Raw genomic sequence first — 72089 nt, forward strand, 5'->3', positions numbered from 1 at the left:
TTTTCCTTTTTGATCTGATTTTTCTGGTGCAGCAAAGTAATTGTATAACTATGTATACATATATTGGATTTAACATATATTTTTACCATGTTGAACATATATTAGATTACTTGCCAACTAGGGGAGAGGGTGGAGGGAAGAGGGAAAAATTGGGAACACAAGGTTTTGCAAGGGTAAGTGTTGAAAATTATCCATGCATATGTTTTGAAAATTAAATGCTTTAATAAAAACCAACAAACAAAAAATATAACAGGATGATTTCAGAAAGGCCTGGAGAGACTTACATGAATTGATGCTAAATGAAGTGAGTAGAACCAAGAGAACATTGTATACCTAACAAATGTGATGATCACCTCTGATAAATTTGGCTCTTTTCAACAGCGAAGTGATTAAGGCCAATTCTAATGCTCTTGTGATGGAGAGAGCCAGCTGCATCCAGAGAGAGGACTACGGGGACTGAATGTGGATCACAATATAGTATTTTTCTCTTGTTGTTGTTGTTGTTTGCTTGCTTGGTTTTTCCCTCATTATTTTTTTCACCTTTTTTGATCTGATTCTTTTTGTGCAGCATGATAAATGTGTAAATAAGTTTAAAAGAATTGCACATGTCTAACCTATATTGGATTACTTGCTGTCTAGGAGAGGGGGACAATGGTGAAGGAGGGAGAAAAATATGGGACACAAGGTTTTGCTGCAAAAGTAAATGTTGAGATTTCAGAAAGGCCTGGAAAGACTTACACGAACTGATGCTGAATGAAATGAGCAGGGCCAGGAGATCATTATATACTTCAATAACAATACCATATGATGATCAATTCTGATGGACCTGGCCATCTCCAGCAATGAGATGAATCAAATCAGTTCCAATAGAGCAATAATGAACTGAACCAGCTACACCCAGGGAAAGAACTCTGGGAGATGACTATGAACCATTACATAGAATTCCCAATCCCTATATTTTTGTCTGCCTGCATTTTTTATTTCCTTCACAGGCTAATTGTACACTATTTCAAAGTCCGATTCTTTTTGTACAGCAAAATAACTGTTAGGACATGTATGCTTATCTTTATTTAATTTATACTTTAACATATTTAACATGTATTGGTCAACCTACCATCAGAGGGAGGGAACAGGGAAAAGGAGGGGAAAAATTGGAACAAAAGGTCTGGCAGTTGTCAATGCTGTAAAATTACCCATGCATATAACTTGTAAATAAAAAGCTATAATAATAAATTTTTTAAAAAGCAAATGTTGAAAACTATCTTTGCATGTATTTCAAAAATATAAAGCTATTATTTTTAAAAATTAAAAAAAAACTCTGTTCTAAACTTGTGTAATCAAAATAAATATATAAATGTCTTTCTTGAGTATGTTCAAAAAAAAAGTGTCTCAATCTGCACTTTAAATCCTTTATCTTTGTGTCAGGAGGTAGATGGCATGTTTACTAGTCCTCTAGATTTGTAATTGGTCATTGCATTAATTAATCTGTAAGGGTTTTAAAATAGTTTGTCTTTATAATGTTATTGTGGTTATATTAACTATTCTTGCTCATTCTGCATCCATTTATATGTCTTAACCAGGTTTCCCTGAAACTGTTCCTTTCATTATTTCTTACTACACAACAGTATTTGATCACATTCATATACCATAACTTTTTCAGCCATTCTAATAAGAACCCTCAGGTTCTAGGGCTTTACCACCACAATAAATGAGCAGTTATTAATATTTTTTGTATATATGTTGAACCCTTTCCCTCCTTCTTTGAGTTTTAGACTTAATAGAGGTATCACAGAATCAAAGAACAAACACACTTTAATTTGGGAGATCATAGTTCCAAATGCCCTCCCAGGCAATTGCCAATTTCCCATCAATCACTCTGCTTGGTTTTAACTCTATGGAACATCAATGTCTCCCCAAAGCTTGAAACATTGTCATCAAGCTGATCACCTGAAAGCCCATCACCATGCAGATTGACTCAGGTTTTTGTACTCAGTACCTTCTCAATTCCCTCAGTTGCTTCTCTTCTTTAATTGCAAAGCTAAAAAGTAGAGTTGTAAATTCTTCCTCACACCTTCCTTTTGAGAGAGCTTTCAGAACTGTCTACCTAACTCTTCAATTTTCATCAACAGCTCAGCTTTCCACCCCCTCTTCACTCCCATTTTGTGTATTGTCTTCTTTCATTAGATTGTAAGATCCTTGTGGGCAAGGGTTGTCTTTCTCTTATTTGTATCCCCAATATTTAGCATAGTGCCAAACATACAGTAGTCACTTAATAAATGTTTATTAGTGAAGTGAATTGCTTGCCAGTATGGCTGAACTACTTCATAGCTCCATGCTATTAATAATGCATTAATAATGCAGTGCATTATTAATGTACCTATTTCTGTCCAGCATTTATCATTTTTAAATTTAATTTTGGCAATCTTAAGAATGCAAAATGAATGCTGAGTTGTTTTAATTGGCATTTTCATAATTATTAGTGATTTACAATATTTTTCATACTGCTAATGATAATGATAATGATTTCTTCTGAAAATTGCATGTTCAACACTTTTGACAATATATCAAATGGGAAACAAAACTTTTTCCTATAAATTTGTGTCAGTTTCTATATATACCAAATATGTTCTTCTCAGAAGGTAACTGCAAAAAAAAAAAAAAAGCAAACCTTTTTTTCCCATTTATTTTTCTCTTCTAATTTTAGCTACAATGGTTTTATTTGTGCAGAAACTTTTTTTATATAATCAAAATTCTCCTTTTTTGATCCTCCCTATTCTTTGATCATGAATTCTTCTTGTATTCACAAATACAAGTAATTTCTTCCTTGCTTCTCTAATTTTTTTTTTTTTTATGATACCACTAATGTTTAAGTCACGTCCTTTTGTGAACCTTATCTTGCTATGTGGTTTAGGATGTTCTATACTTAAGTTTCTGACACATGTTTCAATTTTCCAGATAGATTTTGGGCAAATAGTGAATTCCTACTCTAATAGCTGGAATTTGGGGATTTATAAAACAGATTACTGGGTTCTTTTGTTTCTATATATTATGTACTTAATTTGTTCCACTAATCAGCTTCTCTATCTCTTAGTACCAAATTATTATGGCAATCATCACTTAGTAATATAGTTTGAGATCAGGCACTACTATCCTTATCACATTTTTTAAATCACTATTTACCTAGATTCTGAACTTTTTAGTCTTTCAGATACATTTTGCTACATTTTTTCTAGCTCTAGTCAATAATCCTCTTGTAATTTTTTAATAAAACTGAATAAATAAATATTATCATTTTTTTAAAAAATTACTTTGGCATTTAGTGATTATTTATTTATTTATTTAAATCTAAATCTATATAAAGAGTTTTTGGTAGCAGTTTTCATATACTTCCTATGCATATAGGCAAGTAGTTTCTCAAGTATTTTATATTTTTACAGCTATTTTAAATGGAATTTCTCTCTCTTCCTGATTGATTTTGATAATAACATACAAGAACAGTAATGGTTTATGCGGATTTATTTTTATTATGCAACTTTGCTCAGTTTCAGTTGTTTTTAATTTATTCTCTAACTAAACCATAATTTACAGAGAAGAGTAATTCTGTTCTCTCTTGGCCTGCATAAATTCATTGATTATTCTTCTTGTTTTGTCATAGCTAACATTTTAGCATCATGTTGAATGGTAATGGTCATAATGAATATCCTTATTTAATTCCTGATTATATTGAAAAAGACCTCTAGTTTACCCCCCAATACAGATAATATTGGTTCTTGGCTTTTAATAGATAACTATTATCATATGAAATTATCCTATGTTTTCTAATGTTGTTTTGATTTGGGGTAGATTTTTTTGTTTTTGTTTTAGACTTTAATGTCTAAATATACATTTGTCAAATAAACATTTGTCAAAAGCTATTTTGGCATAAATTAACATAATCATATTTTTGTTTTTCTTATTAATATAATAAATTATATTTATAAATTTCCTTATTTTGAACCAACTATTTATTGCTGGTAGGTCTAATCTGGTAATAGTAAATAATCTTTGTAACATAATGCTATAATCTTCTTACTAATATTTTATTTAAAATTCTTTATTCATTAGGGATATTGGTCTATAGTTTTCTTTTTCTGTTTTAACTCTCTCTGGTTTAGGTATCACAATTATATTTGTAGCATAGAAAGAATTTGCAAAACATCTTCCCTATTTTTTAAGAACTGCTTTTGTAGAATTGCAATCAATTATTCCTTAAATGTTTAATAGAATATCATTATAAAGCCATCTGGTTTGGGGAGAGGGAGGGGTTATTCCCCTCCTCTCTGAGAGCTCCTTTATGGCTCGTTAAATTTCTTTTTCTGAAATTGGATTATTTAAATTTCTATTTCTTATTCTCTTTACATGAGCATTTTCATTTCATTCAGATTGTCAGTTTTATTGGCATATGATTGGGCGAGATAGTTTCTAATCATTACTTTTGTTTCTTCTTCGTTGACTATTCATTCTTTAAATTTTTATACCAGTAATTTAGTTTTTTCCTTTACTTAAAAAAAAAAAAAAAAAAAAAGCTAATGCTTTATTCATTTCATTGGTTTTTAAACCTGGGTCTAACTGTATTTATTAGTTCAGTGTTATGTTTTCTTTTTGCTTTCAGTTGCTTTTAAATCTGTTCTTTCATTTTCAAGTATTTCTATTTTGGTCCATAATTAAGGCTTTTTAATTCATTGGTTTTCCAGTTTGTTGTTGGGGGCAGGGGCAGGGGGGGAGGGGAGAGAGAGAGAGAAGGAAGGGATGTTTATTTGGTTGGTTGTTGGTTAATTTGGTTTTTGGTTTTTGCATGTCCAATTCCCTTATCTGCTCTCTCTCCTCCCCACTTTTCTCTATTTCCCCTCTGGTCTATTCCTTTTCTCCTCCCTTTTCTTTCTTCTTTTTGTGATCATCAAAACAAAACCAAACCACTCCCAGTCCTTCAATCTTCTTAAACTCCCTTTATGATCCCTGATGATAGAAGGGTTCTGGAAGGGACACGCTTATCATCTGCCTATGTTAGAATGTAAACATTTTATCCCTCTTTAGTCTCTTATGATTGTTCACTCATGCTTACATTTTCATTCTCTTGACTTTTGTGTTTATATTTCAAAGTTTCTATGCAGTGCTGATTTTTTCATCAAGAAAGCTTAGAAGTCTCCTATTTCAAAAAAGGCTTGTTTTCCTTCTGTTGGATTATGCTCAGTATTTTTTTCTTTGACCTGGAGCTCAGTATTTGGGCTATAATTTTTTTAGGAATTTTCATTTTGGAGTTTCTTACAGAAGGCCACTAGTAAATTATTCCCACTTTCAAATTGCCTTCTGTTTCTAAATGATACGGGCATTTTCTTTTATGATTTTTTGAAATTTATGATGCCTGGCCATCCACATCCAGAAAGAGAATATAATGGAAACTGATGTGGATCAAAGAATACAATTTTCGCCTTTTTGTTGCTGCTGTTGTTTTCTTTTTTTTTTCTCATGTTTTTTTTTCTTCTGATTTTTCTTGTACAGCATGACAAATATGGAAAGATGTTTAGAAAAATTGCACATTTAATCTATATTAGTTATTGCTTATTATGTTGTTGCTTGTTATATATATTATGCTGCTTGTGGTCTGAGAGGGGAGGAAGGAGAAAGGAGGGAGGGAAAAGAGAAAAATCTGAAACAAGATTATGCAAAAATGAATGTTGAAAATTATTTTTGCATGTATTTGGAAAAAATAAAATACTATTTAAAAAAATAAAATGTCTGGACACTATTTTGAGTCATGGTTTTCAGGTCCACTAGTGATTCTTAAATTATCACTCTTTCATCTGTGGTCCAAGTCAGTTATTTGTAGTATGAGATACATTACATACTATTTTTTTCAGTCTCTTGATTTTGAAATCCTTTTCTATTTTCTCACAGATACAGGGTTCCTTTCATTCTCACTTTTAAGGAATCTATTTTGTCTGAGCAAATTTTCTTCTTCCTATATCTCATTTCTTGTCCATTTTTATTCTTTTAGTATTATCACATCACTAACAAAATTCTTTTAATTCCATCCAAATACCTCAATCTTTTCTTCTAGTCTATTTTTTCCCACATTCTCTCCCCCAGTTTAAGCCCTCAAAACCTCTGGCCTGGATGATTACCTCTTAAAAGTATTTATTTGCTTGCTCACCTCTCCTACAATGCATTCTCTGTACAACTGTAAAACTGAATTTTTTAAAGCACAGATTTTTAAAGTAATTTTGTTATTCCTCTACTCAATAAACTCCAGTGGCTCCTTCTTATCTTTTAAGATCAAAATCAAATTAGTCTGTTGGACATTTAAAGCTTGTCACAAATGGCTCTAATTTGCCCTTCCAACATTATTATATATTTTATTCCCTTTACTAGTCTCAACAATCCAATCAAAGTGACATCCTTGTTTTTTTCCCCACAATTTTTCATCTCCTATATCCTCCCTTGAAGAGTCTATCCCTCACAACTGAAATATATTCTCTTCTCACTTTTAATTTTTATAATTTATTTTGTTCTTCCTGACCCCAATTTGAGATCTTCTTAGCAAAAATATCGGACATTTCCTTTTCCAACTCATTTTACAATTGAGGAAATTGAGACAAACAATGTTAGCAAAATTGGTAAGAAAAACATTGGAGAGATTACAGAAAAATAGATTAATGCACAAGTGTTGGGGCTGTAACTTCATACAGTCATTCTGGAAAGCAATTGGAATTATTTCCAATCTAATGAAATTAATTAAAAATCCAGAATACTAAAGATGAAACATGCAGCTCATCTCTTGCCAAAGAGTGATGAAGTTAAAATTCAGAGTGTCTTTTTAAAACAGAAGCAATGTGAGAATTTTTTTTTCCTAGTTTATAATGTATAGCTTTGTGTGTTTACGATAAGGATATTACTTTTTTGATATTTTTATTGTTGCCCAATATGAGAAAGGCACAATAAATGTATGTAAATGATCAATAACTAAACTGTATTTATATGCAGTTAGATGGCAGAATGGTTAATTTTTATTTTTAAAAAAGTAGGTAAATTCCTTTGTTTTTCTCTAATTTTTCTAAGTATCTATTCAGGTTCTAAACTTCTTTCATATTAATCTTATTACATTTATCTGACTCTGTATAGGTTACATTGAAGTTCCCCACTATTATAATTTTGCTAGTTATATTCTTCTTTACATATTTAAATGGTGTTATGTGTATATATAAAGTATTGATATTGATTTATTAGTGGTACCTTTTAGCATAACTTCTCTGCTTATCTTTTATTTTTTTTCCACATTTACTAAGTCTTATCTGAGAGCATGATTGCTAACTCTGATTTTTTAAAATTAAATGGAAACGTAAGGTTTTGTCCCAGTTACTTAACAGTTAAATGTTAAGTAAACTTTGTGAATCTCCATTTCAGGTATTTCTTGTAAACCACATATTGTTGAATTGTTTTCTAATTTATTCAATCCTCTTCTGTTTTCATGGGTAAGTTCATCCTATTTATATTCAGAGTTATGAAAGTTAATTGTGTATTATCCTCCAATTTATCCTCATATTTCTTCTCCTTCCTCTTGCCTTCATCTTTAGAAATAAGGAGATAAGAAATGATTGAATTTGCCCTACATTTTTTGTGAGTTTTTATAGTCTGCTTTCTCTATTACAACTCTTTTCTTCTCTCTTCCCCAACCCTAATTTCCAGCGCTTCCTTCCTCTTTCTTCACATGGCTCCCTCTATCATTCAAGGTTACTTTGTTTCTGATTGTTCCCCTAGCTACACATGAGACTGGAAGTCCCAAGAGAGAAGGAAGCTTTCCCATTTGTTTCGCTTTTCTTTCTTTTTCTTTTTTTTTTAATCCTTTATATCCTAATCACTATAAATGCTAATTGACTGATCTACTAACCTATTCTTCCTCCTTGGAATCCCCTCTACCCTTCCTTTGTTTCTTGTTCCCCAGATGTATTTCCATATCAAGTTCTCTGTATAATTGTATTCAACTTCCTTTTACACTTATCAAATGTAATTGAGGTTCAAGAGATGTGTAATCCCCTCACCTTTCCACCATGGCACAAAATATATATGTGTGTGTACATGTGTATACTCTTTATCCTAAGCAAACAATAATTTCCTATTTTTACAACAATAATTTCCCTCCTCTCCCTTCACAGTAGTTCCAACCCCAGTTTAGAATTTTAAGACCAATAAAACAAAATCACCCAAAGACTCTTTGTCATTTTAGCTTTTTTGTATAGCCCTTAAAAATTAAAAAAGTTCTGAAGTATGTTTCCTAGTTCTATCTTAACTTACAAATAATTGATCTTCACATAGTCCTTATTACATACATATGAGTGGCTTTCTGGTTCTTTTGGTGCTTTCATTTTCTTATGCAAATACCTATTCAAATACTGTTTTCCTCAGGAATGCATGGAAATCTATTCCATTAAAGATCCCTTTTCCCCCTTGTAGGTTTACAGTTGGTTTTGCTAGATACTGTTCATACAATTAATTCATTTAATCTATATATCATGTCTCATTCCTCATATTAAAATTATTACTTTTCTGTAATGAATAGCATGCTTCAACATGTCCTCTGAAATCATGCATGGTGTTAGTACAGTAGTTTTTTCAGCTCTCAAAGTTATTTGTCTTTGCAGTAGTCATGTAAATTGCTCTCTAGGTTTTGCTCATTTTATTCTTCCTAAGTTTATAAAATTCTTCAAAATCGTCTTTATCATATTGAAATTAGTTGCAAATTATTCTTCTGGTTCTGAATTTTTCAACAGTTCATCCAAGTTTTTTTCCTTATCTTTTTGAAATCACTTATTTTCTTAATAAGTAACTGTAAACTAAGGCTCTCAACTAATCTGGGGCTAAAATGAGGCCTTAATGAGATTGGCTTGGCTTGGAGAACTGCCTCCAGAGAGGACTACACTGCAGGGTTCCTATTTCTTGAAGATCCTTCCTCCCACCCTTTTACCTACTAGATGCCAACTCATCCTTTAAAGTACAAATTAAATACTATAATTTCATCCACCCCAGACATCTTCTGCCTACCTGACTTCAAGTACTGTTTTATCTGCTTCTACCAAAAATGGAGAAGGCTGGTGTAATTATTAGACTGGCTTTCAGCACCTTCAATTCTACTCATCAATGCCAGATTGATTAATCTTTCTAAAAAGTTCTGTATGTCTTCATAATAGCTTTACGGGTTTAGAGGCACTTTATGTCCACTGTATTATTACCCAACACAATTTTATCCATCCTCACTTTGAAAACTTCCACTGAGAGGTAACTCACTAGGGTATCCTATTTCATTTTTGAACAGCTTTGTTGGTTGTGGGAAGTCAAATGGCACAATAAAACACCAGGCCAGGAATCACTAAGGTCATTTAATCCTGTTTGCCTCAGTTGCCTCATATGTAAAATAAGGAACCAGCAAACCATTCCATTATCTTTGCCAAAAAAAACCTCAAATGGGGTCACACAAAATGGTGGATAACAATTGTCAATGTTTGCTTTCTATTAACAATAAATGTGCCCTTACTACTATCATGCTTTGTTTCCTATCCTGACCTCAGGAAAAAAAGTAGTGATGAGGGTAGAATGGTGCAATGGGAAGAGCACTGGTTTTAGAGTCAAGGACCTAGGCTGAAATCCCAGCTGTGCAAAGTGAAGTCTCAGTATTATTTTCTAAGCAGTATCCCAGCACCTAGCCCAATACTTGGCACATAGATACTTAATAACCTGGGAAAAGACACCCTAACCTCCCTGATCTATTTGCTCATCTGTAAAGTGGGGACCAAGTAACATTTCAAATTCTAGCTCTAAATTTATAATACTGTATTAAGCAGAACAAGTCTAATCCATCTTTTTTCCCCAGACCAAAACATCTTAGTAGTTCAACTACTCATTGACAATGTCATTGGCTTGTTCTCAAGGCCCTTAAGCAATTGGGCTACCCTCCAGCTTAGCAATGCCCTTCCTAAAATAAGTCCACAAATGAACAGAGCATTCAAAATCTAGTCACAGAGCTAATTCAAGAATCCCTGATTTTTTTCTAAACATAATCATAACAATTAACCTTAATGTAGCACTTTAAAGCTTGAACATTTGTTATTTGTTCCTTACAACAACTTTTAAGGGAGACAATAGAAGTAATCACTTTGTAAATGAGGAAACACAGTAAGGTGACTTGAATATGGTCATAAAACTATAAGAAACAAATCTGTCTCTGCTTTCTCAAAGTGCTGTCAATGTATGTTTCATTACATCCCTGTCCCTCAATGTAGGGTAGATCACATTCTGCCTGCCATGTCACATTAACTCATATAGAGCTTGTAGTCAGTTAAAAATCTCCAGATCCTTTTTAAATTTATACATGGGTTTTTTTAAGTGTAGAGTTTTATATTTATGCCTATGTAAATTTCATCTTATTTAAATTCAGCCAGTCATTCTAGTCTGTCAGGATCTTTCTGGATCCTAACCCTCATTCAAGTTATCTATCTCTCCCAATTATATGTCATCTGCCAGTTTGGTAAAATAGATCTTCAAATTATTCGGTTTGCATGTATATCTGTTTGTTCTCTTTCATCACAGGCTGATTCAAACATAAAGCCATATTAAGCTTGGTCCTGATCTACTATTTTTTAAATGGAAGTTCAGAAAGAAAAAAAGAGAGAGAACTCAATATAATGCTGAATAAAGACCAGAAGCCAAAATTGCAAAACACCAAATCTATATTTACATCCACATACAATAACATACCTTGACTAAACTGAAATATATCATAAATTAAACGAGTAATGTCTACTGCTTGACAAACTTAAGTTTTAACAATTAAAATAAATCAAACTGGAATGAAATAAATATAAACAAAATTCCAACAAATTGTACCTCTATATAAATGCACTGTTATCTTAAAGGAAAAAAATACAAAACCAGTAGTATCCCAATAGTTAATACTGATGGGCAAAAGAGTACTTTGAAGTACAGGGCTGTGGAATTACTGACATTTGTTATGCATTTAAGAAATGTGACTAAAAAGAAAAACTCTGAAAACCCCTGAAAATTGCAGCATAACTTGAATTGATTGTTTTCAAATAGATTTGGTAAATTTTTTTTACAAGTTTAAATTTCAGCCCTCTGCCACACAACCCTTTAAGATTTAAATATCCTTATGGCATGCATTCTGTAAGACTCAGAAAATCAGGCAAATATTAGGCCAACCACCTTCCAAATGTGTTCATTTTGAAAAATAGGCTATAAAAAAGTGCAAAACTATGAAAACAAAATCTAGATTATGTACATATGGCTCAGCTTATGAACAGGAAAAAAGGTAAATAGTGTACAATTTCCTGATACACAGCACTTCATTACAATGCCAGTTGACAGATCTCAATTAGGTCCCCTTTAACACAGGAGTTAAGACATACATTAAGGATGTCTTATGTTGCATAATGAAAACAAGAATATTTCTAGGTTTTGCTACTATAGAACATTTACACTTTAGATGTGGAAGAGAAGGGCAGGGTAAAAAAAACCTAACAGTGCAAAAAATTTGAAACAGTTTCTTACTAAAAAACAACATGGAAGCCAAAGTCCTGTATATGCTGAAGTAATAAATCTTCAGTCATAGGCTACAAAGAGAGATAACTATGAGCAAAAGTTAAAATAGCCAATAAATCAGTTCTGCTGGCTGGTGGCTGCCCTCCTTTTAAAACCCAAGTTGAATGAGCATAGAGAAAAACCTTGTCTTTCAAAACAAACAAAACACACACAAAAAAGGATGGGGGTAGGGTTGTGATGGAGGAAGGGAAAACAACAGATAATCCCTTCTCCTCCCCCTCTGCACAGTGGGCAATTTCTAATTCAGAATCAATGTGTCTACAATTAACTTCAATGTGTCTTTAGTTAACTAAGATTCCAGAAACACCAAGAGATTTCTAAATACAAATATAAGATACATCAAAAGTCTTTTATTTTAAAATTGCTTCCCCATATTATAAGATATTTATAATTTTGTACTCAAACTTTACCAATCTGAGTAAATATAAGACATGTCAATTTTTTAAAAAATGATTTGTTTGATAGAAAAGAAATTTAAATAAATTCCATGTATTACTTTGTTCACTATTAGCAAAGATTTGTCTGCTCAGAGCAAAGGGTTCTTGGTAGAGACATACTTAAAAATCCCATATAACCACCACACCCCATCAATTAAAAAAAAAAAAAAATCACCCAATAAAGTAGTCTGGTGGTTTCAGGACAATTTACAAATCATGAAACAGCTAGTAACATCTCTCAGCTAACATGCTGAAATAATTTGCAATAAAAGTAAACTGAAAAATCAGAAGTGATCTTATAATATGCAGCACAAACTGGTAGAGAGGGTCAATACTTCAGTTAGGTGTACTCACATCAATTTGCATAAAGACAACAATGTTAAAATTGCCTAAGATTTGATATCATACAGATCATTGGGAATTTGTTTTAAAATAAAACTTATCCTAACTGAAAAAGCACAAGATCAGAAACTGCTCAAAATGCTGAGCTACCTCGGAAGGAACAGGGAAGGAAAGGGGAGGGGAAGAGAACCACAGTATTTTAACAAGTAGGTTTTCCAACAGATATTTACAAAATTTTACCTGAGGTGCAAGCATTATATACTCCCTCCCTCCCCCAGTTACTTTTCAGCAGCGCTCAAGTATTCAAAAAACTACTTAATATTTGGTCAATTCTAAAAAAAATATTATTCAAGGTCAAAATAGAGATATACATTCTCCACTTTTACAACCCAACTTTTCCAACTACAATTTTTATTGCTATTTGGTACAAATTTTAAACAGAACCAACATTATAAAACTGTAGTGTTCTTTATATATACAGTACAATCACAGCTTATTTCAGTAGCTTTCACCATTCATTCTCTCAAAGGATGAGCTGAAGGTAACTCCACAGAGAATATGTACTTATGTCCTTATAAGACCTGGAGGGCAAAAAAAAGAAAACTGATTCAGATGGAATTACACTATAGTGATAGGGAAAAATCTAAAACTAAACAAGACTAAGTAATCAAAAAAAAAAAAAAAATTAATGGCAACCTAAGCCTAGGTTTTTATAAATGAATAATGCAAGATACATTTAGAAACTTATAATAGAGTAGTAGAGCTATATGTACTGAAGAATTTTGTTTCACCAACTACTTACTTAAATGGTTAAAGATTGAGCATTTAATACTGAAAATATTGACTAAACAAAGGCCAAGGGAAATATGCAATTACCCCCTACAGTGCACTTTGAAGGCACAGGCCTGAAGATATAAAATTTGTAGGATGGACCAGAGTTAAATATTTAACTAAAAGAATGACATTAAAGGAAAAATTGCAACTTGGATATAATCTTTTGAAGAAAGAATGTAGACAGAACAACTAAAACTAATATTTCTACAAGTCTTTCTAGAATTGAAAACAGGGCCAAACAGCTGCTGGATACAGTAAAATACTGTTCTGACATAGAACAAAGCTAATCATTTTCCTCAAAGGTTAAACATATCAAACTGACAATAAAGTATGTTTCATGAGATGATGCTTTAGCTACATCTGTATAACAAGTCATAATATAGCGCTATTCTCTACACAACTCTTTTCAATCATTCAGGTCATTGTTAAGAAATTCTTAAGAAGCCTAAAGTATCATAGCATCTGCCTTGATAAAACACCACTTGAGGTTGCTCTTGGATTACTTTTACAGGCAACATTTATTATTAATAAATATTAATGCAATCTAAGAACAAAATTACCTCTCAGTTCTACATATTAATCTACATTACACAATGATCTTTATAATTTGGTTTAATTTAAAGAAATAAGTAAAGAGCTGGTGAAATTGAAGAAGAGATTTTGGCAATGTTTTTCAGAATGTACAGGGACCAGGATAGTTCTGTTTCTTAGCTTTATTTGTTAAAATCCAGTTATTTAATTTAAAAATAAGTGTTATTTAATTAAAATTAGAATTAACATAAAATAATTACAAATGGGTTTCATCATGTTGAATTTTATGCTGAAATCAAAGTGTATATAAATTAAAATATATGCTTACCTTATTTTCCCAACAAAATCAAGTTTTCTTGTCATTTGCTCGATAATGTGTATTAGTAATAAGATTCTCATAGTTTCTTTTTTGCAGCATGCTGTTAGATAACTGTTGATAAGACATGGGCCGTTTTCCTAATTGAGAAAAAAGCATTTAGAATCAAAGTTAAGTCGGTTTGTTCTTATACCTACATCTAAGTTAACAGATTTTGTGGCTATTTCAAAATAATACTGATGGACTAGTTCCATACAATTGCAATAGTATTACAAATGAAAAGGTAGAAGATTAGGCTCCCTCCAACACTCCATCTCAAAAGCTTGCTGAGTTTGTTCATTTGCAAAATGGCATCAAATCTGATCTACAAAATCTTACAAATTAGCTATGAGTAAGACACTTCATAAATTCCAAAGTACTTAAGAAGTTATTTTAAGTCTGCATCCTTCATACTTGATGTTACTAATTTATTGAACTAAAAGAGTAGTCTTGAAACACAAAATACAAAGCCTTTTAGAACATCTAACATGAATGACCTCCTTCAAAAATTTCATTTTTCCTTAGATTTAAAAAATAATAAAGCTAATAAAGTCCTCTAGGTCCAAGTTAACATCAGCATGAATTACAAAGTCCAAAAATAAAACTTTAAAGTTTTAAAATCTTTTAGTACAAACATGCAATATGTAACTCAATAGTACATGAGATGAAAAAGAACTTATATGAAAGCAAGGTTTACACATTACTAAATTATAGATATTAATCAACTACAAAAAATTAACAAAAGGAGATTTTAGAACATGATTTTAAAAATAAGGAACATTATCTAATTTCAATATTCAGTAATTTCTGTTAGCAGAACAGCTAGAATATATAGAACGATAGAATACTAGATATTATTTCATGATACAACCCCCTCACCTAATATGAAGAATGCAATAATTTTTTGTTGTTCAGTCACATCTGATTCTGTGATCCCTTAAATCATACTGCCCATGGGATTTTTTGGGCAAAGATATTGACATGCTTTGTCATTTTCTTCTCCAGTGCATTAAAGCAAACAGAGATTTAAGCTAGCAACTGTGCAAAACTACTGTTGAATTCAGATCTTCCTAACTCCAAGCACATTGCTCTATCTACTGAATCACCTAACTGCCTCTAATAGTAATTAGAATTCAGTTAATTCTCTCCTAGTATTATGAACAAGGAAAGAAAAAATTTAAATCATTCCATACATCTTGCTGTCAAGTGAAATCTACTAATGCAAAACTATTAGTTCCTTCTTCATCCTGTTATCCCTACTTCTGCAATTTTGAGAGTTTGGGTGTGTAGTGTCCAGAGACGACTAGTTCCCTGATGGGAGACTTGCCAAACCCTTTTGAGGGTGGCTCATCCACCTTCACACAGCTCTCACCTGTGGTACCCATGCACACAAGCCACATCCTAGTAATACCATATTGCCAGACAGGCTAAACAGGCTAAGAATAACATCAATCAAATAACATCTAATAAGCATTTATCATGTGCCTAGTACTGGGGATACAAAGGCCAAAAAAAAAAAACAAAACAAAACAAAACAAAAAAAAAAAAAACCCTAACCTCAAGGAGCTTGCAATCTAATGGGGAAGACAATATGAAAACAAATAAATACAAAACAAACTATATACAAGTTAAGTAAGAAATAACAGAAGGAACACAACAGAATTAAGAGGGGTCAGGAAACTTCCTATAAGAGCTAAAAATTTAATTGGAACTGTTCAGAAGGAAAGTCAGGGAGGTCACTAGTAAAGAGCAGAGAAGAGAGAGCTTTGCAGCAACAGACATTCTGTATTTGATCCTGGTGGTGATGGGGAGGAGCCACTGGAATTTATTTATTTAGTAGGAGGTCAGATCTGTGTATCAGGAAAATCCCATTGAATATTGAATTAAGGATGGATTCGAGTCAGGAGAGGCTTTAGGAAGGCCGACCTACCAGCTGACTACAAGAATCAAGGTATGAGATGATGAGGGCTTGCACCAGTGGTATCAGTGTCAAAGGAGAGAAGAGAGGACCATATTCAGGAGATTTTGCAAAGAAGAATGTAATCAACAGGCCTTTACCATAGCCTATATATTGGGAGAAGAAAGAGAGAGAATGAGGAATCCAGGATGAATCCTAAGCTGAAAGCCTGAAGATGGGAAGATGATGTTGCCCTCTACAAAAATAAGGAAGGGATAGGAATAGGGAAGGGTGGGGGGAGAAAGACAATGAGTTCTGTTTTGGAACTACATAGCCTAACTCTTTTCTTTCATATCTACCTTTAAACAATAAATAAAAAGGAGTGGAAGCTTTATATTAAATAGTAACAAAAATAGTATTTCACCAGAATTTTTAAAAAGCAAGTTACTGTAGCGTGTTAAAGTAATTGCTCTTATTTTGCTGCCTCCACCAAATCAACTGATGTCAGGTAAGACTCAATAGCATTAATTTGAAACTAATACAAAGTGAGAGATTTTAAAGTGGGTCTTTTTATTCAAGGCAGCACAAATCTGTAGAGTTTATATGTAATAACAGAAATCACTGTGATTTAATCAAGTTTACCAACTGGAACATGACCCAATGATATCCTGATCTTACATTTAAGATGCTACAGGAGCATGTTCAATAGTCTATAATGCTGCAACAAGGCAATCAAAATTGGCTATGAAAACAATTTCACACACACATACACAAAATCAAAATCAAAAACACCTCAACCATTAGGGAAATTTCAATATAAATCTACAAGAATACATTAGTGAAAAGTTACTTTATATTTATTTCAACACTAAATAATTTTCAATAGTAACTGCATAAAAAGTACTTTTCAAAATACAAAGTTCTATAAAAATAAAACCTTCCCCCACTTTAGTGTAAGATGTAAAATTAGAAATATATAAAATACCTACTCTATGAGATAGTATGTGATTAAATGTCATGAATCCAGGTTAGTACAGTGAAACAGTGCTGGATGTGTAATCAGAACTTGGGATCAAACCCTGATTCACTAAATGGATAATTTTGGACAAAGTTTACCTTTCTATGCTTCAGTTCTCTCTTTAGTCAAACAAGAGTGGTATTTGACTACATGATCTATGAAGTTCCCTGAAACCTTAGATTTACAATCAGAACAAGACTCACTGTTTCCCACAAAATCCTCCCCTCTTCCTAATTTCCCTATTATTCTCAAGGGTACCACCATTCTCCTAGGTGATCAGCCTCACAACCCTAGATGATTACACCTCTATAACATTTGTCACATATACCCTTCTCACCTGACATTTCTATCAGCCTAGTACAAACCTGAATTACTACAATAAGCTACTAGTGGCTCTTTATACCACATTCTAGTCCTTCCTTTATTCAGAAGTCAGAATCACCTTCCTAAAATGTGATCCCTCCTCCTTTGTCACCACCTCCTCACTCAATAAACTCCACAGGCTCCCTTAACTAAGGTCAGTATAAAATCTTCAGTTTCATAGTTAGTTCCTTTCATAACCTGTCCCCACTGCCTCCCATTTTCTCCACTACAATGTACAGTTAGATTGGAACCAGAGACACTGGGAGGACAATGTTGCCCTCTACAGAAACAGAAAAGGGGAAGGCGAAGAGGAGAAAATTCATCTTTCTACAGACAATACCTTCTATTGCAGAACTTGATGCTTGACTACCACTAGATCCACAAGAACTATAAAGTGGTCCAGGACCATATGGCTCATAGGACTTTAGGACAGTCAGTACATTTGGAGAATCAACTTCATTTGAATTCAGGAGCCCTTGCTTGGTTGGCAACACTGATGCAGGTGGACATGGACAATCCTGAGGTAATATATTTGCAATTCTGTTTGCAACACGGTATCTGTTTATATCATATTCTCTTCTGTAATTGGCTACTGTCGCAGAGTCAAGTTCAAGAGTAACTACATTAGATTTCAATCTTTTTGAAGATGGTTCACCAAATTCCACATTGACATTGCCTACATTTCGACTGCAGAAATATTCTCTTCCTTGATTACTAGACCATGGAGAATCACTTTTAAGAGGATAGTCAAAGGAACCATTGACATTGCCTATTATGCCAGGTTGAGGAGATATGCTCAGAGATTTTAATTTTGTCTCTGGTCTTTTTATTCTGTCAGGGACTGGAGAGGCATTGGTTTTAGAATGTATTTCTGACTGCTGTCTGATCACACTTGCTTGAGCTCCAATATTCTGTTGTGGTCTGTGAGATTTCAGGTTACTTGGGGCTAAAGTGCTAGAGTCTATTCCTGAAGAAAGTGGAACTTTGCTCGGCAAGGGTGGGCATTGCTTAGCTTTCTCTGGCTGCAATGATTTTGACTGAGTTGCTAGAGTAATTTTAGATTTATGTGAATTGGCAGATAAGGGAGGCACATCTTTTCCAAGTAAAGCTGGTGGGCATCCAGTACGCCTACTTTTGACTGAATTCTTATTTCTACCATTTTTATGAATGTCAGGATTGTATTTATGCATTAATCTCTGATGCATCATCAGAACTTCTGGGTAAAATGTTCTATAAGTACAAAATGGGCAGGTGCTTGTTGCTAATAAACCTCTGCTGATAGACACAGCTGCACATTCCTGGGTAGATCCAATGGATAAATTCAAAGGTTTTTCTTCAAAATCCATATTTGGTTTATGTTTACAGATAGGAGTACTTTCTTTTATTTCATCTATGTTATTTACTTCACTTTCATGGATAGTATCTCCTCTGCCAGAAAGAACATCCTTCTCTATTTTACGAACAGGATTATTTGCCTGAGGTTCAATTAGCGATTTCTTTTTCAATTTGTCCAAGTATGGAGTGACTATACTTTTGTTCATTTTATCAGCACTTTCATCAACTGTGTTTTTACTGGAATCCTGAGTTTCCCTGTTTATGGTTGAGTGTACACTTCCCAAAACATTTTGAAAGGCAGAAGGCATTTCTTTATGTTGTTTTGCAGGTGTACAGCCTTTAGTATCTTTGGCACCATCAAAAAGCCTTTTCAAATTTTTGGTTTGAGCACCATCAGTTGTTAATAGCATATCTTCAGTTTCCCGACTCAGTAGTGAGCTTTTGCCATCATTCTTTACTTCAGTGGTAATATCAATTTGCTTGTCCTTGTGATGTCTCTCCAAATGATATCTCAAAGAGGTTTTCTGAGCTGCAGCATATTCACAAAATTCACATTTGTATGGTTTTTCACCTGAAACAATATTTTAAATTATCAATATAATAAAAAATTTTGAAATAAAAAAAAAACTTTAAAACACATTTTGAAAAAAATCATATTTTAAAGTAGTTTTCGGTACAAAAGACAACAGCTAACACTTTTCTTCCATTTAATAAGAATTTAGTCTGACTTAGATATGCCCCAGAAGACCAAGTTTTTCCTATCTCATTTTTGTTTCTAAGTAGTTGGGAATTTGCATAAAACCTTCAAATAGAAATAATATCAGGAAGAGGACAGCCAAAGAAGTGTGTGTAAATCTCCCCTTTCCTGCCAATCTGAATTATCTAGTATTACTAAAAATGAAACATTTTAGTTAAGCAATTGAAACTGAATACTATCTTAATCTAGAACAAAGTAGCAATTTGGAAATAAGATTCAAGACTATTCTCATTTCGTATTAATCTAAAAGTCACAAAAGGAAACATTAAAAAGGTTTGAGGATATTAGGAAACATTAATGAGAAAAAAAATTTTTTAACAAATAGAAAACAATGAAGGTAAGAATTGTGATACAAATTTAATGAAATGTAAAAGAATTTCAAAATACTTTAAGGGGATGCAGATTAGTTCATGTAATTATACTAAAAAGAAAGGACTAATGACCCATCAAATGCAATGTAAAATTAAGCTAATATTTATTCTTAGAGAGCAAAAAAATGAAAAAGAATTTATGGCAAAAGTGGTAAGAGAACTAAATCAAAACATGCTATTTTTACCAAAAGTTCTAATTGACTGGATTGTCTATGAAAGAAAATTCTATTACCTGTATGAGTTCTGAGATGAATATTGAGGTAATAATTTGAACGGAAATACTTTCCGCAATAGCTACACTCTCTGGATGAAGCAAGATGTTTAATTTTTCCTCTTTCCAAGCCATCTTCATTTTTATCTTAAACAAAAATATTTATATTAGTAATAAAACAGTGAGGCACATGAATCAAATACACTGATAAATTACAAAGTAACTGTTCTAGCTATTACTGTAATTGTCACTAATGAAAGAATTGTTTTTAATGAAAATGAATTATTGAAAAACTCAAAATTTTCTAAACATATTGACATTATGGGAAATTATGTGTACTTATTGGTACAATAACAATACATAAGAGAAAAGACATGATTTTTTATGTTTTTATTAAGTTTGTGATAACTAATGGATTTTAAAATACATGAGGTAGTCTTCCTCATGTGTCCTCAAAGTGACTAATTTAGAAAGTCATGCCAATAAGTTACCAATTCTTCCTTTCTGAAGACACAGAAATTCATTTAGGAGCAAGCAATAAATTACCACTAGAGGGGGTAGTAAGTGCAACGTAACCTCTAACAAGAAAGAAAAACTTAAAATGTGTGTTAAGCAGGATATGACAAAATTTAAATGAAATTTTTAAAATATATTATCTAATAAGCATTGATCTGCACAAAATATCCCTTCTTAAACCATGTTAGTCTCCAAACTTAAACAATTTATTGAATTCTTTTCAGTATATTAAACTGTAAGACCAAAATAGTAGTCAAACAAAAAACTTAGCTTATTTTTCTCCTTCAAGGAAGTGCTTCTTAAAAATAGTAACATCTTGAAGAGGAGGCATGCCACACAAAGAAATGTCATCAATTACAAAAATCAAGTTGTCAAGGCTGATCAATTCCAATATAACAGTTTTTTCTCTCCTTATAACAATTTCTAGACTCTAAGCAAACTGATACAATATTCCACAACAAATGATGGACTAATCCCTTAAGGTTATGCACCTTAACAAAATTTATCTTCAAGTTATACTGCCCATTGTGCCTGAAGAAATTTTCTTTGATGTCTTATCTCTGCTACACACCTGACTTAAAAGATTCTTAATATCTAACTCAAAAACATATTTCCAAAATACTTTGTTGTTTAATGTCAAGCAACAGTGAAGGAATTAGGCTAAAATACCATTCAAAACTCCTTTAGGATGCAATGGAAAGAGCCTTAGAGTCAGAAAACTTTGGTATGATTTCCTTGCTACCTTAATTACCCTGAACCAATAATCTCTAAACATGCTGTCTCAGTTTTCTAATTTGTGAAATGAGGAGCTGGTCCCTTCCAGTTTGAAATGAATATCCTTATGAAATAACACATTAAAATTCTAATATACTTTGGGTCTTAGAAAAGACCATATGAATCACTGGTTGGTATTTCAGTTAAGACTCATAAATGAAAGCATCACTTAGTATTCACAAGACTTTCTTAGAAAGAAGTGATATGGACACAAACTTCATTTTGAAGAATAAGTCCCTTAATTTGAAAGAGTCAATTTACTAATCCTCACTGGTGTCACATGAAATTATCTAGTTAAATGTTTGCAATTTCTCATTTCAAGCTGTGTGACAGACTTGATACTATACATTCCATTCTCTTATAAATTATACAAGTTTCCAAATAATATTGAATATGCATTATTTAAAAAAAAAAACACTGGATATTAAAACTAAAAATATCACTGTTTATAATGTTCTGATTTTTTAGAACTCAAATACTTTATTTATACCATTTCACATATTCTATGAAACAGCAAAAATTTCAAGTATCATTAATTCTATTTTACAATTGCAGAAACTGAGATTCAAGAATATTAAATCTTACCAGATTATTAAGCAAGCCAATGGCAGAACCAAAACCAGCTTTAAAGTCTTCCAATTCTAAAGTAGTATTCAATTTACAAGGTAATCATAAATATTAATGAGATAATTTTTTCTTCCATACTCACCTATTAGTTAGCTTGCCACTGACATTTCTAAATTATGATATCTACCTCATTACTAAAAATCATGTAATGCTGCAAGAAAAATGGTTCACAGACCTAACGAATACTTTTATTTTGGAAATTTGTCACCAAGATACACTAATATGCTTGATAAATGTATTTATGTCTTTTAATGGCTTAAGGCTTTTAATATTTTAATTTTGTTTCTGGTGAACATATACTTTTTAGTAGCACAACTTAAGACAGTGAAGGAGAACACAAAAGATTTTTCTACCAATATAAAAGTTTGGAATTGCAATATTTCTGACAAACTCACATCTTCATTACATATTTACTGATTATTTTTAGGTAAAGCAATCTCAGAATATTAGTTACATTGTAGTATATAGAAAGGTCTTCCCAAATAGTTCCCCTATTTCTCCTCACATAGGATGGTGCTAGTGTTTAAATTTTTTTGGTTTGGATTTTTTCCCCCTAATATGTAGGACAGCTGGCTGGAACTGGGAGTATGTGTAATTTGTTAACTAAAGAACCAAATAAAAAGATTATTTCTTTAAAAAAAAAAAAAAACTAAATCATGAATTCTGGAAAATTCAAATAACAGTGCCATCCCCACTTGACACTGATCATATCCATGCTTTTAATCCTCTGTATACCAACAAGAGAAACAAAATGTCAAAGCTGGAAGAAATTAAAGATTAACCTTAAGTGGATCATTTAACAAAAGAAATTAGATATCAGAAAGTAATGACCAGCTAGTAAGAGCGGTCTCTAATGAAATTTTCATTATGCTACAGTACTTAATCCTCAAAATACAACAATATTAAAAAAAATAATTTGGAGTAAGGATCATTAAATACTACTGCTTACCTAAATGAAGTACTTCAGAAAGTCCATCTTCTGATCCATCTTCAGAACCACCTTCCACTCGATCCATTGTTCCATTTTCATCTAGAGCTGTGGTTAAATCTGGAGAATATGTTCTATGTTGCCTTCCCTCAATAGAAGTTGGAGATTCAGCATCCGTTCTCCTTTCTCTTTTATGAACTCTTGAATGAAGGACTAGTTGATGGTATGTTCTAAAAACTTTGCCACACTCTGAGCAATGTGTTGGTTTCTCTTTGTTATGTGTTAATTTGGGATCCACATCCATTGAAGGCACTTCACCACTAGTGTGTTTAATCTTTTCTTTGTCTTGTGAAAGGCCAATTCCCCCACAACTGTTTTTATTTGTTTTGGACTTCCCAGTACTTTCATTATGGCTTTTATTGGCATTCCAAATCTCTCCAAGTTCTTCTTTATCTGAACATGAATCATCATTGTCTGTACTTCCCTCTTGTCCTGGTTCTTTCACTTCTCCACGGCCAACAGCAACTTTGCCTTTGGTAGCCAACTGCCATGCTTGATATGTATTAAATGGATCTAGCTCAGCTATCCATTTTGCAGGTTTCTTAATTTTTTCAGATGTTGGGTTTGGTCTCAAGTTTAGAAATTGAAGAAATTCTTCCCTCTGAGATGACATTCCTCCTTCACAAGAGTCAACAGTTTGTGTTTCACTAGTAGAAACAGACTCTTTGGTGTGTACTTTACTGTGCTCAATTAGGCTTTCTTTATTTGGAAATAGGAAGCCACAAACCATGCAGATTTTGTAAGGCGATGTGATAATTTCAGCTACTTGCTCCTGTACAACCTCATTTATTGTTATTGGACTATCTAAGCCTTGCTGTAGTTTGTTCCTGGAGCCAGGTTTGCCAGTGTGTGTCCTCATATGATTTTTAAGGAACCAAGGTTCTTTGAATCTTCTTCCACATACATTACACCAGTAAGTGAAAGAGTCCTTATGTTTTTTCATGTGGGTCTCTACATCAAAAGCTCCACCAAATGTTTGCCCACAGACTTCGCAGCTGAATTCTTCATTTTCTTTGCCATTCTCCTTCAGAGACTCTGTTCTCACTTGACTTTTGTCAAGAGGACTAAGATATTCTGCTTCAACACGGAGAACTGCTGGTTCACAAAGTGTGGGTCGATGTTGCATTAAGACATGTTTACTGAGATCTTCTGGATGTTTAAAAGTCTGTTCACAAAACATACAGTCCAAAGGCATACATCCTTCTGCTTGTATTAAAAATTTGTCCTGCAGGTTTTTGCAAGAAATTGTGTTGGTCCCTTTTATTGATATTGATGCATCATTAATTTCCATACGGGAATCAACTGTACTGGCTATAACATCTGGCCCATCAATGTAGGCTAAGAGAGGTTGAGTTGGCATGTTTCTGCCACTTTTCAGTTATATTTTAAGAGGAATAATGTCAAAATTCCCTCAAGGAATTTCTGGGGTTATTATAAGGACACTTTTATGACATATAACCTAAACTAGGTATCAGTATTATGGCAAATATTACAAATGTCCACAATCAATTTTATGCTTATTTTTATAAGCTAGAGGAATCACTGATGTAGGTGAAGTCAAGTTACCTCCATAAACAAAGATTCCTAAGACTGTTTCAAACTTGGTTTGTATCAAATCAGCATAAAAATTAGTTCTATTTATGCCTCCATGGAATTTGAATGATCCAGTTGAGCAGGGAGAAGTCAATCCCAGCAAGGTTGATAAAGAATTTCTAATTCCTATTAAGAGGAAAAGAAACACAGACATTAGTTTAAGGTAAATCTTTTTTTTTTTTTTTAAGTAAACCAAAAATTCAAAGCTACTTTAGAAACCTATATTTTATCATATGAGGATAGGTTTGGGTTTTTCTATTCTGTTTACATATAAGCAAGACACTATATAATGACACATACATATATAACTGAAATGATGCTTCATAATCCTTTTTATTCATATATTTAATACTACCTTTCTGACTATAGTCCATTAGTAAAAATTTCATAAGAAGTTACTAAATCTAGATTCTAATAACAAATTAATTTTAAATGATGCAACAAGTTAAAGTGGTTACACATACTGCTTTAGATAAAAGTGAAGGAAAGAAAATCAGCTGTGCTTTGAGGTGCTCAGAATTGAAAAACAAGAAAAGCATACTTCCCTTAACATAAGCCTGGACCATGATGTTTATCCTTGAATAATGTCCTATAATAAGTCCTAAACTATTTAGAAAATCAGATGCTTAGTTTTACTATACCAGGGGTCCTCAAACTTTTTAAATAGGGGGCCTGTTCACCATCCCTCAGACTGTTGGAGGGCCAGACCATAATAAAAACAAAAACTTTGTTTTGTGGGCCTTTAAATAAAGAAACTTCATAGCCCTGGGTGAGGGGGATAATCGTCCTCAGCTGCCGCATCTTGCCCGCAGGCCGTAGTTTGAGGACCCTGTGTAACTATACTTTATAAATAAGTCAAACCCAGACCTTGCCCAGGGAGTCCCCTTTGGATCCAGAACAGTTTGTGGCGCAGTTTCAGTTTGTTTAGCAGAGAGATGGAGGCCACTCCTAAAATCACCCTACTCATTCCTGAGGTACAGCAGAAGGAAGAAATCTAGAACCAAAACCTACTCTAGCCCTATAACTACCACACAGTAAACAATTAATTAATTGCAGAGTGACTGATCAATATGGAGTATCAATACCTGTTTTCCACAAGAATCACCTTTTCTCAAAGGTTTCACTTAAGTGAAGGGGGGGAAAAAACTAAGTAGTTTTGCCTATTTTGATCTAATTGAAGCATATTATTAATGCATGCTGCTAGGTAACCCTATTATAATATTACAAGTTTTAGGCACTAAACAAGTTAAGAGATAAGCAGAACCTAAAATGACATACCATTTTTGGAAAGTGACAACTAACTTTTCTAGTTAAAGCAGTTATCAGAGATTCTTTAGTAAATCTACAGACAAGTTGTGAAATAAATTATTGTATAAAATGTTTAAAATAAAATGCTATATGATAATTCATATATCAAATTTTGTTCAGTTTTCCTTTATTAATTACAAAAGCTATATGATCCATGTTATACACTGGCTAGGGGAAATAATTTTTTTTAAGGTATGAAACTTTTGGCTTAAGCTAATCTTAATTGTATGAATTCAATTCTAATGATTAAATTCTTATATCACAGATATTAAAATTCTTAAAAATTATCTCCAAATTTTTTAGTTATTACAATAGTCATTCCAAATGAAAAATTTTCCTTTCTGACTCCTATTCTTCTCCACACTTCCTTCTATGACTGTTTCTTTGCTTTTTTGAGCAGTGATTCTGTTAGGCTTCATCTGCCCTAGACACAGATGACCACACCTCTCTCTTTTGCTTGGAGTTTGAGTCTGACTTTTTCTATTCCTACAGTTTACTACTTTATTCATTCTTTTTCCTCTTCCATTTTCTTCTCCCTCTTTCCCAAGAATCTCTATTTAGCCTAGCTTTCCCTTCCTTCTCTAGATCCTACAGTAGACTTCCATTTTAATTATCTCTTTTTAAATAAAGTTTACTCCTAATCAGCACTTTTAACTAAGAGTTCAACACCCACACTTCCAATTGCCAGATACCTTTACCTGAATGTTTCAAAGACACACCACTAAACTCATCCCTTTTCCATTTAAGCCACTGTTATTTCCATCAGAACTTTCTACTTCTACCACTGTGATTCAAATTCCTCTTCACCTCTCAAATAAAAGTCTTAGTTCTAGTAAGTAAATCTAATACTATCATTTACTTCCCTCAAAGATCTTTAGCAGCTCTCTATGGCACAAGACAAAATATGAACCTTTTATACCGTGGCATTTAAAAGCTCTTCACAATGTGATTCCCATCTACTCTTCTAAACTTACTTCACAGAATTTACATTCCCACATACTGTATATACTTCCCAGGCTTCATGCAATAAGTCTCTTCATCTCCTGTCCAGTGAATCCTCCAAGTTTCAAATGAGATGTCACCTCTTTGTGGAAATACATCAATCCCAACTCTCTCAGCTCCAAGCGATCCCTCTCCTCCCTAATCTTTCACCCATGTTTGACCTCTTTTTCACATTAATCACAAGATAATTTGTAATGTTGTTAGGATACCTTCACAAGCTACTAAACTGTAAACTCCTAGACAGCAAGAACTATATATTTATTCTATATTGCCTTCATATCTTGAACAGCACACTCTAAAAATATCTAACTCCATACCTCAACTTGTACTTTGTAATAATCCCCCAAATAAATCCCATGTTGCTGTAGCTCCCTAGATTAAACCAGGATAATTATCAATTATTTATTACCTTAAGGTTTACCAATATGCTATCCTGTAATGTTCGGGCTAGTTTTCTGGAAGTCCTTCCCAGGGGCCTTAGTCTTAGCAGGACAGACACCACTAGGATAGTCAGGAATAGAGTCTAGAGTCAACTTCACTCTGTCTCCTTTACAGTCTGTGTCTGTCACAGTCTGACCCAGTCTTGATTCTTAGTGCAGGAGGCAAGAGAGCCACCAGGAGGATGCTCAAAGATGTTATGTCTCATTTCCACTCCTCTCAGCCCTTAAATACCCTGGTATGAGTACATCATTACAGCACTCTATGTATACATTAACTAAAGAACCATTACATCACCATGATAAGTACTAAATATATGTGAACTAGAGAACAATTCCACTGAGTTAACATGTTATAAGTATCCTTGTTTCAAATATATTTCTCCAGAGTTCTGGCCCTCTACATTATTCCACAATAAGCCTGAAAGAGGTAGAGTACAAGTATTAGTACACAATTTAAAGCAAGAGAGACTGAAAGCATTAAATGATTTACCTATAGTAACCGTTTATTAACAGAACTAGAAAATGAACTCCTATCCCACTACTCTTTATATAACTGTTTTATGTAAAGAATTTATGTAAGCTATACTTCAGACTCAATCTTTTTTAAAAAGCACAATTATTATGACATGGGTGTTTCTATTTACAAGAGGCAATTTGGTATGATGAATAGAGGGCTAGAAGGATCAGAAAACTTGGGTTCAAATATAACCTGACACATAATGGATGCTTAAAACCCTGGTGTGAGACAGTCTATCAGGGCTCTAGGTCAGTAGCATCAAGTTCAAATAGAAACAGGAGCCACTAAATCATACCCAAGGATCCCTGGTGGGAGACTTAGAAAACCAGATTAATGTTTATCTATGTTCTATTGTATTTTTATTTATTTTTGTTAACTATCTCCCAATTACATTTTGATCCAGCATTACAAGGGGTGTTGTATCCCATCATGTTTGACTTCTTTACTCTAGACTAAATAAGTGGCTGGAAGGGATAAGAAATAATTTTTCAGCCTGTACTTCACTGTAACAATGAAATCACAGTATCGCTGAGTATAATTTGGGCGTACTCAAGCCATGGAGCAATATTTTCAAAAATCTGTGTTAATATAATTACCCATGCATATATCTTGTAAATAAAAAGTTATAATAAAAAAATTCTAAAATAATCTAGTTTCAATAAGTTAAAATATGGTATCTTTGCTATTTGCAGCTACCATCTGACACTTGCTATTCTCCTAGAATATTATAAAAAGTAAATCATACTCTAAAGCTGCTATAAAATCAGCACTCTATCAGATAAATTCAGAGACAACTGTCCTTCCTTCCCAATCTCACAAAAGGCACACACACATCCCTTAATCTATAATTGTACATATATACTAGTTATTGTATACTTCAAATTTCACACTACTGATGTGTTGCTAAAAAGATCAATGAGATATTGAATATCTTTAACAATATTAAGATCACATTTTCAAGACAAAAAATTAAAAATAATTAAATTCTAAGTAAAGACAATTAAAATACATGATAAGCCAAGTGGACTTTTTGGATAATTAAATAATTGGGAGAAAGGAAAACACAATGTAAAATATTCTATATACTTGTTTAGAATTATAGGCAGATAAAACTATCACCATGGTGACTTGCATTTAGTGAATCTTAATAAATGTTTGCTGAATAATATAAACATAAGAAAAAACTACCTCAATTATATCATATTCTAAATAAAGATCAAGAAAACAAAGGCACATGACCTTCACAGCCTTATACCTAGACACTCAAGATATATGGTTAACCAATATAACTGCATACTATGATACATAACAGAGTTTACCTAAATAATCCCAACATAAACAAAAGGAGACAAAATGTTGTACTTGTCAAAATTTTTAAAAATCTTATATTAATAAGTATTCAAAAAATAAATCTTTTAGATTCTTTATACACTGGTGCATTACTAAATATAGTACCAGTAATTCTGAATCTGAAGATCTTAAAATCAACAAATGCAAGATTGCACAATGTTTGATGAAAAGCACAATTTGGGCAGGTCTTAGTATAACAATCTAATTGCCACATTGCTGACACCTGCTGTATTTCTGAAGTACAGCTAAACAGATGAAATGAAAAGGAAGAAAAAAAGAAAGGTAGGTTAGAACATAGGGCAATGGAAAGAGCCTTGCAACTGATATCAGGGAACCTTGAGTTCAAAATCATCTCTGACAATTTCTTATTATGAAATGTTTGAGCAAGTCATTTTAACTTCTTTGGACCTTACATTATTTCATCTACATAATGGAGATATTATCACTTGTAGTATCTATCTTACCAGGCAATGGTAACATAAATGAGATTATGTAAAATACAGTTGCAAAAATACTAAAAAGGGTGTCCTCAAAATCTTACTGATTATTTGACAAAGGCTTTTGGGTCACCCTCCATACATTTTGGCTTTCATTACTCAAAATGTACTAAAGATATTGATTTATGAGCTATTAAATACAATTAAAATTTTTTTTTTCTATTAAGAAACAAATCTCAGGTGTCCCTTTTCATTAGAAAACAAATGGATCATGAAAAATTCAAATCTTTGATTTGAATTCAGATTGTTATGTAGGATATCATTATCTTGAAGTTCCTGGAATCCAGAATTTCTAGAGCTGGAAGCTGAGTAATCAAAAGCCCAAAGAAAGTAAGTGACTTGTCTAAAGTAACAGACAGTGTGAAAGAAGAGCAATGAACCCAGTCCTCTTAATTTCAAAATCCTCTCTCTCTTACCATTCTGTATCCTAAAACAAATGAAAATCCATTTTTTATACTATTTAGACTGAAACTGACATCTGTTAAAAAGCCTAGTGAATAGCCTATAGGTGCTCATTTTCAAATGTGTTGAAATGTGTTGAGCATTCATAAGATAATGCTCATTTAAAAATTTTTTTCCTAATGTTTTCCATCTACTCTTAATTAAAAGTAGCACTAGACATTTAAATTCCTTATATTTGAAACATGCTCTAATTTATTCCAACTCAAAGAATAAAACTTCATAAAAATTATCATACTTTTAAATTCCAGAGACAGTTACAAAATTACAACAGGAATATCTTCAATTTCTATGATGGGGAGAATGTTTTCCAATTTTGATATAGAGCATAAGGTTTTATCACTATTAATGAACACATTGTTTTTTTCAGAAGAATGTTTTAACATCATATTTCTCTTTAAAAATTCTTTAAAATAAACTTTTCCAATTCTTTTCTTATATATGATGTGCTGTAATACAATGCAGAACATTGTATTAAACATTTTGTTAACTTTAAGATGCATTTTTAAAATTGCTATCCGCAAACACCCCAAATTTAGTCTCCTGTTAGAAATATTAAGAGAATACAGTCTGTATTTTCAAAATCACTGATGAGGCTAAAACTGCATTACTGGAAAAAAACCAACTCAAAACTTTATGTACCAAAAGGTAGGTAAAAATAAGTTATCACTTTGGGACATGAGAGACTTTTATATATCCAATTTTTTACTATAGCATACATTTCAGATGAGACTTGAAGACCTCAGAACTTTAACAAACTGTCACTGTCTGCCCAACTATCTAATTTTCAGCCAGAGTGTAAAAATACAAGTTCTAGCTATGCAGTTTGCAGCTTCTCTAAAAGTAGTCTACTTTTGAAAGACATTAGAATGTACTTACTGTACATATTTTTCTCAGTCTGACAAGTGGAGAAACATCTCCATAATCTATAGTGGCAATCAGTAAATTTGTAACTTTAAATCATTCATCACTATTTCAAGGAAATAACCAAGGTCACAACCCATAGGCCAAATGGGCAAGCACACATTCCTAATGTAGCCAGCTAAAGCAAAATACTTAAATTAAAAGAGAGAGAGAGAAAATGAAGAAGTTCAAAATTAATATAGGAAATTATAATTTATTCTACCAGATCTAATGGAGAACTAGGAAAATTATACAGAAAGCGTATTTTCTTGAAACCACATGCAAATAAGTTTCAATTGTAAAAAATTTTGGAGGGCATATTCTATTACTGTAATCATGCTAATAAAATTTAGCTGTAAGATTAGAGATTGTCGGAATTTATATATTTAGACTGTAAAATGAAGTTCACTGTCAATTTAAATATGACCTTAATTGAATTAATTTTAAACATTAATTTTATTTTCTATTAACAACATTGAAAATTACATAGTTTGGGCAGAATTGCTGTTTGAAATGCTCCTTCAAAACTGAATTCTCTAAAAAGCATAAAAGATAAAGTCACTGAAAAGTCAAAAAAAATTAGATAAACACTTCTGTGAATAAGATATTCCACTATTTAACCTGTTTACTCTAAAGAATTGGGAACATTAGATGGGATTAAAGTATATTAAAGCCTAAGAGCTATTTTAACAGATTACAATATTGTGATTTTTTAAATGGTTCTAACCTACACTTACTTCTCTCCCCACCAGAAATGAAGTTCAAATGATAAGCAAACCACAAAATGTAAAAATTTTAAAACTGACACTCATGAACTTCACATTTTCATAACATGGCTCTATTCCTTTCCAGGAGACAATAGGATTACTGCAACAGTAACAATTATTTCAGCTTTATTTACTATTTGACAATATTCATCAACAACACAGGTTGTTTTGTTTTTTAAATCTCAAAAGTTTCTTCATTTAGTTGGGGGGGAGGGGTTGCAATAATATGAAAGCTAAGTTTCCTGACCCCTTTTTAACTAACTAGTTCATTTTGAAAAATGAGTCTCCTTTTATGAATGATTGAAGGTAATGATAAACATTTTGTGTAAGTTTATAGTATACACCACTGAAAATGTCATTCCTTTAGTATACATAATAAATGGGAACTATTTTTAAAATATCCACATTACAAAATATCATCACTTTCCCCTTTACCAATATCATTATTGTTTATAAGAACTGAAATTTAACTAATGGAATTACAGAAATTTATTATCAATCACCCAAAAAAAACTCCAAAGAGAATTTAAAATGTACTGTAATTATTAGAATTTTTAAAATACTGTTGATTGTAACAAGAAAACATTTATCTTTTAAAAGTTCTTTTAAATATGTAAAATATTCATATGCATATTTATGCATCTTAACCATATAAATGGAATATAGGTCATCCACCTTTAATTGCCACATTTAGTTTTAGACTAGTCTGTTTTCCTTGAGGTGAAACTGGAATATGAGATTGACGTTAAATGTATCAAGTGTACCATCATTCCTAATGATTAGTGAAATGAATACACTGATACAGGTTCTACCTCCAATGAGTATATCTAGGCAAGACATTCCTTTTTTTTTTTTTTTTTTTTTTTGGGGGGGGGTAAGAAGGCAAAATGGAAAACTAATGAATGTGAATGCCAAAACATAAATCTAGCTTTAAAAAAAGACATCTGCCTCTGCATTACCACTTTAAAATAAAAATACATGGATTTGCCTCCAAAGACATAAGGAAAAGTAAGGAAAATAATTAGGCAAATGTCTAATTCTTTGTATGGTTTAAACTATTTTTAAGTAATAGTAGTCTTATTACACAACTTTAGCATAAATGACCAAACTACGCACCAAAATTTCCAAGAACCTTTCTTTTGTCTTATTCTCTTTGGAAGGAAATGATAGAAATGTTTAGAATATTAAACTAACAAAAGTTATCTAATATGAAGAATTATCTGATGAACATCCTAGTAGTGCCAAGCAGAAAAATGTTTGATGGTAACTGGATGCATGGGACTTTCCCTACTTAGTAACAATTCAGTATTATTGCAGAGGAAGTCAACCTGTTCATGATGGATTGGTGATTTTATAAAAGAATTGCTTTTTTAAAAACTTCTTTAAAATTAGTTTCCTATATCCTCCAAAAGTCTGATTTTTAAAAGCTTCTTTGCCCTGCATGACCATACAAATTTGTTCATTAAAAAGAAGTTTTACACTAAAATGGGGAAAATTGTCACTATTACCCAATTGTTACAATTTTGTATTTATATTTCAGCAAACAGTTTAAGCACTGAAATCTCACATATAATCAAAACAGAAATCATAATGACAAATGTTTTACTCCCCCATGACTAACTTCAGAAAATGTTATTCTTATGTGCAGTACATGTTTGCTGCTGCCATAGGCAAAAATGTAAAAATTCCAGCTAAATGACAATTTACATTTACCCTAGTTACAAAAGATTTTGTCTTTTGAGATAAACAAGATGTGTAAATTAACTACCATTAGTAGCTACATGTTCATTGGCTCCATTTATGCTAAAAGTATAAAAATATTTTGTTCTCTGAATAAAAACCATACTACACTTCCCAGATTTTTTTTATTTTGTTTTGTTTTTGCTGAGGGAGGGGAGGGAAAGGAATGAGGAAGGGATAAGGTTGTTTTATAGTAATTTGAAAACTAATGCAAGTCAGTTCTTATTTTCCTATCATTGAAACCATAGGTTTAAATAACTGCTTGCTTATATCCAATTGTCATATTCACTGAGTGAAATGCAAAAGAAAACTTAAGTAGCACTTAAGTTACTAAAGGAAAAGTGCCTTACTAAAAGCTGGGGAAAAGCAAAGATTAAAGAAACCTTCTTCCTATTCTCACGAAGGTGTTTATAATCTAATTCCATCCAATAAAAAAAATTTTAGTAGTCTTCACCTTACTTGTCTCAACATCTTTCTAGTCCACTGGTAAAATATACCGTTAAAGGATTAGCCTTAAATGGAAAATTAGGTATATGCTAGGATTAACCTTAAATGGGAAAGTTAGGAATATGCTAAACAGTTGGTACTATCACATTTAATCAAGCTTTGTCTGACAACTCTTAAAAAAAAAAATCACAATTTAGAGTGTGCCCTGGCATCACTCATTCAAGTGGGTGTGACAACTTTAACTAGGAAGTTTAAATACCAGAAATGTGAATAAGGAGAACAATGTTAGAAGCTTTACTCAGAACATAAAATTATCTACTTTAGGAAACAAGCCAGATAAGTAAATTCTTTTTTGCCAGAATTGTTTTAAAAAATCAAATATCATTAAAATTGTTCAAAAGTACATTTTTCAACCAAATGTTTTTGGGAAGCTTTTTTTATTTTAACAACTTATGGATAACAATTTCATAAAGGGGAAAAAATAGTAATGTCCCCTGATGTTCTAATCAAGCATCTTAGAATTAATAGAGCTCCAAGACTAAGTAAAAACAGCCCTGCTGGGTCAAAACTATATTAAATCTTTTTTTAATGTAAGATTTGTGTTGTCAATTTCTTTTGTTTTAAAAGTGGGAGGAGGAAATCAGGCATCTGAAAATGAAAAGATTTGATAGATATTAGGAGACTTGATAGATTACTATAACCCTGTTATTCAGGAAGCCTAATTTTTAAAAAGGACAAGTCAAACTTAAAATATTTAGGGAGGCAAACATGAAATACCTATGTGCTAAAGGAACTACAAGCCTATTAAGTTAATAACAACAATCTCCTTCCTCCATGTCTTCCCCATCCCCTTAACACTGTAAAAATATAATTGTACCTAAATAGACTTCTTAAAAAAAAAAAAAAAAAAAAAACAAAACATTCTTCTAACCATAATTTCTAGATGCTTCCCTCCCCTTGCCCTTTTTTGAACATAAGTGAAAGGCACTTACATAAAATACAAACCTTCAATTTCTAGCTCAAAAGTTATTAAAAGACAAGCAAAGGTTTAGGGTAGGAAAGGTGTTATAAAGATAAAAGGATTAAATGAAGTTGGAAACTAAGGGAAAAATATGTGTACTTTACCTATAAAGTCAGTCTTTTTTTCCTACTTCCTCCTCCTACATGCAAATAGACATGCAATTCTTTTCAAAAGGCTGTCTTCCTCTCCAAACCAATATTCAAAATCCAAATACACAGAAAGCCATTAAACTTGTTTTTTCAGCCATTTCACATAATGAACTTGGGGTTTTATATATATATATATGTAATTATCAACAATTGAACTTATTTTAAGCAAAGAATTGCTTTTTATTAACTCTAATAGCACATGTATGATAAAGGGCAGTAAATTCATTTTTCAAGACTTTGAACAGAATTTTCCATTATAATCAGATCAAAAAAATTGTCTTAAATACTAAATAAAACAGAATCTAGAATAATACGACTACTCAAAAGGAAAAAAAATTTTTTAAAACTTCAGCAGCCATGAGGTGGACACACCTTAAATGTACTTAGCACACATTAACTATGCAAGTACAAACTAGTGGTGACTTTGTCCAACTTTTTGACTAAAAAAGCTGTTAGGTATTTCTGTGCACTTGTCTTTTCACATTTTTTAAACATTTTAAAACATGAAGTAGCTCACTTGTTTTCAACGTATTAAAAGTATAACATCTTAAATAATATAGAAGATCAATATAGCACACCCTTACATGACAAAGTACAGTATAATGTGAGCATTTAAACTTACTACTTGACACCAGACAAAAGAAAAGGTAAAGGGCCTTCTAGCAAAGACCACTAGTGTTCCAGGACTGGAAGGCAGCTGTTGTTACCCTGCCTTTTCTTTTGTTGTGCTTAATCTCATGTCAAGTCATTCAACCAACTCAAAAGCGATGAAGACATAATTGAATCAACCTGAACTAAATCAGATCTATGGTTCTTAAATAGCTATATACAGTTTAATGATTGCAAAATACCTAGAAACATATTAAATGAGATATTTTAATACGTATAAAAAACCCATTTACTGATCCCAAACTAGTCAATCAATCCATGATTGCCATTTTTAATACAAGCTAAGGAAAAAAGCTTCAATTCTTTACAGGCTAACTTCCAAAAGAGAAAAAGACTTACAATTTTATAATGTAACTGCAGGTCAAAATATTTAGTCTAAATATGACTATCTTCAAATATTCTTTAGCTGCTAAAACTATCGTAAACAGTCTATTGATAAAGTAACAAGAACTGGCACATCACACTTGGCAGGTCTTTCTTACTCATGTAACTAAACTTTTAGGAAAAACTCCCCCGCTTTCCCAACCCCAGCCCCACCCTCACCCCTCCTTCTACCCGCGGAAGAATGCAGTTTACCCTACTTCATTGGCCCTACCCTTTAAATCGTAAAATATTGGTTCAAACTCGAAAATTTGGCTTATCCTAGATTTCCCAAAAGATGAAACTTTCCCAAAAGTGAAGTGAAAACATTTTTGTCCAAGCCCTCTATTACTACTTCTGATAAACATAAAACTAAACCTTTAACAAACAACAGTGTGCCATCATTGGTCAGCAAGTCACTGCCTGCTATTCAACTTGTAGTTAAACGTTTTTCTTCTCTGAAGCTACCAGATCATATCACACTAATATTTGAAGGATTAGCAAAGTATGAATAAAATCTATTTTATTTTTTATTTTAAGTTACGTTATTTCATCTACTCTTCACCTCCTCAAAGACACTTCCCTTTTTGCACACTTTTATGCTAACATTTCACTGTTTCGACCCCTTAAAGTTCCCATTTCTATTTTCAGCTTAACTCTATCAACTCTGCTTGTTCTTCCATTTCTTTCCACTAGAACTAGAGTTATAAAGTTATTCTTTAAGCTCTCAAGGTCATTTAAAAAGAAAACATGCGATTCCTTAAAAACCTGCTTACACACATACAGTAAACGAAACCTTTTCAAAACGCCTTTCATCAGTAAATCAATAACCCGCATAGCTATGTACTGGAGACCACTTCAAAACTATTACTTCAATTCAAATACTTACAAGGAGTCACACACATAAGAGATTATATAGAGGCTCATTAAAGTACACGCAGGAAGATTTCAGTATCTTCAGAAATAAGCACCCCAAATAGCAATAGAAAACATAACCTAATGAGGTTTTCTATAGATTAAAAGATGACGGAGATGTATCTTGAATCAGTTGAGCATTTCATTTTTCCTTGTTTAAAGAGCTCTCTATTGTTGTTGCTAACGCCTTGTTAGGGCTTATTGTTTTGCTTTCCTAACTTCCTACCCATCCACAATTAAAACGAAGCCACACAGACGATCAGAAGGTGGGTGAACTCCCAAAACACACTCCCCACTACCTCATCAAAATAAATAAAAGCACCCTAGTGAAACAAAAAGAAAAGAAAAAGAAAAAGAAAAGAAACTGACAACGGATCGATAAACTTTTCATTAATAGCTTTCACCCCCCCCCCACGAGCCACACAACTAACCCTTCCTAGGATCAGCATCTTCCTTACAAAGAAATGTTAACTATCCCTCACAAGTCGCCCCCCCCCAAAAAAAGCCATTTTGAATATTTAAAATAGTGCGTGTATAAAAATGTATTTACACATAGCTATCCAAACACTATTAATGCATACATTCATTTAGACAGTGTAATCTTCCTGGCTATCAGAAGCTGGAGGGGGCACCAAAAGGATAAAAAATGGGGAGTGGAGATATTATCAAATGGGGGTTTGAGTGGGGGTTGGGTGAGAGACCCGAGAGGTATAATACGAGGGAGCGTGGGGATGACTGGAGGTGGGGGGGATGCCAGGGCCAGGAGGCAATGGCGGGGGGAGGGGGGAGAGAAAAAAAATCAGAGACAGTGAACTTCAGAGGAAATGTTTTCTTCTCTTCCCCGTTTCTTCTCCCCTCCCTTTTCCTCCCCCCTCCCTGCCCATCTCACCCCCCCCTCAGAAAACCTCTCCACCCCTCCCCCTCCTGGCCGGCCCCCCTTTACCTGCCGCTCCTGCCCCTCTGCCATTTCCTCCCTCAGCGGCGGCCAGGATTAAACTGACACCACACGAGTTGAGGGTTTGAATGAGGAGCCAGGGGGTGGGGGGCGGAGAGGAGGTGGAGGGGGAAGGAAGGAAGGAGGGAGGGAGGGGAGGGAAGACAGGGAGTTTCTCTGCCTTTTGTGCGAACACCTCATGGAGAGCCCTGCCCCCGGTGCCACCTTTCTCCCCTGGGCAGCCTCAGACTCATCCCTTGACACCTCCCCCTCTTTAAGAGACCCCCCCATATATACACGCAACTTCTCACAAGGTGTGTGTGGGGGGGTGGAAGCTGACTGCCTTTACCCCGATGTCGAAATCCCCAAATCCAGCGCCCCCTCCCCAAATTGCCAGAGGAGGGAAGGTGAAATTATGGGGTTAAGAATGGGGGTCCCCTGAACACACGCACCCCCCGCCCCCTCCCCTGGGGCAGGCTCACCTCAGGCGGGAGAGAGAAGGTGGGCTGGGCTGAGGTGGGGGACGCCTGGGGAGGAGTATGTGAAGAGTGCACGGGGCAGGGAGAAGGGCGCCCCCTAATTCTCCACTCGTAATTACTGCCAGAGGGCAGCGGGACTCGGGGACCAGGGGTTGGAGAAGAAGGAGAAGGAGGAGGAGGAAGAGGAGGAGGAGGAGAAAAAAGAGGAGGAGGAGGAAAAAGAGGAGGAGGAGAAGGAGGAGGAGGAGGAGGAGGAGGAGGAGACAGAGGTGGTGAAGGAGGAGGAGCTAGTGGAGCTGCTGGAACTGCTGCTGCTGCTGCTGCTGCTGCTGCTGGGGAGGCTGCTGCTGCTGCTGCTGCTGAGGAGGAGGAGACTGAGCTTCTCCATTGCAGTTGAGGATTGTTTGTAAATTGTTACGGTGCAGCTGTTGCTCCCTCCTCGCTCTGGATAGCCAACCCCCTACACCCCGCCTTCTCTCCCCCTCCTCCGACCAGCTTGGGCAAGCCAAGGCTCCGCCCCCTCAGTCTCCCCAAGCGCCCTCCTCCTCTTTTCCCCAAGTCCCCCCCCTCCCCTCCCCTTTTTTCTCCTCCCCCCTGCTTTCTGCCCCGCCCACAGCCACCACGTGATGGGCCGCGCGCGCGACCCCCCCCACCCCAGCGCGTTCCTTCCACACCGGCCCGCCCCAGAGTCCCGAAGGCCGGCCGGGACGGCGTCGCGCACACATTCTCGAGTTCGTACCTTCTAAGGGCGGACAGGGAAGGGGGAGGGGGAAAAGGGAGCCGGAGCGCGCGCGCCAACGAGGACTGGCGCGCGCCCCGGCAGTTCAAGTGACAGGTAGAAACAGGGGCGGGAGAAGGGGGAGGGAACAGAGAAAGCGGGAAGGGGCTACAGAAAGTCAATGCGCAGACTCAAAAAGGACCTGTCCCTTTCTTTCCTTCTCTCCCTCCCCCTCCCCCCCGCCCTGTTAAGGTGTGTCAGTAGTTGGAATTAGGATGGGTAATAGAAGGGAAAAGGAAAATTGAGAGCCAGGACTTGAGTACTTAAAAAAAAAAAAAAACCCTATTGTTAATGATTCCCGACATGGTGTTCTGGGCATTGCCATAGCTGTAAATAATAGATTTTTCATCAGCGGTCAAGCTGCCTGAATGCATTTATCTTATCTTTTATTAGAGACATTTAATTAATTCGTTCTTCGAGCCTCTATTCAATTCACTTCTTCAAACTTCTAAGAAGCAGGGCGCTTGGGGATGCCTACATAAAAAGCCATAATAGTGCTTTTCCTTAAAGGCCCTTCCAAGTGATGGGCTAAAAACCAAAGCGCTTTACAAACCATAAAAGAGTATAAAAATATGAAACCAGATAGAGCACAACTTTTTTTTAAGTAAAAATCTAGGAAAGAATCCAGTTTGAAAAATATGGTGGTGCCTTAGTAGCTTAAGACGTGACTAGCAACCCACCCTTTGAATTTATCAACTTGAACAGTAGAGAAAAGATTTTATGTTGGGTAGGGCTACTTGATTTTTTAAATTTATATTAAATATTCTGCAAATTTCAAAGCAGCTCTTTAAACAACAATATTGTAAAGATGAGGAGTCTGTGCATCTCTCCTAAAGCCCTTCCGAGATAAAAGGGAAGAATGGGAGAGAATCCTGGAAAAAATGAGACAAAGGTAAAAGATTCTCTTTCCCCATTAATAGATCAAAAGTGTATTTTCCAACCTCCTCTAGCCTACAAAAAGGGGTACTGAATCTGATATTCATGACAATCCCTTTTTAGAGGCCTGAACAGGAACTGAGGTGGAAAAATAGACCAATATCTGTCATTCCCTGGGTCTCAGTTTCCTGGATTGTAAAATAAGGGGGAGGTTGTTTTAGATCAGGCCCCACTTAGTTCTAAATCTATGAATTCACTTCTTTTATCTCAAACATAAAACAGGTAAAAATGAGGTTATACAACTACTACATGACACAAACCTTTTTCTTTTTTGGTCACTTCTGCATTCATAATAAGAGAACTTCAAAAAGCCTCAGAAAAAGAGAAAATAATATCATTTTAACTAAAAAAGAAAATACAGATTATTTTTTCCCAAAAGAAGGATTTTCTAGGTGTGACCTTTTGCAATGGCTTTTATGAAAGTAAACGAATGACTTATTTTTAACTCAGTAACAAGAGGCAAGACTAGGTTCTATATCTCAGATTCTTAATTCTGTCCCATTCCAATCTGTCCAAATACTAAAATGGTTTTCTTAAAACTGAGTTCAGATCCTTCACTACCCAACTGAGACGTCATTGAATCTCTATCATATCTAAGATCAAATGTAAAATACTTTGATTAGTATTCAAAGCTCTTCACAACTTGGCTCCAATTTTCTTTTCCAGCTTTATCTGTATTATTTCCCCTTTATGCACTCTAGAATCCAACCACAACCACACTTGGCTTTCTTATTATTCCTTCATATACAACACTTCATCTCTCCTGCCCATCTAGGAAATGTACTCCTTTACTCCTCCTCCCCCCACTTAGAAATTCTAGTTTCCTTTGAGACTCACCTCAATTACCACCTTCTACTAGAGTTCTTTCCTGATATCTTCTCCCGGCCTTCCTAACCAACGCCTCCTCCCCCCCCCCCCCCCAACACCACCACCAGCTGCTAGTATATTTCCCCTTCAAAAATTACTTTCTATATGCTTTTACAGGTACATGTTTATTTCTACATTTACATTGCAAACTTGGAATCAGGGATTGAAAATTTGGAATCAGGGACTGTCAGCACCTGGCCCATGAGTAGTCACTTTATAAATACTTTGATTAAGTAGATTAACCTTTATATACAGAGACCATGAAGATTTCTATTGTCCTTTTTCACTTGTTTAATTTTTTAAAATGGCATTATTAGAGTAATACAATTACTGTGGTATGAGCCTCAAGAATAGGCATTGAGCCTATGTATGATTTCACTGATATAAGGAATTCTCATGAAATGATACCTTCTACCAAAGTAGATCTGTACCTTCTCTGTAATTTATAGTAATAAAGTCCCCTACAGCATTTAGTGGTTAAAAGACTTGCCCAGGATTACAATATCTAACCAGTGTCAGAAACAAGATTTGAATCTAGATTTTTCTAACTTTAAATTTGGATTTCTATACACTCTACCATATTATAAAAATTATTACATAGGTAAATATACTTAGAACTCACACTCAAAGCTGCTATGAATATGAAGTCATATTAAGTTTCAGAAAGAACAAAATATTTGGCTTGAAAAACATTTTTATGGAGATTTAAAATACCTTACCAAAATAATAACTACACGCATTACTACAACATAAGGAAGTGAAAAACAAGGGAAACAAGACTGGATCTAACATAATAACAAGTGTACCTGCACTTTATGCATTAATGGCTAACCTTTGAACTCTGCAACTTTAAATGGTGTAAACAACTTGTATTTGAGAACAGTGGTGTCAAAATTAAGCAAAAAAGCAAAGTCAAAACTTTTCAAAGTTAAGATTTGTAATCAAATTTTGCAGCAAATAATTCTTTCAGTTATAAAGTAACAAATGATTTAAATACATGAAAACCAAACTTCTGTTTTCTGAGCAAAACACTTGTTTTCTTTATTCCTTCCCTAAACTACTCTTTTGTCTTCCTAATAACTAAAAAATTACTTTTCCTACCCCCCAATACATGTATATATGTGATTTTTGACCTTTAAAATAGAAAGTTAATCATATCAATAGAATTATCTTTTTACTCTTTTTTTCTGATCCATATCATTCCACCAAGGATGACAAAGGGCCTTCTTTTGGGAGTAGTGCCTGATAAAACTGGAAAATCATCTGCCAGTATCTGAAGAGTAGCAAATTCCTGACATAAGGAGAACTCAATTAGTCTGGAGTAGTTTTTTAAGACACATTTCTCGTCCAGCATCTGGAAATGTATCATGATTCAATAAACACAAATTTAAATGATTATTGATTTAACATTTAACATTAATGAAAATTAAAATTAAATCCCCCAAACAGAATTTAATATAAAAAGCTAAGAATTCCATTTCATTATTCTTCTACAAAATGGAAATTGAGCTATTAAGACCAGATGATATAAATAATGGGTTTTGCAAATCTTAAAGCACTTTTTAAATGTTAGCTATTATTAGTTATTATATATAAATCCTTACTGAAATAGCCAACCTTTCCATTCTGTTTCTAAAACCAGTTGCATGCCACAGGAACACTATATAAACAGATATATGTACTTTAGAAATAGAACAAATGGCAAAATATCAGTATTCCTTTTTGAGGAAATAAAAAGCTGATATTAGGGCAGAGATTTTTTTAAGAGACTACCATTTAAGCCAAATGTTTCGTGTAGAAGGAAAAAATCATTGAACCTTTTAAGCTTCTATCTATTTATTGATAAAAATGGGAGGTTAAACTAGATCTTTAAGTTGTCCCTTCTAGTTCTATCACCTTGTGAAATTACTAAAGTTACTGTAAAAAGGGTTTCTGTTTTTAAATGTGATTATCAGTTTCCCCTAATTTTTCATAATATTCATAACAGACAAGCAATCCCAAAGACATACTTCAGCATGTGGGTTGATTATGAAATCACATCATTAACTGTGATTTATCCCTTGTGATATACCAAGCAACCTAGGTTAGCTAGAATAATAGTTCTCTCACCAGGCAGTGGATAGAACAGAAGCTGGGATCTAAAAAAAATATTATTGTCTTTGCCCACTTGCTGCGTTTAAAATTTACTACATTCTTGAACAAAATCTCATGTGTGCATATTAACATATTTAATTTGTGATGAAAGCATCACAGAAAACATTTTGGAAACTGTTTAAATCCTTAGAGTCCTTAGACATAGCCAAAACAGGAACAGAATTTGCAAGTCAGTGTTTAGAATAGAAAAAGCTGAAAAGCAGCAGAGAGAAATAGAAAAAAGTAAAATGGAAACTTAGGTAAACCCAGCCAGTGCTTGAAAACTACAAAGAAGATTTGAGAAGGAAACAAGGACAGCCCTTTAACCTAGCAGAATGCACCAAAATAGGACAGGACTAACAAATGGGACACAAGGGAATTGAAAGCCACTAAAGCCTTTTTCTTCAAATTTCTCCTTCATCCAATCATTCATTCAACAAACATTTACTGGAAGTCTTTTCTATAAAACACACACTCTCTCTCTCAGATACAAATACACACAAACTAAAGGAAATATCTTTGGAAATAAGGAAAATCAAAATACTCACAACAACAGTATCAGGAACAATGCAGCAGATGGAAGAAAAGACATCCAGGGGCAGCTTCTTTGAATGCAAAGGAAAAAGGGAGGGACCAGAGTTTGCCTTTCAACTTTAACACACTTAACAAGTAGTAAAGAACTAAGTTCACACCTTAAAGGACACCAGTGTATCCCTAAAAAGTCACAGGGATTCTTAATATTTAGATACTAGCACTGCTTTAGTAGCGCAAATATAACCCATGAAGAGAGAAGAGCCTATCATTTGATTTTTCAGGATCGAATAAGTACTGTTATATAGTAGATAAGGATCCCTTATAACCAGTAAGACTATTTCAAGAATTTTCTCTGACACAAACTGGCAGCATGAAACTGAGCAAGTAATGTAACCACTTTGTGTTATAGACAATTCTCTCAAAGACTAAATTTCAAAGAATGTTCCTGCCCATGAGAGGAAGTTTCTTTGTTTAGGCGTTCCCTATGCCAATGAAATCTCCAAACCAGTCCCTATCCCCTTTCAAATGGCAGCACTTTTGGAATTAAATAAGCAAATTAAATTATTATTGTCAAAAGAAGATAGAAATGCATAGTTTATGCCCAAATAGTTTATCATCATGGGAAGGGGGAAAACTTTCAAGAAAAAGTTATGGTATTACCTAATAAATACATTAAGTAGGCATTAAATATGCTAATTGGATTATTTGCTTTTAAATGTTGACTTAATTTAAAATTATCAAAATAGTATATAAGGGACACTGAAAGAGAAATATTGAACATAAACCATTTCAATCTTATATTTCCATCCAATTTTTCAACTTACTGCCCTCTGGGAATAAATCCCTTTCTTCTTCCTTCTCTCCTTCTCTAACTCAGTGGTTCCTCAAACATCAAACAGAAAAATTAGAATAATTGATAATGTTGAGAAAATTGATGGAAATTTTTATTCTTTTGTATTAAACACTTTTTCTTTGATGGCAGTTGGGTCTCTTTGGGGAGGTAAAGTGCCAAAAATATTTACACAATTGTGTCTCATAAACAGATAATACATTATGTGACCATATGGGGAAATAACTTTATGGTATATAATGACTCACAAGTGATGCTTCTGAGTATATGTTTCTCCAGTATTTGGAAATAAGCTCAAAACAAATCTGACCTTCTCTCCTCTGGGAGTTCAGGATTCCTACTGACTTGTTATCCTGTGGCTAGCTGTTATGCATTATGTAAAATAAGACTTCTTAACCTCTTTTATATGTCTTAAGCCCCTTTTCTGAATAATGTTTTTAAATGCATAAAATAAAATACATAGGATTACAAAGGAAAAGAATTATATTGGAAAACATATTTAAAACACTTAAGAACAAAAAAATTCATAGATCCCAGGTTAAGAACTACTAGTATAAAATATTAGAAAACAGTGGCCTCCAAATCAAGAGACTTCTCATCCTGTGACCCACTGTGAATCAAATCATTTGCAGGTGATTGTTTCACAACTTTTCCCTCTCCTTTCTTCTTCCCCCACCTCCCCTTGACCCACCCCTTTAAGTTTGGTTTGATCATCTTTTGTTCAGGTTTCTCATGAGCTAATCAAGAAGCCTTTTTTGTTCACATAGGAACTACAATCCAAAAAGTAGCTAGGGTGCTATAAGTTTGGGGACTAAAAATATCATTATAGAACAAATAATAACAATAATACTTGACATTTGTATAGTACTTTAAGGCTTACAAAGTACTTTACATACATTATTTCTTTTGATCTTCATAACCACCCAGTGATATAGATGGTTAAGTATTATTGTTACTTTTTACAGTTGAAAAAACTGGGACCCAAAGAGTTTAGGTAAATGGTCCTTTACAATTGTAAAATTAAAATCAGGTCTTTACCAAGTCAAAATCCAATAAATCTTCTACCATGTCAGGCAACACCCCAACTGGAGTAAAAGATACTATCCCTTATCTCAATTACTCCATCTGAATAATTAGAATTATATGCATACACATAACTCATTATCACTAACTTATTTGGATGTCCATTTAAACATCCAAATATTTAGTGCTAGTCCATTTAAACATCCAAATATTTAGTGCTTCTTGTGTAAAACGCAGTATATGGGGGTAGGTTATGAAGGAAGAACCTGTCCTCAAAAAACTTACCTTTGGCAACAAAAAAGGATTAATGAAGAATAATAACCAACAACACTTCCCTTTTGTTTAAGTAAGTAAGGACAGGTCAATGTTGCAATGGATAGAGTGTCAAACCTGAAGTCAGGAAGATTCATTTTCTTCAGTTCCAATCTGACCTAAGACTCTTAACTAGATCTGTGACGCTAAGAAAGTCACTTCACCCTGCTGACTGAGCTCAGTTTAAGAAAGTCAATTCACCCTGCTTGCTGAGCTCAGTTCCTCACCTGTAAAAACAGCTGAAGAAAGGAAATGGCAGACCAATCCAGTATTTCTGACAAGAAAATCGCAAATAGAGCCATGAAGAGTTTCATTCACAACAAACACCACAGTAAATAAGATGTGTTAATACATCAAAACATCTGTGGTGGGAATTCTTTCCATCAACCAACATAGATATGCCTTATCACAGAGACTGAGTGATTTTCCCATAGTCACATAGTAAATGTCATAAAGAAAATTTGAATTCGTGTCTTCTTACTCTAATACTCCATCCACTACAAGGCCAGAGCACCCAGCTTTAAATGAAATGCCTCAGGTGTATTAAATCTTTCTGGTTACTTTTGTATTAAATGACATAAAAGAAGAGAACTTAAGATAAATCATTTGGATTCTTAAAAAAAAAAAAAAATGCTGGGGCAGCTAGGTGATGCAGTGGATAGAGCACCAGCCTTGAAGTTTGGAGGACCTGAGTTCAAATCTGGCCTTAGACACTTAACACTTCTGAGGGTGTGACCTTGGTCAAGTCATTTAACCCCAATTGCCTCAGCAAAAAAAGAAAAAAAAAATGCTATATGTCAAGTAACATGTGAGATAACATCTTTTTAGGACTTGTAAGAACAATATGAGATACAGTGTATAGAGCACTGAGCTTGGAATCAGAAAGACTCAAGGTCAAATCCAGCCTTATATATTCAAGTATCTTTGCCAAGAAAATCACAAATGGGCTTACTGAGTCCGATATAACAACAATAGCAGAAAAAATACAAGAAAGAAAAGTTCAATCCCCATCTTAAAAGTAAAAATAACAAGAAGAAAAAACAAAGCTCTGGGTTTGGGGCAGATTGACAGAACTATAGGGGACTGGGGAAGATAGAAAACAGACTGTGAAATCAGAAGTCCTGTGTTTGAATTCTTACTCTATTACTATGTATAACTTTGAACAAATCACAACTTCTCTGGCCCCCAGTTTTCTCATCTGTAAAATGAGCATTAAACTATATGATCAAGTTAACAAGCATTTATTAAATGCTATGTGCCAGGCAATATGCAAGCACTGATTCCACTTTAAATCTTATGATTCTATACTATACAATGTGAGCATAATTACCATTGTTGCTCTGTTGCTCTTCCCATGCTATTGGAAAAGGCACGTTAATCAAAATCCCCCCATTAGTTTACTCAACATCCCTGACTTCCCAAACCAAAATATTTTCCCTGGCCACAATTCCCCTCTATATGCTGGTTTCCTATATTAGAATACAATCTCCTTAATGGAAGGGACTGTTTCTTTTATATTTGTATTCTAAGTGTCAGCACAATTCTTGACATTAATAAAAGTCAGGGTAAATATTTTTTATTTAGTTATTCCTTCCTTGAACCATATAGCCGAAACCCATTTATTGGACCCTAAAAAATGTCATTTTCTATATTGTTCTTTCAAATTTCAAATGTCCATTGGGTTCTCTTGTCCCTTTTATTATTCAATAAAAAAGTAACCTGAAAAAATTTAATACATGAGTATATCACTGGTTCCACTAAATAGACTGGTACAATTAAAATCAGAAAAATCTAAGATTAAGGATATGATCATGAAAGAAATCTTTTGTTCAGTTTCAATTAAGCAAGCATTTGTTAAGTGCCTACCTACTCTGTGCCAGTCACTGGGGATACCAAGACAAAAATGTAACAATTTCTGCCATAAAGGAGTTTACAGTCTGACGGAGGAAAAAATGCATGTACTTGTATAGTTATATGCATATAAAGTAGAAAGGTTATAATGTGATATAATTTATTGGAAGCCAGCCAAAAAAAGTCATAATTTCTAGCTGCAAGGCTCAAAGCTGGTATAGAAGACTCCTCTACATAAGCCTACTCTTATCACATGAACTATATAAGATATACAATATTTAACGTATTCTTCTGTATGCCTGCCTTTCCTTAGGATAACATTTCATCCTAACCAATCAGTTAAAATGATCATAGAACTGAGAGCTAGAAAACACTATGGAGATCTTCAAATCATATTACAGAATTTTATCAGAAGGGGAAGCTGAGGCTAGAGTTGCTAAGAGCCTTGCCAGAGGTCATATAAATGATAAGTAGCAGAATCAAAATTCAATCTTGAGTCCTTTGATTCCATATCCATTCCTCTTTCTTCTGCACCACTGCTGTCTCAGATTTTTTTTTAAACGTGGTTTGCACATATTGTTGACACATTCTTGCTAATAGCAATCTGATGTCCTCTTAAAAATATTTCTAAGTTAATATGTTTTTGTTCCCACTTGCTATTGGTAAATGTTTTAACACAGCCATGTTAACACATGGGTTAAAAGAGTTGAGAAGTGAGTGTAAAAAATATCTATACCATTCAGAACTGCAAGTGCTATTTATGTTTTGAAAACAAAATATAAATTAGCATATTTTAAAAACAATACCTTTTTTAAATCCTTGGGGTTGGATTTTTAGATACTAGATTTAATATTGGTTCTTTTTTTTTTTTTTTAAGAGTTCCTTCTTTGTGTTCTCTTTACATTAAATATGCATTGTGGGATGTCAGTAAAAATCAAATTAATGAGGTAGACTTCCCCAAAAAGGAATCTTCCACGTAAACTCCTCCAGGGCCAATACAGATGGATTTTCTGAAATAACTAATCTAGTAGGAATGGTAAAAACACACATATGTATGTGTCAGTGTATTTGCTCTATTGAAAAAAGAAAGTAAAAATCCTGAGTGTAGAAGTACCCAACATTTTCTGAGTCACTTTTACTTGAAATCTACAAATAATAGCGTTCTTTCCTCAACAAAGCCAAGAAAATTTTAGATCAGCTAAAGTTTCTCAGCTTTAAGCCTCTGTTAGCATAACTATAGTGCCTACTACATTTACAGGAAATGTCTGCTACTGACATAGACAATTTTTAGCTAGTCCCGTGGTTGAATATTTCTAACAGTATTTTCATGTTATCCAATCTACTGAATGAAGACAAAGTGCTCATAACAACACATTATTTTTTTTTGAAAACTAACAAAAGAAGCTAAGAGAAAGTTGGCCTCCTCTTACCTTCTTTATGATCAGTAAACATGAATGTGGAAATACAGGCACCCATCCCCCACCAAGAATGTGCTTTACTGCTGGCTTGGTAACTATCTCATTACCACATTTTCATCAAGTGCACCCGTTTGCCTATATAATTAAAGTTAGTTTGTTGTTGTTCAGCAATCTTATAGATGTTTTTATAATTATATAAGATTTCTTTTTAAAAATATTTTTAAAAGTATATTACTGTATGATAAGATTAAGATAGCCTTTTAAATTCTGTGAATTCTCAGAACTCTTTTCGATGGGCCTTGAAATGTAAGCTTGTGGATGATCCAACTCTTTGTTCAGGTCTGCCCATAATATGTCTGGTTATTTAGTCAACATGACCAATCTAGGAATTTTAAAGTCAAAAATTATTTTGAAATGTTAAAAAATAAAAGGAGAGGGGTTGGGGAAGGAAGATTTCCCTAGCTTCATGTATAATAACCACAGAAACAAAAGAGCTCTATAGCAGCATGCTGACTCAGAAAGAAGGGTTCTACGTTACTTAATTACCAGTATCATGAAGCACCATTTCCTGTAGTGCTTGAATTTTCCTTTCTCCAACTACAGAGTTGGCCCAGTCATAGTCACATTATCATTTACCAGATGAAATAGCAGATCGAAGCAGAACAGCTAAAGGGGTCACCAACTTGAAAATAGAGTTATCTTGGTTTTTTCCCTTGTTTCATAAAACTGTACCTGGTCTTATTATTAGTGAATTGTTTAAATGAAAATTATTAGGTGGAGTCTAACACTGCTTACAAACAATGAGAAAATACCAGCTAAACTTCTGAAGTCAACAGCATTGTTTTAAAAGTTGCCATGTTTAATTATGGTTAAGGACACACTGGCAATTTTTCCCAATTTTAAATTTACTCAGTCAAATGTCAAATGTTATTAGCGATCGTTTTTCATTTAAGTATTGTATTTAATAGATGCAGAAATTCTGAAAATTACTTTAACTAGTTAATATAGCTTTTCCTTTAGGGCTTAAAAAAAGATTGCTTGGTTTGTTAAGTCTTTATCTCCGGGTCTACTAGAATTAGTTCTTTGTACTTAGAATCTTACTCTGTTAAGCCCTTTCATTTTATAGATGAAGAAACTAAGTATGGGAGAGGTTAAATGACTCGATCTAAGTCATGCAGGTAATCAGCACCAGAGCTGGTATGTGAACCTAGCCTTTTGGATAGTGTTCTTTCCATTGCCCCAGAGCATTTTTGTGTCCTTCATTTTCCCTTTTTTTTTTTTTTTGGTGTACCCACACACGCGCGTTCGTGGCCAAGGACCTGTCCCTCTTCTTTTCCACAGAACTTGCAGATTTGAACTATATAGCCTTATTATTTATCAGAATACTATACCTGTAAATAAACAGAGGCTCATTTTTAGACTCCCTAGAGATAATCAGGCACTGGTACAGTGTTCTGTTGGTCTCCCTATTGAGATTTCTCATTTCTTGATAAGATAATTCTTTTAAAAGCTAATCAGCATGACCTCTTTTATGGAGGTAGACCTCAATACTACTAGGATCTCTGTTTCTCTGGCAAATATAGCCATGTATTCATACAGAAACTCATGAAACTTCCATATGATAGAATAATATAGGACAACAATGTGATTGTTATTTTTATATTGTAAAGTACATCTTCTTAAAATGATAGCAGTTTTGTATTTACCGTAAGAGAATAAAATCACCTAAAATCAAAGAATTGAATTTTAATTCTTTTTTGAGTCATTTATAAATTCATTATCTTTCTATGTTTCAGTTTTATTACTCTTTATCTTTCTCTCAAAAGCACTATGAAGATGACAAGAATAATGATAACTTTGTTTTCATCATTTTCAAAGTGTTTTAGCTTATCTGTACCCCTGTTTTACATACTAAAGAGATTAAAGTCCAAGTAAATTGTCCAAACTCACATAGCCAGTAATTGACCAAGCGTAGGACCATACTAGATCTCATCCTTAACCCAATGTTCTTTCAATTTATTAATTCATATTTTTATGGTGTTGTAAGGCTTGCAAAGTACTTTCTATTTAATAACCTTCTGAGGTAAGCATATCAATCAAGTATGATTGACCCTGTTTTGAAGAGGAAGAAATTTCCATTTAGTGACGTTAAGATACTTTTATCACCTAAGTTCTATCACAGCCATTATACAAACTCAAATCTCTCCTATCCTTGATTTCAGGACTCTTTCCACTAAAGCACATTGTCTCTGTTTGATCATAATGTAGACAAACAAGAAATTAAAATGCAGTAACCTTTTTGTTATTTATTTATTTGTTGCTGAGGTAAATGGGGTTAAGTGACTTGCCCAGGGTCACAAAATTAGGAAGTATTAAGTGTCTCTGGTCAGAATTAAGTGAACTCAGTACCTTCTGACTTGAGGGCTGGTACTCTATCCACTGGGCCATATAGCTGCCCCTGTAATAACATTTTAAAAGCCACTTTTCTACTAGTTATGATTTTTGAGATTTTTTTTTCCCCTTACATCTTTCTAATCAAGAAAGTATAGAAAAATCTGAATCCTACTTAAAATTCTGAACATATCACTATTGAAACAGTTTGATTCTCTCAGGTCAGTAATGATCTTCACACGTTCCTGTGCATACCTCACAAGGAGCTTGTTTTTTTTACGCTTTAATGTACTTATCAAATAATACCATTTTATGTGATGCTATACATTATGCAACTGTACTTTGGATGGATTGTCCTGATATTATTTGTTAGTTATCAACATTGATAGTCCCCTATTAGACTAAATCTTTTGAGGACAAAAACTTATCTTAACTTTGTATCCCTGCAACCATCCTCGCATCATTTGATTGTAGTTATCAATATTGATAGTCCCCTATTAGACTAAATCTTTTGAGGACAAAGACTGATCTTAACTTTGTATCCCTGCAACCATCCTCACATCACCCCACAGTGTGCACACAATGGCTACTTAATAAATGACTTGCCAAAAAATCTGAAGTAAATGTAACAAAATTATAATGATCAAATATGACTTAAATGAAAAGATATTAGAACACACCACCAACAAACCCTTTCATGGAAATGGAAGGTTCACGGTGTTAACACATTATACTTGTTTTCTTATTTTTTCAATTTATTAGTTGTTTGTGCTGACTTTTTTCTCCCTTCAACAAAAAATCCTACTTGTCATATGAATGACTTTCTAGAAGAGGGAAGAGCATAGGATACTATATTGATGTAAGAAATAAAAAATACCAATAAAAACTTATTGTTTTTGTAAAATGACCATTTTATAATTTATTATTTGAGTGTATGTCTCATGAATTTTTTATGAAAAGAATGCTGAAGAATGACTTGTTTCTGAAATTATCTTTAATTCACTTAGTGACTTTTGTACGTTTCGAGTTTTCCTAATGTCCTGATAGGTTTTTTCCTCTTTCCACTTTTTTTAAATTGAACATTCAACAAAATACCACACTTTCTCCGAATTTGGTTAGAAACACTACCATATCAACATGTAACAATGCTTAATACAGAGAAATAATCATGAAATATTTAAAATAGGTTAGTCACACCCACCTCTCTCCCCACATTTAGCTTGGCCTGTAGCCTGATACCACACTCTGATAGTGTCCTAAAGGGCATGCTGGCTTTTTTGATATGCCTTTTTACCTCTTAAGTGTATCAGTGCATCATTAGATACTGTAATTCCTTAGACATGGAGTCCAGCAGTTTATTCAAATGTCCTCTATATTTAAAGATAATATATTTATTCTGACTTTTTTTTTCAAATAAAAAAAAAACACCTACTTTACCATTTCTTGATTTACAATGATTATCTGAAAAATAAAGTATAAACTACTTAAGCTGATATATAAAGTTCCTTACAACCTTTCCAGCTTTATTTCATTCCTTTCCTCCACATGTTTACTCACTTCCAAATATTCCAAGTTTCAGCTAATTAGACTACCAGCAATTCCCCAGTCTTAGTTCTTCCCTATTACACCACTGCCAATGCACTCACCACGAATATCCTTCCCTCTACACCTGTTGAAACCCTTTGCCTTCAAAACCCAGTTTTCAGGTGCTTCCTCCTCCAATAAAGCTTTTCCTGATTACCCAGCTGAAATCAATATTTCCTCCAACTTTTCCTAGAACATATCTTACAATACTCCTTGCCCCATCATATTCTACCATGTAACATATTTATGTGTGTGTGTATGTGGGTGGTGGGTGGTTATACCCTATTAGATTGTAAACTTAAGATCCAGTGGCTGTCTAGATTTTTTTCTTTTCCATCTTTTTATCTATCACTTAAAACAATACTTTTTTACATAGCAAATGATTTCTAAATATTAATTAAATTTATTTTTGAAATTGTAGTTTATGAATATCATCAAATGAAATGAAAAGAAACATGGAAATACTTGTATGAATTGATGAAAAATAAGAAGAGCTAGGAAGGCAGTAAGATAAACAAACAGAAAAAACTACACTAAGAAGCCAAAGGCATTAATTGCAATGACACACCTCAATCCTGCATAACAGATGATGAAATATACTTCCTCTCTCCTATTGGGAGCCTGCAGTGTACTTAAAGTTGTGTATGATATCAGACATTCAGTGTCACTTAATTTTGCTTAAATGTTTTTCCCACTTAAAAGGGAGGATTCAGGAAATAAGTGCAATATAAAAACAAGAACCATTTATACCTTTTAAAAATAAATGGAATAAATTTCTTATTGAATTTGAATTTGGCTTTTCCCCAAGATTCTTATGTTTTTAATTTTTTCTTCAACGAATGTCAGATTTTGCAATCTTTAATTTTTTTCTAAATTATTTTTGTTAAATTGTTTATAAAGATGTACATTTCTTAACAACCTGACATTTTTAGCTTTGATATTAAGAAATAGAGTACAAATGAGGATTAGTAAAAAATGATGTTTACAATAATACTTTGTTGTAGAAATAACAAACAAAAATACATAGATTTTTTTTTTAAGGAGCTTACTGACCAAAAGAGAAAATATATATACTCAAGAATTTTCAAGTAACATAATTTGTGATAACAAAATACTGGAAACAACATATATATCAAATAATTTTTAAATGGTTGAACAAGCCATAACAGATTAATACAAAATTACTATTAACAACAAATTAATGACCCAATACTATTGTAGAAGGATGATACTAAGAATTCAGAGAAATATGGAACAACTTCTATGAAATGATGAAGATTGAAAAAAGTAGAACCAAAAGAAAAAGCTACACAAAGACTACAACAATGTAAATAAAGTCATTATTGAGAGACCACAAAACTCTGAGAAAATATAATGGGCAACATTAGCACCACACTGCCAAAGTTAAGGACACAGCCTTTCTTTTTTATTAAAAGTCAATACTGGGATTTTCCCTTTGCTGAACATGTCTCACTTCCTTGTTAACATTGAAAACTATGAAAATATTATAAAGGTTATAATTTAAGTGACATTGTTTAGACATTTGTTGTGAAGTCCCTATTATATCCAAAAAAAATGTATCAATATGTATGTGTACCTGTTAAAGAATACATGAGTTAAAATCACTGAACAATTTAAAATCAATTAAAATTATTTTTCAAACTTATTTTTGTTTTGTGCATAGAAGTTTAAAAATATGACTTTCAAATTTAGATGGTAAATCAATCACATTATCATAGATCTTGCTGGAAGGGATCTTAAAAGCAGATTGAAGGGTGAACATGGTCTATAACTCATTTTCAGGTTTATCACAGACATCAAGACCAAACCTTAAACAAAAGCAGATCCACTCCATGCATGAAGTTTGGTGAGACAGAATAGATTAGCATTCAATTAATTCAATTCAATGAATATTTATAGAGCTCCTACAGGGTGCACAGCACCATGTTATGCCTAGAGTAGCATCTTCCAGCAGTGTGGGAAGAAGTGTTGGAACTATATCTATAGAGATGCCATGGAAGAGAGAATGTGGTATAGACCACTATAATTAAGTGAAAACCCTTCAAGCACAAAATAATATTGAAGGTTCTTGTATTAAGATTCATATTCTCACTATGTTTCTATTCCAGGGACTCTAAAAAATTACATTATCATTAAAAATCACTACAGGAGATGTTGTAATATTTAGCATATATTATAATTATTAAGCAAAATTCCCAAATTGTCCTCAGTAACCTCATCTTTCCAGGCCCCAGTTTCCCCTGCTCTTAAATGACTAATTGGACTCAGTATTTTTCAAGTTACCTTTCACATTTTTTGGTCTCTAATTCTCATGGAATTATCATTCTGAAAGAAGTTTAAAAATAATACTGAACCTCTGAAAAGATGCAACTAAGAACCCAAAAATATATTTTGGAGAATATCTCTAAAAACTGGAGTGTAAATTAAAAATATAATAACTTTACTACTACTGATTGAATTAGAAACCATCAATGCAATTATTCTAACTGCCTCTTCTCTCAGAAGTTGGCAGCACATAATCAAGGCAGCTGACTACCATACAAATAAGTGATTTTCACACAAACCTCCCATATTTGTAGCTTTAGTAGTTGGTGAACTCCTTTTAAAAGTCATCCAAGTTAGAAGAAAAATGAAGCTACTGTCAAAAATGTAATTATATTATTGTTCTTTTTGGACCAAGATTATTAAATATGCTCTCTTGTTAAAAATCAAGGGTAGCCCTCTAATTATCTCACTCCTTTTTCACTTTTTATAGAGAAACCAGCCTTTTCCAGTGTAGTAATTGAAAAAGAACACTTCATTTCAACTACTCTATCTTGGTTCTGAGTTTATTCCTCACAGTACCTCTCTGCTGCAATCAAAAAGTAGCTGTTAAATGAAATGTAAATATTTCTCAGGCTTATTTCTCACATTTTTTGTTTGTCAGTCTGTTTGCTTTGTTTTTGCTTTTGTTTTAAATATGTAGAATCAAAATGAATAGAACCATGGCCAAAAAAAGTGGAACAGACCCAGTTAGGTCAATGTGTCTGTTATATCCTGACCTAATGGCACTTAGCACAGTGTCTAGGCCCTGATTGAAATTGGGATTTCTACAGTGCCTTCAACCTGAAAGTCATATGTTTCAGAGGAATGAAACTTGACTAATGATAAACTCTATGACTTCCTCATAGTATAACTCACACACATGATTAATTTTGATATTTCTTAAAGTATTTCTTTAGATCCATTCTGATCATGAGTAAGCATGTACTTTGCTCCTCCTTGGAATATTGTCCCTTAATATGGATAAGCAATTATATTGTAGTAAAGTTTTTCCAAAGTGCTTTATAAGAGTATGTATCTTAATAAGCTGTGAAATCTGGAAAATGGTTTTCATTCCACAAAGATAATGAGTGGGTATTTTAATTCATAGAATTAAAGTTCTTCCAATGTTTGGTGTTGGGTACAAGTGTGCCATTTGGCTTTTTTTCCTTTTGTCTTTCATTGCTATGTTAAGTTCTCTCTCTATATTTGGCTCTGGATGATGTGGAAAAACATGGATGTCTTTTTCTAACATCTGTAACAATCCTCTGCTATTAAGGTAAGGCAGACTTCTGTAACAGGAGTAGTAACAGGCTCAGCACTGCCCTAACACAACAGACATGAGTGACAACAAGTTTGATTGTGTAATTTTCTTGGTAAAAATGACCTGGGGCTAGTCACATGTTTTCTCTCTACATTTTACAAACTGTTTTCAATGTGTTTCACATTTTGCTGCAGTAAGCACTTTTACTTGTTAACTTTGCTGAACAGTTGTGCTTTATTATGAGAATTATATTTTTTGAATGTAAGGTGAAATTTTGGATTTTCCTTCCTTAAGAAAGATAAACCAGTCTGAAAATACAAGTATGAGGTAGCTACAGCAACATTCTTAACTTTATTTACTGATTTAATGTCTTCCTTCACCAATTAAGCCATATTTGCATGCCTTTACCATGAGAAACAACATTTATTCCAGTAATGAGTCAGCTGAGACATCTTCTGTGTTTACTACTCAGAGACTGAATATCATAGGACTAATGCATAGAGAATGGGTATTTTTCTACATTAAGAAATGTCAAGATTGTTCTTTAGATTGTCCTTTGTCATACAAAAAAAAAAAGTTACAAAGAAAAACTTCAACATTCTCCAATTGAAATATGTGCTGCCCTGTCTCTCCTTTCTCCTCCTCCCCATCCCAAATTTGGATTAGAAATATCCATTTTTAAATGCTTAGTTAGATGTTTTACACTCTTAGGACATTCAGAGTGTCAGATTCTCTAAATGAGAGGGAGAACACACCTATACTATTCCCATATTGTGTTATATAGGATGTATATTGAGGAGGAGTTGGGGGGAACATATTTTTTCCCTCTGAAGAAAGGCTAGTAACAATATAAATAAAGTTAAAACAAAACCAAACCCTTATACTTCCTCCTCCAGACTTCCTGTTCCTTATGTTGGAGTTTATTTATCACAGTTTATTTTTCAACAAATACATATTGTCTACTGAATGAAATTCCTTTTAAGCTATAAAAATAAAGGTTGCATTTATGGAAACATAAAGCACTCCTGAATGTTCCCTTCACCACTTAAAAATGACTTCTGATAACAGTATTTTGCATTCTTCCAAAAGGAAATACTGAGTCATTCACAAAATGGCTTAAGATTTCGAAATTTGCTTGTGCCCTTTCTCTCTCTCCTGCTTCTTTACCTGTGCCAGAAGCAAATGCAGCAAGCCAAGCAGAAGCTGCCTCAATCCAGAAAGCTGTCAGAAAGTTTGCTTCCAGCTCTGGAACGTGTGGGCAGTCAGCTATGACAAAGGCCAGGGAGAATAGCTGCTTGCCAAAATGTGTAAGGAGTTAGTCTCCCATTTTGTACTCACAGTGGTTGAAGGCACCAAATTACATTCACACCTGCAGGACTGAGCCACAAGTGAGCTTTTGCTTCTTCCTCTATGGAACCTGTGATTAACCAGTTCTGGTGCAGCAACAATTTGGCTAGGGAGCTGGATTTTTTCCAGGTTTCTTGTGGAACAGCAATGGGTGTGGTCCTATAGATAGACCAGTCTTCCAAGTAGGTATTGAATATTTATGGCCAAAACTCCACAGAGCTTGGACTAATGTGTGGTACAAATGAACCATTCTATGTTTGGCCCTAAAATATTGACTCGTCATTCCATTTGTCAGGAAGCCCATGATTTTATGATTTATGCCTCCTTAAATTTAGGAGCATTGAGTTGGTTTCTGACTAATGAAATTCAAATATTAAAGGTATATTTCCACTCATTAGTTTAGAAATCCTGCAGCTTTTTTAACCTGACTGAAACATTTATTCACATGAGAGAGAAATGATATGGTTATTAATATAGCTGTTTTCTCTTCCTCTTTTTTTCATTTGAATTTTCTCAAGCCTCATTTTACTAAGCTATCCCCTCTGGATGACTTATTAAATAGGAATAGAAATTCCTTAGGCTAGGGCTGCCCCTCATACACTCCCTCTTTTCCCCGTCCCCCATTTAAGTCCCAGGTATAAGTTACCTAGATCTAAAATATTCAGAATATAACTTGTAACTTGTGGTACCTGTGATTAATCAGATAAGTAAAAGTACCTCAATGTTTTACGAAATGACTGTAACTGATAAATCTTCATTATATATCTATTTATCTAATAGTATAAATACATTTCATGAAATGTTTGATTTTAAAATGAAGATTTTATAGTTTTTCTCAAATCATATTTTTAATTTCAGCTTAATGATTAGAAGTCCGACCCTGGAGACAGGAAATCTTGTGTTCAAGACCTGCCTAGTTACACAAAGACCATTGGCAAGTCACTTTACCTCTCAGTACCCTCAGGCAATTTTCTAAGATTACAAGTTACTGCTGAGTAGTTGAAGTGAATAGGCTGGGGAGTTTCCACTCTGGGAGTTCCCCATAGTGATTAAATCACACTCCTAAGTTCCACAAAGGGGGATGGGAGAGGGATGAAGGTGGGATGAGAAAGTGACTGGTATCCATGAGAAATTACCGAGACCAAAATCCCCTGTGTCCTGCCTTAGCCAAGTGTTATGGGTCACTATTAAGTGTTTTTTTCTTTTCCTTTAAATATTCTTTTTATAGAACACACAAAAAAGTAATGTTTTATGTGAATTATTCCATTTTCATAATCTTTTTAAAAATTCATCTTCCAGAGATGAGATTTTAATTTTAATAATCCCAACTCCTTATGTCTTTTGTAGTACAGGATTGCAAGGTGAATTTATGTTTCTAACCCTGGTTTCTTCCTTGCCTTTTAGAGTTAGTGATTTCATTAATTTGGGGAAATTCCTCCTTCTATGATTTAGTAGTAAATAAAACCCAAGAAATTGTTGAGACACAGAGTTTGAGTAACTTGTCCAGACTCAAACAACTAACACTTAGCATTACAAGTGGAATTTGAACCCAAGTTTGCTTAGTTCTACTATGTGGTGTTCTAGCTTTACAGTATTTAAGCTCCCTTTCCTAGAACACCATTCTAACTCATTATTCTGAATTTGTCTCTTGGTGTCACTGTCTGAAAAAGAAATGGAATCTTGCATCTTTTGTAATGCTGTATTATGCATTCCTTTGGCATTAGCCAGCAACTTATTAATTTGTTGTCTGATACAGCTATAATAGAAAGAATTTAATTGGACTTAGCAACTGGAGAGCACCTGTTGTTGGAATCTTGCTCCTGTGATTGAACATTTAGGATCCTGAGCTAATTACTTAATCTTTCAAAACCAGTTTTCTCATCTGTAAAATGGGGGTAATAATAATAGTATTTTGTAGTACCTTACTCTCAGAAATATTGTAAGGACTAAATGAGATAGTGTGTAAAATTCTTTGTAAATTTTAAAGCACTTTATCAACATTGATTGCTGTTATTATTGACTGAAACACCATCCTTTAGTGAGAACTCTAAACTGTATTTGTCTTTGAGGCTCAGGAAAAGCTTAGCCTTTAATACAGAGTAGTAACACTATCTAGAAAAAAGCTATAACACTTGTACCAAAAGTTTGTTCTTGCCCTTTTATATCTCCTGTAAATCTATGTGTTAATTTAGGTGTTGCAACATAAAAAAAGTGTAAGGGCATTGTCTTTAGATCAGCTAGTAAGTCTGATTTTTCTTTATTTTTCAAAAACATGATATAATTATAAAATATATTAACATTAAGTATTAAATTCAATTAATATTAAATATAAATGTTTTTAAGCAATTTCTAGTTAATATTGTGAGTACTTGATTAATACATTAGTTAATAAAAACACATTCAATTGAAATGGTCACTTAAGGATTGTGTTATTAATTACAGAGCAACAAAAAAGCGTTTACTCTGAATCCATGTTGAAGATCTTTCTGAAATGTAATATTTCTCTTTTTTTGGTAATGTATCTTTTTATAATGCTATCATTTTGAATATGAATTATTGAATGGGCAGAAGTAGACAATATAGATGATTACAAACTACTGATATATGCAGGAAGTTTCTTTTTTTTTTTTAATGAACAACTTACAGTACAGTGGGATTTCTGTTTATTTTTTAACTATCTTCTCCATTTTCTTTGAATGAGTGAAGAAAACAGATTCTATTATTGTTTTGTAAGAAATGACCAACAGGATGATTTCAGAGAGGCCTGAAGAGACTTGCATGAACTGATGCTGAGTGAAATGAACAGAACTAGGAGATCATTATAGATGGCAACAAGAAGACTATATGTTGATCAATTCTGATGGAAGTGACTTCAACAATGAGATGATTCAAACCAGTTCCAATTGTTCAGTGATGAAGAGAGCCATCTATACCTAAAGAGGCCTATGAGAGCTGAGTGTGGACCACAACATAGCATTTTCACGCTTTCTGTTGATGTTTGCTTGCATTTTGTTTTCCTTCTCAGGTTTTTTTTTTTTTTCTTTCTAGATCCGATTTTTCTTGTGCAGCAAGATTACTGTATAAATATGTATACATATATTAGATTTAACATATATTTTAACATATTTAACATATATTGGACTACCTGCCATCTAGGGGAAAAGGTGTGGGGAAGGAGGAAAAAATCTGGAACAGAAAGCTTTGCAAGGGTCAATGCTGAAAAATTACTCATGCATATTTTGTAAATAAAAAGCTTTAAAAAAAAAGAAAGAAAACAGACTCTAATTAATTTAGAACCTCAAATAGCTGAGTTCTGATTGCTTTGATGAATTCATTAAAGCATTTTCATTGGTATAGATACTGATTTTGCAACTATAAATCTCAGCCTTTCCAAATTTTCCCATCCTATTTATGTTTCACCCCAGAAAACAATTTAGGAACCAGAGTAAAGAGACAAAATACATTTGAGGCAGGCATCATGAAAGGCTCCCTCATATCTATTTCCTATGACAAATTTATCATGGGATAGAAGGGGACTTTAAGAAGACACCTTGGAGTTCAGGACACAGCTCCCAATTTGTGAAAAAATTGACGATACTATGAGGCTGCCACTGGGGAGTTCACCAGGGTTGGGGAGTAGGGCCGGGCTAGTCCTAGGGAGTGGCTGACGAGCAAGCCACCTGATAACTTCCTCTTTTAACTAATTATTCTTGCTGAATAAATGCTAAGCTCAGTCCTTTCTAAGAGCTAGTTCTGGTTGTCTAGATTTTGATACCCTAAGGCAAAGCTCTGATTGCCCTGCCCTAGTTAAGGATCGCAGACTACTACAAACCCACCCTAATTCAGAACTTCCCTATTTCTAGGGCCCCATCATCTTTCTAGTCATCCTGATTATCAATTCACAATCATTCTCAATTGCTGTATTTACTCTCCTCCACACTACATCCAGTGTTGGCAAGTGTCATTTCTAGCCCCAAATCATCCTTGTATCTGTTTCCTTCTCTTTGCTCAGATTATAATCATCTTTGTTCAGATCCTTTTTACCTTCTGCCTGAACTATTATAATAGCCTCCTCATTGATCTCCCTGTCTCAAATGACTCTCCTCTCCAATCTATTCTCCACATAGCAGTCAAAATGATTTTCCTAAAGCACGGGTCTGCCTGACCATATCATTTCCCTACTCCCCTACTCAATAAATTCAAATGACTCCCTATTCCCTTAAGGGTCAAATACACCTTTCTTTGACATTCAAAGCTCTTTAACAAACTGTCTCTAATCTACTTTTGCAGCCAAAAAGATGTTCTTGCAGTTCTTCACATACAGCATTCCACTTTCTAGGTCAGTACCTTGATACAGGCTTTCCCCCATGCTTGGAATGCTTTCCTCGCTCTTCTCCACTTCTTAGAATACCTAATTTCCTTTAAAACTCAGCTCAGCCCTCTCTCTACATGAGACCTTCCTTTCAAGATTACCTCAATGCAATGCTACCCCCCTTTATTTTTGTGTTTATTTTATATATTTACATTCATAAACATGTGTATACATGTTAATGCTGAATAATTTTTCATGATAGAATCTAAGCTCCTCTAGGGCAGAAACGGTTTCTTTTTTGTCTATGTACCTACAAAGTCTGGTACATAAAAAGTGCTTACTAAATACTTGTGGATTGTGTAATTGAGAGGCAACCGGGTGTCCTGCTCAGAACTGTGGACTTAAATCTGCCTCAGATGCCTATTAAACTGTGTGACCATGGACAAGCTATTTAACTTTCCCAAGCCTCAGTTTCCCCATGAGGAAAATAATTGTAAATACCTCACAGTTGTTGTCAGTATCATCTGAGATAATATATAAGAAGTGCTTTGCAAACCTTAATGTCTTATATAATGTTAGCTATTATTGTTATTGATAGAGTGGTCCTTAAAGGGCCTCCAGAGACTAACTGAGCTTTTTTGTTGCTCAATTGTTTTCTTTCTGTCATGTCTGACTCTTCATGGGTACTCCTTATTATTGGCAAAGACACTAGAGTAGTTTGCCATTTTCTTTTCTAACTAATTTTATAGATAAGAAAACTGAGTTAAACATCATTAAAAGTCTTGTCCAGGGTCACCTAACTAGTAAGTGTTTGAGGCTAGATTTGAACTTAGAAGTCTTTCTCATTCCAAGCCCAGCATTGTATACATTTCGTCACGTCTAACCTCTTAATTTAAAAGATAAAGAAACAAAGGCATTAGTGCTCTAATTAGTTCTGATAAATGCTCCCCCCATAATGCTTTATAAACTTTTAAGCATTAGCTAAATGAAAATTATTATTTCAATATTGGAAACAATAATTAATAAGATTAATAATAATAACAATATTGTAATGAATTTCAATAAAATTTTCATATTGAATAGTGTGGTAGAAATTTTAACAACATAGAGAAACTATACCTCTTGCAATACAATTGATGTAAAATGGAAGCTTACGTGGCTTATTAAAACAAGCCTTCTTTACCTAGTTGTTTAAGTGGAATGTAGAAATGTTTATAACAATAGTCATTTAATGATGCTTTCCATTATGTGTACAGTAGGTCCTTCAAGTTCTAATTGTATGTTCTGTTTAACATAAGCCATATATTAACAGAGCTAAATTTTATTGTTAAATAAGAGAGAATTTGGTAGTCTTTTGTTTTCTTATCCAACTTGAAATATTTGTAGTCATAGATCTAATTAGCATTAATAAGAATGACCTATGCAAATTCCTTTTACTTTGATGAAAAATGGGCCTCTGGTGTGTTCTAATACATGATAACAGAATTTTTCCAAGGGAAAACACACTAGGTTAAGTGTCTTCAAATGAAATTTTCCCCCTTTTTACTTGTGTAATTTGAAAACCCTTTAATCTAAAGACTATTCTATTCTATATGTACTCTTTTGATATTTGGGCAGCATATTTAAAGTTTATAAAGATGATTAGCACAATTATGCATAAAATTCTGAAATTTAATTAGAAGATTTTTATGCCTGTATAACATGTCTTAAAAAAAAAAAAAAGAAAATAAGATAATACGTTTTATTATCCATCTCCCATAAATCAATGGCAGAATTGAAATAATGATCAAAGTGAACCTTAGGATAGATATCTTCAGAAGAGGTTCCTTTTCTGCAAAGTTCCTCCTACAAAAAAAAGGAGGACCTAATATAGCTTTAAAAAAAAAATTATAATTCAATTTACTTTTGACAATCAGCAGAGTAATTTATTCATGAATATTCCATCCTGATGATTGACATTGAGGTAATAAATATATTTCTAGTTACCATTTTTCTCAAAGAAAAAAGGTTTGTTTAAATTTATTTTGATTTTTTTTAGAAGAAAGTAGTAGATATATAGAAATCTTTCCAAATGAAGTAATAATTATATAATACCAGATATCTATAAAATACCAATGTTAACTCACAAGGATCTGTAGAGATATAATATGAGATTAAAATGGAAAATGGTATTAGGAAGAAATGGGCAACAATAAAATGATGATTAAGAAATTTAATTTTCTGCACTTTGAAAATATTAAGTCCATATTGAGCTTATAGTCTATTAAAGCTCCCAAATCTTTTTCAAATGAATTTATCTATCTGAACCTTCTCTATCTTAGAATTGTGAACTTGATTTTTTGAATTGAAGTAGAACTTTACATCTATTTGTACTAAATTTCATTTTATTCAGTTGGTCCAATTCTTTTAGGGCCTTTTGAATTCAACATATTAGATATTCCTTATAGCTTTGTATCATTTGACAAGTATGCCTTTCTTTATTATCATCCAAATCATTGTTATTAAAAAAATAGTATTAGACACAGTTATAATCTCAGCTATCAGGAGCTTGGGAGTTCTGAGCTGTAGTAACTTAAGGCAATCAGGTGTCTGCACTAAATCTTGTACCAACATGATGACCCTTATTGAGCAAGGAGCCACTGGAGTGCCTAAGAAAGAGCAAAGTAGCCTAGGTGAGAAACTGAGCAGTTCAATTCTCCCAGTATCTGTTGCACTTTTAGAGTGAGTGAGATAGGGAGATCTACTCTCCAAAAAAAAATTTACACAGATCCTTAGAGCATCACATCACAGAACTCAACAAGTTATGAAAGACTATTCTGAGGAGTCAACTAGTTCTAAATCAAATACACTGTGAAGGTCTTCAAATGCCAAACTAAAAAGTTTGCCTTTACAAGCCATTAAGATTAGCTTAGCTATTATTTAGGAAAAGAAAGATAAAATTGTATTTTGCCTTTTTTCATGGAAACAAAAATCCCCAAATTAATAATTGTTTTGTTACATTTATATGTTAATTCCAATTAAATTCAACAAACACTCACATAGTGAAAAGAACATTAGATTTGATGTCAGAAGATCAAGATAAAAACCTGGCTATATTACTTAATAGTTAAGTTTTTTAAGCAAGTCATTTAATCTCCAATTTCTTAAAATGTGGTTAGAGCCTTGTAATTGAATATGGGACTAGGGTGTCACAAAAATATGATTTATTATTAGTAAATGTTTGATATCATACCTATCTTATAAACCAATATACCTGTGGTCACATAAAAATTTCTTAGGCAAAAAGGGTTTCCAGTGGGAAAAGTTTAAGAAATTCTGATTTAATTATCTGGGCCTCAATTTCCTCATTTGAGAAGAAGGAGAAGGGAGTGGACTACATAATCTCATAGATTAGATTCCCATCTAGCTCCAGATCTATAATCCTATTAAGTACCTACTAAATCTAAACTATGTTTCAGGCCACTTAAGTGAGATTTTTCCTTTAAAAAATCCACAAAACCTCTTGATTTAACTTTAAAAAATATTTATTAATCTAAATACCTGAAATAAACTACTTTTAGAGCCAGCTATGAATGGATTTTTTTGGGGCGTGTTAGAACTTGTTATTTCTATCTTTATGCATCAAAAGTACCAGAATCAGGTGCAGATTATGCTGCCTCTGGCAGGAATTTGTATAGGGGCATATAGCTAAAGGCACAAGGTCAGTGTTAAGAGAAACTTTCCAGTACCCAGCCTTTGCATGCTACGCTGGAATTTACATGCTAAAAATCATTGAAGTGGAATCTCTCCCATTTACTTTTCTATAAGCAAACAGTTAAAAACCATATCTATCCACAAGGAAATAAGAAAACACAGATAATTAGGCTTTGTTTTTCTTTGTTAAAAAAAGGTGGGGGGGAAACATGTTTACTCCTTAAAAAAGAGAAAAAAGCTATAAAAAGACCAAGGAAAACCATCAAACAGAGACATGTCTGCAAAAGGCTGGATATTAGAATATTAGCACTGGATATCCAGCTCTGCTAATAATTCTTGGACAAATGATTTATCAGTCCCCCTTTCTTCAATTGTAAAATGAAGGGTTTAGAATAAATGATCTCTCAGGTTCCTTCTAACAGTCTGTGAATTTATAATGCTTAGGGATTGAGATCATGAGGCTTCCTACATGGTTGTGTGTATGTATATGCATGTTTGGGGGAGGGGTTAGAAGAGCATGAGTTACTCTTTTTTGTGGTTCAGTTATGTAGCAGTTACCTAAATCTATTCTATTGTTTTTGTCTAGGGACTAAAAATGGGAAAAAGCTAAGGGACCTACAGGAAGTACAGTATAAGCATAATTAGCTGGGTGATTTGGGGGTGGAGGGAGATTGTGCTTAATGTATTTGTTAGCAAAAAGCACCATGAAAATGAAAAAAAAAAAAAAAGAAGAAAAATAGCATTTATTTTTAAATAATCACAATTTCTAAGGAAGTTTGCTAAATTAAAAAAAAAACTTTATAAAAAGGCCCAGCAGCTAAGTGACTACTATGATATGCAAAATAATGAAATAAACATAATTTCAATTAATTGCATGGATTAAAAAACAAAATTGATTATAACAATATATTTAAGAAACTACTCATTGAAAAATTAAATGATAAACTGTAAATGTTTACTTTAGTATTGCTCCCTTATGTGTTTTACTATTGTGTGTGTGCTTTAAATACAAGCAATATATTATTGGAGGAGGGGGAGAAGAACCCCTAATTGAGACTTATAAAAAAACAATATCAAATGTTTCAACAACTGAAACAAGGCCTCAGACTTCCTGTATTTCTGTAATTCAGTTTTCCCTTCCTCTTAGCCTACAAACTCATTCTTACACACTTCTCTAAGTAGATCAGTGGATCAAAGGTGACCATTTTCTAAGTAACTGCTGTAATTTCTTCAGTTTAGCAAGCTATTAAAAACAGACCTGTTGTGTTTTTTAAGGACAGCCAATGTGATATTGATTTGGCAATCAGAAAACACTGTAGCACAAGCAATAATATACAAGTGCCAGTATTTCCACATAATCTCGACTTACTCAGTCCATGTGTGAAATCCTGTGAGTCTCAGCAAATGCAAATAGACCCAACCCCCACTCATCCTGATTCTGCCTTCAGGAAGGAATGTCATTGTTATAAATTAAACGGGGAAGAGAAATTGTCTTATTTATTTGACAGTATTTCTGATTTTTAAACTACTTATCACAATCACTACCAAGGACTACATTCCATATTTATATAGATTTTTAGAAATATGTTTCTTATGTGTTTTCATGTTCTTCAGTAAAATTTCTTTATTTTTATATTATAGTCTAAATACTGTTATTATTCTGTCAAATGTTTACTAATAATAAGTAAGAGCATGCATTTAATCCCCTGCACATGCTGTTCCTTGCATTAAAATTTTAGTCCTTTTTTTATTTGTTTCAAGTATGAGGAACTTTTTCCTCTTAAAACTGGTGTTAAAATATAGCCGAGGCCCTCATATGATTGATCACCAGAGGCTGTAGAAGGAAATGATTCACCACAACACTGTAACTGAAACTCCTCTAGCAGCAAATGCTGGGTAAGGGAGCTAATTAACAGCTCTACCTGCATAAAGGGTCAATATGTATGGAAGGACCCCCAACCTGGCCCCTAAATGTTGTCTCTCAAGTTGGCATTCTCCTTCAAGATATTCCATCTGTTAGATTTAGACAGTTCCATGTGTTAGTTCTGTTCCATGTCTGTAAATGATTGTTCATGCAAAGCTCACACACAGATTGCTGTGGGGTTACATACTGGAATGCTTATTAAGACCCCCCCCCCCCACCTCCCAACTAAGGATTTTCATAATGCATCTCTCCCTGTAGATCTGATTCCAGATGGGCCTTTCCACTACTGTTGTTTTATTATTTTGCTGTTATTATTCTTTTGTAAACTGAAAGCATGCACCAAATAATGTGTGGGATAGTTTAAAGCTGAGCACATCTGTTAGTGATAAAAAGATGTCAAACAATAAAAATAAATACTGAGAGGGAAAAACTAAAATGAAAAACAAGTATTTTCTTTCCCTGGTAATGCTTTCAAATGCCATGATACAAAAGACCAAAAGCAAACATATCCTTGTTAGAAGGGCTATCCATTCATAAGACTTTTTTCCTAATACCAAACTGATGTTTTTATTGTCTATTAAAAAAAAAGAAAAGAAAAATCCAACAACTGGACATTTATTCCAAATGATGTAAGATGGCTTAAATGTTTCACATGTTCAAATATACAAAAATGTGTTTATTCTCTTCTCTACAGAAAATACTAATAACATGATAATTCTAAGGGGTAGTAGCTTAGATAATTTATAGCACATTACCAGGGCCAGGTGATATTAGGAAAACAATGGAAATGCAAGTATATGTCCTAGAAGCAGATTTTTAACTTAAATCTGCCATACCATTTTACCCCAATTAAAAAATATATTTGAGTCACACTTAAAAGGAAAATTTCTTAAATGGAAAAATGAGGATTAACTCAGATTTTTAGAATTTCTTTTCTTTTCTTTCTTTCTTTGTTGCTGTTACCTGGTTTTTAAACAGCTCACTTGGAAAAAAAACTTTTAAAAAAATTACATAAATATGCTTACAAAAGAAATAGAAAGGTCTAAATCTATTGCCATTAAACACAAGTTTCATTTTCAAAAATAAAAATAAACATGTGAACATCTCCAACATGTTCCCTAATCACACAAGGGACAAAGTTCATCTAGCACAAAACTTTGGATGATAACTTTTTAAAAAATTTACTTAAGACATGTAATCATATTTTCCATGAAAACATCTTTAAAAATAAAATTGTCATCAAATGTCTAAAAGCACATTTTCAAAATTTATGACTTACAATCTAATATTTAAAGGAAATCTGCAAATCATGAAAATGTAGGCATAATTCCAGTTAAAAATTACCCAAAACAATTTTTTTTCCTAAGAGAATTTTCTAAAGCACACACTATTTAACTATTGGGAATCAGTTAGGAATTCAGCTATTATGCATTTATGTGGGTGAAAAGTACCTGATTGTCCTTCTTTGTCTTTTCAGCCAAGTCTTAAAGAAGGTAATTTATAGCACCATAAGATAAGATTTATGTATACTCCTTTTTTTTCCCTAAATGGGATAAGACCTCTACTCAAATCCTCCACTACCTTATTGCTGAATGAAAGTGACTCAGGAATCTCAAGGCTAGGCCAGTGGAACATAAACTCTGGCAGATCCTAACACAAAAGAAAGGCTTTGAACTTAGTTCCAGAAATGGAATGGACTGTAGGTATAACTGTCATCGGCAAACAAGCCTAGCTAAATTTGGAGAAGCTTGAACATCATCAGATTACTGACCACTGAGTAATGAGCTTTTTCAGCCTACATAGCCAAGTCTGTTTTTGACTATCTTGATTAGTATTTTATCACCAAAATAATTTATTTTGTGCTGATGAAGACAGCTAGGTCTTTCGTATTTAGAACACCAGGACCTAGAGTCAGGAAGACATGAGTTTGAATGCAGCCTCAGACACTTACTTACTAGCCATGTCACCTTGCAGAAGTCACTTAACCAGGTTTGCCTTAGTTCTTTATTAAGATGAGCTAGAGAAAGAAATGGCAAAAGGCCCCAAGATCTTTGCCAAAAAACGTCAAACGGGATTATGGAGAGTTAGACACAACTTTAAAAAATGATTCAACACAACACAAATTTTGGTATTTAGTAGTAACATGGTAGATAGAGTGGCCTGGATGCAGTAATCTCTATCTGGTCACTGGGCCCAGTGGGCTCTGGAGGGGAAAGTGAGGCAGGGGACCTTGCCCAGCCCTCCCTACCTTAAACCCAATTCATTTGCATGTCATGGCATCCCCTGTCTGACCATGTCATGGTCCTCTTCCAGAACTAAGGACAAACAACAAGAATAGTCACCTCTAGCACAGCATGCTAGATATGGACTCAAAAGACCTAGGTTTGATTCCAGCCTCTGACAACTATCTCTGTAGCCTCTATATAATGTCTTTGAATCTCAGTTTTCTCAGCTGCAAATAAAGGTAATAATATTTGTGTTATCTGCCTTGTAGTTGTGAGAGATGAATAGGATAATATATGTAAGATGTTTCATAAATCTTAAAGTGCTGAACAGGATGTCCCAAAAGTCTTATGACAGTTTTAAGTCTTAATAGCTTAATGATTTTAAATTTTAATAGTTTAAAACTTGAGTGAATTTTAGGGACACCTTTGTGTAAGTTATGAAGGTTGTCCAATATAAAGATAGGGGTTTTAAAAGCTGCATCAATGGCAGATTCCCTAAGTCAAATAATATTGAATTGGTCATATATAGTCGTCTTCATAGTAGTAAGTCTACTTAGTAGACTACATAGTAGATGGTCAAATAAAATTATATCAAGAATGGGAGCCATCAATATTTACTAGGTGATCTTTGGATACAGAATATTATGTTGGGCTCTGTGGGGAAATAGAAGGGAAACAGAAATAGAGGGAAAAAAAGAAAATATCTATTTTTTTCCTATTGCACTTGCTGATCTTTTAAGGAACGGGTCTGAACATAAGGCCCACCTTAGAGTCAGGCCCAGATTTACAGATTATATGTATGTATGTGCAATATATTAGAATGATTACTATTCAGAACTATTGTCTTTGTTTTTATTTTTCAAGAAGAATTTAACCCCTGGCAACCTTGATTCTCCACATATAAATTGTTCATTCTGTGGATTTTCTGTAACATACTATTGATCCCAGAATTGACTTTCCCTATCATCCAGTATACTTTCTAAACTGTCCTTCCTCTGTCAACAGCCACTTTATGTTTAGGGAATGCAAACACATCTTAATATTAGGCTAAGCCAAACAGAATTAGGAGGGTAAATCTGCTGCCAGACAAGTCATATAAAGCACTTCAAAGCCAAATATAAAGGGTTTGAGGATTATCCAGTAGTTTTAGTTTATCTGAACCCCTGCTTCACCCAATTAACACAGATAATTGAGAGTTGGTTAAATTAATGTGAGAACATCAAAAGAATCCAGAAAATTAAAGGGCCACTAATTAGGACATCTCAGCTCAGTGAGTGTGAAGCATAATGGTATGAATTAAAGACTGTTTACTTCCAAAAGCTTGCATCACATTAGTGTTTTTTTTTAAAGAATTTCTATAAAGATAGATTTTTAGTAATTGTGTTCCAAAATGAAAATGTAAATAATTCCTAAATTTCATTTGAGTTAACAGTTTCTATCTTCTCTACAGTTGACCTTTAAACAGAGATGATGAAAGGGAATAAACTAGTTCAAATGTTCTCTTTTATTTTCCTTAGGCGTGTACACTTATAGGAGGAAGTACTAATGAGCAGTGAAATGGAATAAAAGAATAAATGGTAGTGAACCTGGATAATCCACAAACTGAATAGTCAGCTATAGTGATACATCAAGAAAGCAAGAGCCACCTGTTTTAGAGGAAAGAGCATTAGACAAGTCAGCAAACCTAAATTTGAGACTGCTTGCTTTACCATTTACTAAGTAAAAGTGTGTGAACAAGGACATGTCATTTCCCATTCTGAATCTCATTTTCTC

At 33.6% G+C, this 72089-nt stretch overlaps 1 protein-coding gene across 2 annotated transcripts; it reads right to left on the reverse strand.

Annotated features, from left to right (window-relative positions):
• Positions 1–10739: 10739 nt before the first annotated feature.
• ZNF217 (zinc finger protein 217) lies at positions 10740–38760 on the reverse strand. Of its 2 annotated transcripts, none has more exons than XM_051976614.1 (6): positions 38556–38760; positions 22964–24721; positions 20119–20244; positions 17764–19329; positions 14119–14246; positions 10740–13006 (listed from the first exon to the last, which is right to left on the reverse strand). In XM_051976614.1, the coding sequence occupies exons 2-5, from the start codon at positions 24360–24362 to the stop codon at positions 14137–14139; spliced, it is 3201 nt and encodes a 1066-aa protein (XP_051832574.1). In that variant the 5' UTR covers positions 24363–24721; positions 38556–38760; the 3' UTR covers positions 10740–13006; positions 14119–14136. The 2 variants fall into 2 exon arrangements, with proteins under 2 accessions (XP_051832574.1, XP_051832573.1); XM_051976613.1 differs by lacking the exon at positions 38556–38760 and adding an exon at positions 38083–38545.
• Between the last annotated feature and the right edge of the window lie 33329 nt (positions 38761–72089).

This window comes from Antechinus flavipes, chromosome 2 (assembly GCF_016432865.1).
Source record: "Antechinus flavipes isolate AdamAnt ecotype Samford, QLD, Australia chromosome 2, AdamAnt_v2, whole genome shotgun sequence".
Taxonomy (NCBI): domain Eukaryota; kingdom Metazoa; phylum Chordata; class Mammalia; order Dasyuromorphia; family Dasyuridae; genus Antechinus; species Antechinus flavipes.

Coding starts and splice junctions, on each gene's coding strand:
- ZNF217 (XM_051976614.1), bottom strand. CDS start 24,362: ATGCCAACTCAACCTCTCTTAGCCTACATTGATGGGCCAGATGTTATA. Junction 20,245..22,963: donor TTCTGAAGTACTTCATTTAG/GTAAGCAGTAGT, acceptor TTTTTGTTTAAG/ATAAAAATGAAGATGGCTTG. Junction 14,247..17,763: donor ATCAAGTTCTGCAATAGAAG/GTATTGTCTGTA, acceptor TTTCTCAATTAG/GAAAACGGCCCATGTCTTAT.